This window comes from Dryas octopetala, chromosome 5 (genome assembly GCF_963921425.1).
Source record: "Dryas octopetala chromosome 5, drDryOcto1.1, whole genome shotgun sequence".
Lineage (NCBI taxonomy): Eukaryota > Viridiplantae > Streptophyta > Magnoliopsida > Rosales > Rosaceae > Dryas > Dryas octopetala.
This window is the reverse complement of record NC_141370.1, coordinates 1,753,659-1,825,747: the sequence shown is the minus strand read 5'-3', so window position 1 is coordinate 1,825,747 and position 72,089 is coordinate 1,753,659. Positions and strand designations below refer to the sequence as shown.

The 72,089-nt window shown below is 40.1% G+C and overlaps 1 non-coding gene and 1 pseudogene across 1 annotated transcript; one reads left to right on the top strand and one right to left on the bottom strand.

The window, feature by feature from the left end:
- Positions 1–37,011: 37,011 nt before the first annotated feature.
- LOC147283525 (uncharacterized) lies at positions 37,012–48,234 on the top strand (annotated as a pseudogene).
- A 4,811-nt stretch (positions 48,235–53,045) lies between these two features.
- LOC147283524 (small nucleolar RNA R71) lies at positions 53,046–53,152 on the bottom strand. The gene has a single exon (XR_015122721.1). It is a non-coding gene; the product is annotated as a small nucleolar RNA R71 (small nucleolar RNA).
- Between the last annotated feature and the right edge of the window lie 18,937 nt (positions 53,153–72,089).

Below are 72,089 nucleotides of genomic sequence, written 5' to 3'. Positions count from 1 at the left end.
ATGCACGTAGGTTGAGCTAGAAGCGTTGGAGACGAATAATCACTCAAAGGTATTCTCATTTGAGATGCATTCGGCTGCAAGGTCTCCTCGGCCTCCTCTTCTGATTTCTCCTCTTCGTATGCTTCTTCAGATTCACTCCCTCTCGGCGACACAAGAGTTGACCTCATCCTTAACGGTGTCCAATTGAGTCTCGGCCTGCCCTTGTACGCACCCCACACCTTTTGGCCTTCTGCACGTGAAAGGGGGGTGATCTTCGAATTTGACTCTTCCATTGTACCTTAGAAATAAGAGAAATCAGCAAGAACCAATAATGAAAACAGAAAATAAAACCTAACTAAAATGACTTAACTAAAGTTAATTAAACTAGCAATCAACACAAATAACAATTCCCCGGTAACGGCGCCAAAAACTTGTTGTATGTTTTCCTAGAGCAAATTAAATAACTTTTTATGAGCTCTAGGTTAACTCGCAAGTGCACGAATCGCGGAGTAGCAAAGCTTACAAATACGAGGTCGATCCCACAGGGAATTGTACTAGTGTTATGACCACTAACTTAATTAAATTCGATTAAATCAACTCTAACTCACACACGCAAATGAGGGGTTTTGATTGGTTTTTGAGACTAGATAAACTAACAGATAAATGACAAAACTTTAAAATAACAACTGAATGAATTTGGATAAAACAATAATAAAGAAACACTAGGGGTCAGAATCCACCACTAGCATACCATTCACTCTACTATGGATATTAACAATCAATATATAAACATGTCAACAAAGTTCGTCTACTAAAAGGTTTGGCTAGTTACTTTTAGCAATTACTCCCCTTACTGTGCATAAACTAAGAGCTTCTTGGGCCTTCCTTAGCCAGTTAACTTGCATGTTCCCTAGTGCTAAGCTAAGGCAGCTGTTACCCATGCAAGAGTCATTACGATCTGTGAGAGTGACAAACACATAGCGCATAGCTCCAAATTAATGTACCCTATGTCCTCTATGATCCCTTTTCTCATGAATATTATCTTAGGATATCCACTTGTTGCCTATTGAAACTATCATCCTTTCGAGCTTATTTAGTTTCACAACAAATATCTAGATGCATGCAACCTAAGGTGATCAGTCAAAGATGCGAAACAAATAGATTCAATTTAAACAGAAATCCAAGATTTGTCAACATTTAAATAATTAAAAATCAATAATCCATAGTGAGAGTAAGCAGCATCGCTAGGGCTTCATCCTAGCCCTAGCCCAATATTCAGTTACACATAATTAAAACCATAAATAAATAAAGCATAATTAAGACAATGAAAATAAAAGGAAGGGAGGAAGAAATCAAGCCACGGATGACGAGGTGGAGGCGGCTCCACCCTTGGACGGTGTGGCTGCAAGGTGGCGGCGTGATGGGCTGCTGCTCGGCCTTGGGCTCCACGGCAAGGAGGCTGAGGTGCTCGGCAAGGTGGCAGCAAGGTGGTGATGCGTGGCTGAATGTGGTGGCTGTGGCTCGGCTTCCTTCTCCGTCTTCAACTCAGCGCAAAAATAGAAGGCACACAAACAAAGGTGGCTGGTAGGTTTCGGCCACAAAAGAAAAGAAGAAGAATAAAAAGGAAGGGATAGAAGGTGGCTGCGGCATAAGAAAAATAAAGAAAGAGATGGTGGCTGCTAGGGTTTGCTTCAGAAAAATAAAAGAAAGAGAAGGAGGCTAGCTAGAGTTTCTGAAAATTAAAGAGGAGAGAAGAGAACTTCAGAACAGAACCCCTTTTCTGATTTTTAGAGATATATTTATAGAGGGAAGTGGGGCTGAGATTTCTCTTTCTCTTCAATGTGGGATAAGTGCATTCCTTGCACACCAAGGCTTATAATTTTCGGCCAAGCATGGGCCTTGGGCTGATTTGGGCTCTTTTTGGGCGTAACTCCTTTTTCAGCTCGCGGAACTGCTGCGCTACCTCCACTAAAATGGCCATATCTTGAGCTAGAAAACTCGGAATCGAAATCCGTAAAATTCCCTGCGAAGCTAACATCCGTAGCTTTCCAACCATATATGGCATGACATCTGATTCGATCTGTAGAAATACAGAATCACTGTCGAAATTTAGTGTCTAGTTTCCAGGGTTTTGACTTTTTCTTCAACTAGGACTCCTTGTGATCTTTGACTGAATCTTGTGAGATTTTTCTTGAGCATGAAGGATTCCTTTCATTTGGGCCTTGGATCAGCTGAGTGGGTGCGAATTCCTTGGGCTTGCAGACTCTTGGATAACACAACTTGGGCTTCCACCATTTGGGCTAGCAATAGGCGTATGGCCTTGGTCCTTTGGGCTAGGGTTATGTGCATGGCCCATAGTGCATGGGCTGCATGGGTGGTCCATGTCATGAGATGATGTGGCACGGTTGACCATTGACTTTGACCTTTGACTTTGACCAAAAGTCAACCTTGACCAAAAAGATTCCCCAAAAGATTCTGTCTAAGATTCTTCAAAGATTCCTTCCAGATTCCAGATCCTTCTAGAATATTCCCTCAAGATTCTTTTTCTCATTTTTTCCATTTTTAGCTCAAAATAGCTTCATTTAGCTTCTTTCTCCATCATTGCTTCATTTAACCTGCAAAACACTAAAACAAACTAACAAGACCTAAAATATCGAGTTCTTGCACTCTAGGTTAGGGAATTAATATCATAAAATGATGCAAATTGGACACTCAACACGAGTGGCTGCCCAAGTTGTCACGTCTAGGGCAGCTGCTCACTTGAAATAAAACGCACGCACTCACACACGAATGGGAGGGAGTTTGTATGACTTGAAAACAGCAAATTAAACCTAAACAAAAACTAAGATGCGCGACTAGCAAAGAGTATGAAACAGCAAGTTATCTTGTGAAAATAGATTGATAGATGATACTAGGACTCTAGGACTTACCACTAGACCTTATATCCAATGTCATGGTGCAATTTCTGAAACCTTTAATTCCTATTGATGAATGCATTCGCATATTCACCTATGGCATAGCATGAAATGCATGATTCCCCAAATGTATAAACTAGTGCATGGCGTCTACCCTAGTTCTTGTACTCTATATGTGACCTATGCATGGCGTCTACATAGGAATGCACAAACAGAATTCATTAAGCTTATATGAGAAAATAAATGCAATTAAATCCCTAGTGCATGGCGTCTACCCTAGGTGATCTAAAATTGATTTCACACAATCAGATTTTAGCCAATTACTAAGCCCTAGATTGTTTATCACTCACATTAGGGATTGATTGGTTGTCCTCACCCTAAATTGATTAAATTCTAGATGCAATAATCCTAGGTGATCAATCAAGGATTAGAAACAACTAGAGAACAATGATAACAATGAAATCAAAATCATCAGTCCATGGAATTAAATAAATAAGCAGCAATTACATAACTAAACCATTGAATATTCGGCCTAGGGCTGAATCCTAGGCCCTAGAAAACGTGATTAGTTCATGCTAGAAAACAAGAACAGCCACGAAATCATGTTTTTCATCTAACAATTACAAGAAAAGAAAAGAAGAAGAGAAAACACCCCAAGGAGAGCTCACGCCTCCAGCAGCCCCTCTCCCTCTATTTTCTGATTTTCTCCAAGTGTCTGCACCCCCAAAATGATAGAAAGAGATGTATATATAAGGGTGTGCGGCAGCTAGGGTTATGGGAAGGAAGGATGTGCGGCAGCTAGGGTTTCCAAGGCTAGGAAAATGCGGCTGCTAGGGTTTTGGGCTTAAGTTGTGTGCGCAAGGCCCTAGGGCTTCCCTCTCTTGCGCAAGGTGTAGCTGGTCCTGATGGGCTTCCATGTAGCTGATCTCCTCCCCTTAATGAGCCTCCAATAAATCAGGAATTAAAATGAAATAACTAGGGTAATATCAAATCTGATTTTTTTAGAGCCCAATTAGGAAAGGAGAGCCTTACAAGGTGCGACCAGCCCTTCTCTCTTAGTACACACGCCACTTCCTATGTGGTTTGGGCTGGGCTTCCATTTCGTCATGCTCTTGGACCCTCTCTTGATCTTGGGCTTCCCTTTAAACAGAAAATATTCATTTAAGCTCAAAATGGGCTGATTTGCATCCATTTAATTCCTATGGGCTTTCCACCTACAAAAGAGAAAAACACAAATAAATAACATAAAATATAGGGACTAAGTACTAAATACATGAAGATAGAGGGCCTAAAATGCAAACATTTAAGGACCCAACACTAGGAAATGTCTAAAAATGGTCCTTTTGGCTTCTTTTCTCTTCTTTGCTCATTTTATCCTGCAAAAACAAAAACAAAAACAAACTAACAACACACAAAATATCGAGTTCTTGCACTCTAAGTTAGGGAGTTAGTATCATAAAATAGTGTAAAATGAGCACTCAACACACCCCCAAACTTAGATTTTGCTAGTCCTCGAGCAAAAAGAATAAAGAAAATACTCAAGACAGACTCAAAACATCCCAACACATGATTTCATAAGCACAGCCATAAATAGCATAATCAAGCAAGATACATATAAAATTCATTCTTCGACCTCTAATAATGTTTCAATTAACATACCTTACTCCTCCATGAAAAACATAGGCCATCCTTAACACAAACTCAAGTGTTAGACAAACAAGACTAAATCAGCATATCCAAAATAGTATCAACTCCAATTCTCACCAAGGCATGCTCTCAACAATAAAACACTCAGAAATTGGGTTGATATGTGCACTCTAGTATATGTGAGAGATGATATGATAGACAAATGCAAAAAGCTCACATATTAATAATGAAAGACAGGCACCCATGAACAAAAACACTGATCTCAAGAAAAGGATTTAAAATACCTGAAACAGAATCAATGACCATAAGCTTCCCTTTTATCTAGACTCCACATAATGAACTACAATTCTCCCAAGATCAAGTAGGGCTTTAATAAGGGTTGTAATGGAGGCTTAGGTTAGGATAAGGTATTGAAATGAAACGGATAACAAAGGGCTATAGACTATGGATTTGCTCAAAACAAAATAGAGGCATTCCTTGCATAATTTGTAATCATAGTCATGAATTCGAACACTTTTCTTTTTCATCCTTTGAAATCATTCGTTCCCTTAAACAACACTTTTTTTTTTTTTTTTTTTTTTCGATTTAAGGGAACGACACATTCTTAAGCACAATTCCTTCTCTTCCAAGCTATGCACACACATTTCTTTTCAACCTCACAGCTTCATTAGCTCAATGCAAATCCATCAGTAAGGTAAAAGGTAGAGGAGTGAAACTCCCCCAAACTTAGGGTTTGGTATAGGGGTAAACAAAGAAAAGGTCATTAGGCTCAAAATGTTTGACGAGGGTTAAAACGCAGGGTAGGCCTTAGGTTGTGGGTTAAAACAAACAAGGCCTACTATCATTTCCTAAGATTCATGTAGTTATATCCATGCTTTGTATAGAATAAGAGAGAAGTTCTAGCTTATTGATTCACAATTATATTCCAAGTACTTTAATCAAAAGAAAGAATAATGAGATCACAAAGACTTTATATGACACGAAAATTTTAGCGTAATGTCAGCACTCAAGAATTGAAGTACAGGGCTCAAAAGCTCACTTAGGTCATACAAGTCTACTCTATTAAGTATATTCATCTCTAGTCATGTAAGTTATCACTTAAGCTCACGAAAACAAGGCCCACTTCATAGAGTTGTAAAGCATGTTATGAACCAATACTAGAGATAGAAGAATTCATACTATATAGGCAAGCTAGACACGCTCATAATAGCTATGCATAATAAAATCAATCAGTTGGGGACTCAAGACAACCAAACCAACAAAAAGACTCAAAATTTTTATTTTTATTATTTTTTTTTTTTCAAAAATTTCAAAAATGCAATGCATTCCCCACCCCCAAACTTAAAAGAAACATTGTCCTCAATGTTAAATGAAAGACAAATGTAATGCACAATATAATAAACAGAGGAAGGGAAAAACAATAAATAAAACAAATCTACTTAAATGAGCGAAAAGAGGGTGAAAACGTACCTTGGCTGGTGTGAAAAGACTCGCCCATGCACAAGTACCAAATCACCTCCTCGTCGTCATCCATCCCTTGGGTTGCCTCCCAAGAAGCGCTAAGTTTCACGTCTTCAGCCAGACCTAGTCTTGTACTAGAAATCAATTTTCTCTTGGTTCAGCTCAAAATCAGGTTCAAGGAAAGGCTTCACACGATGACCATTAACCTTAAATGTGTTCCCATTCTTCGGATTCTTGAGTTCAACTGTACCATTGGGAAACACTCGAACCACCTCATAAGGTCCGGTCCATCTCGAACGCAACTTGCCTGGGAAGAGACGTAATCTTGTATCATATAACAACACCTTCCCGCCGACAAGGAATTCTCTAGGACGTAGCTTCTTATCATGGTACCTCTTGGTCCTTTCCTTGTACAACTTAGCATTCTCATATGCGAAATGTCGTATTTCTTCCAGCTTACTAAGTTGCAACTTCCTTTTTTCACCAGCGGTATGAATATCAAAATTGAACTTCTTAATCGCCCAATATGTCTTATGCTCCAGCTCAACTGGTAAATGACAAGCTTTCCCATAGATCAGTCGAAATGGAGACATTCCAATGGGCGTCTTGTAAGCAGTGCGATAAGCCCATAATGCATCATTAAGCTTGGTAGACCAATCCTTCCTATTGGCGAGCACTGTTCTTTCCAAAATGAATTTGATCTCACGATTCGATATTTCCACTTGTCCACTTGTCTGCGGATGATAGGGAGTGGCCACTTTATGCCTTATTCCATACTTCTTCATCACGGCCTCAAACAGCTTATTGCAAAAATGCGACCCCCCATCACTAATGATTGCTCTTGGGGTACCAAATCGTGCAAAGATATTGGTCTTAAGGAAATTCAAGACCACTCGAGCATCATTAGTCCTACAAGCGACAGCTTCCACCCACTTAGACACATAATCAACTCCCACCAGAATGTACTCGAATCCAAAAGAAGATGGAAATGGTCCCATGAAATCTATACCCCAAACATCAAAGATTTCGACTTCCAACATGAAGTTCAGCGGCATCTGATCGCGAGCAGAAATATTTCCCATCTTCTGACATCTGTCACATGTGAGATAAAACTGATGACAATCATGAAAGATAGTGGGCCAAAAGAAACCTGCTTGAAGAATCTTGTAAGCGGTCTTAGTTCCTCCACCATGGCCTCCACATTCTTTAGAATGGCACATCTCAATGACATTCCTCTGCTCCATTTTCGGTACACATCGTCTTATCAATTGATCTGACCCATATTTGAACAAATAAGGATCATCCCACACATATTGTCTGACATCATGCAAAAATTTCTTCCTTTGGTAGTGTGTCAGATCATTGGGCAACACTCCACTTGCTAAATAATTAGCTATGTCAGCATACCATGGAGTAGTCAAAATGGCAAAAAGCTGCTCGTCCGGGAATGACTCTCGTAGCGGTAGTGTGTCCTCTTCAGACTGTTCCTCATTGACGAGTCTACTCAAATGGTCTGCTACCACATTCTCACAACCTTTCTTATCCTTGATCTCAATATCAAATTCTTGTAGCAACAGAGTCCATCTGATCAACCTCGGCTTGGCGTCTTTCTTATTCAGCAGATACTTGAGAGCGGCATGATCCGTGTAGATGGTGATCTTAGACCCAATCAAATAACTTCTAAATTTCTCCAAGGCAAAGATCACAGCAAGCAACTCCTTCTCTGTAGTAGAATAGTTCAACTGTGCATCATTCAGAGTTCTGCTTGCATAATAGATCACATGTGGCAGCTTATCAACTCTCGGACCCAAAACAGCTCCAACAGCATAGTCACTTGCATCACACATAAGCTCAAACGGCAAGTTCCAATCGGGTGGCATGATGATCGGAGCGGAAGTGAGTAGCTTCTTCAATTTGTTAAAGGCAACCAAGCAATCCTCATTAAACTCAAAATTCACCTCTTTTTGCAATAAGGTGCACAAAGGCCTGGAGATCTTGGAAAAATCCTTAATGAACCTCCTATAAAACCCAGCATGGCCTAGGAAACTTCTTACTTCCTTAACACTCGATGGAGGCGGCAATCTCTGTATCACATCAATCTTGGCCTTATCAACTTGTATGCCCTCTTTTGAAATCACATGACCCAATACTATCCCTTGTTGAACCATGAAGTGACATTTCTCCCAATTAAGCACTAGATTGGCTTCTTGACATCTTTTCAGAACTAAAGACAAGTTATCCAGACATGCATCAAAAGACGAACCAAAAACAGAAAAATCATCCATAAATACCTCAATGATTCGTTCCACCATATCAGAGAAAATAGACATCATGCATCTCTGAAACGTCGCAGACGCATTGCACAATGATGAGTGTTCATTTTACGTTATTTTATGATACTAACTCCCTAACCTAGAGTGTTAGAACTCGATACTTTGGTGTCTGTTATCTTGTTTTTGTGTTTTTAGGTCTAATGAAGCAAAAATAGGAAATAGGAGCAAATGGAGCCGTTTTAGGACATTTCCTGGACAAACTAGGAAACGAGCAGAAATCCTAGTCAAATGAGGATTCCTAGTCACAAGAGGAAACATCAATCCCAGAACCATCATTGCCAAGCCAGAAATGAGAAATCCAAATTGAAGCAGGAATTCCTGGTTGAACTAGGAAACCTAATCCTACTAGGAAAATGAGTCCTGATGAGACTAGGAGTCACTAGGGGCAATATGGTCATTATGAGAAGTTGAAATGGACAAGGAATCCTACATCTACAAGGAATCCTAGTGGGACTAGGAAAGGTTGTTCAAAGTCAACTCTATCAAGTCAAGGTTCCAGAAGCTTCTAGAAGGTGGTGGACATCCATGGAAATGAGGGGCGAAATGGAAAGTTAAAGTCAATGGTCAAGGGTCAACTATGACATGTCATCAAGTCAAATGGGCCATGGGCCTATGTGGAAGTTAATGGCAAGGTGGCAGCCCATGCATACATGCGCATCCCATGCAAGCCTATGCGCCTAAACCTAGCAGCCCAAGTCCATCACGCCATGCAAGGTGGCAGCCCATGCACTGAAACCCTAGGGCCTATGTGCAACCCATTCAGCCCAAGTCATGCAGCCATGCGCAAGCTAGAAGGGAGGAAGCCCATCACGTCACTTGCAGCAGCCCAAGTCCATCACGCCATGCAAAGAGAAAGCCCAAGGAATCCTAGCTGAAAAAGAAGTCAAAACCCTGGAAAATAGAGCACCAATTTCGACAGCAATTCTGTAATTCTCCAGAGAGAACCAGGTAGCATGCCATATATGGTTGGAAAGATACGGATGTTAGCTTCGTAGGGAATTTTACGGATTTCAATTCCGAGTTTTCTAGCTCAAGATATGGCCATTTTAGTGGAGGTAGCGCAGCAGTTCCGCGAGCTGAAAATAAGTTACGCCCAAAAAGAGCCCAAATCAGCCCAAGGCCCACTTTTGGCCGAAAATTAGAAGTCTTAAGGAGCAAGAAATTCACTTAAGCCCATGTTCTTTTAATGAAACCCTAGCCGCACCTTGTCTTCTCCTTGCCTCCAAAGGAATCCTCACCTCACCTCTATAAATATATCCTATTCTCTCATTGTTTAGGGTTCCCATATTTTTATATTTTCAGAATTCAGAGAGAGAGGGGGAGGCCGAATTTCAGAGAGAGAGAGTGAGAGGGTGGTGCCACTTGAGGGAGAATGAGAGACCATGTGCCGCAGCCCTAGCTCACCTTTGCCGTGAGCCTCCTTGCTGCTATGTCTCTCCTCTTCTTCTCTCTTGTGCCGCTGCCACCCTCTTGTGATGTTCTTTGTTTTTCTTTTGATTCTCTTCTTTTTCTTTAGTTAATTAGTTGTTCTTGCTTTCATTGTGGATTTAATTATTATAATGGAAGTTAGATCTTTTATTTTCTTTATTATTATGTTTTGAGTTTTTTATTGCTTTGCTAAGTTGGATGATGAAACTTTAATTGTGAGTTATGCAATGGTGACACTTGTGATTTAATTTGATGCATGTAGTAAATCCTTGATCTCTATTTAAATTGACTCTATTTGTTTTGCATCTTTGACTGATCACCTTAGGTTGCATGCATCTAGATTTATGTTGTGAAACTAAACAAGCTCGAAAGGATGATAGTTTCAGTAGGCAACAAGTGGGTATCCTAAGATAATATTCATGAGAAAAGGGATCATAGATGACATACAGTACATTAATTTGGAGCCATGCGCTATGTGTTTGTCACTCTCACAGATCGTAACGACTCTTGCATGGGTAACAGCTGCCTTAGCTTAGAACTAGGGAACATGCAAGTTAACTGGCTAAGGAAGGCCCAAGAAGCTCTTAGTTTATGCACAGTAAGGAGAGTAATTGCTAAAAGTGACTAGCCAAACCTTTTAGTAGATGAACTTTATTACATTTATGCATTATCTTGAATTGCTTGGTTGTATTTCCATCAATTGGTGTGGATTCTGAATTCTTAGCATTGCAATTGTGTGTGTGTGTGTGTGTGTATGTGGTGTGTGTGAGTTTAACAATCTACAAACCCCCCTGCCGTGTGTGTGTGTTTGGTTATTCTAGTGGTAAGTTGAATTGGTTTGATGTGTATTTACCTATTCCTCGTGGGATCGACCTCGTACTTATACGCTATGCTTACATGAGCGATTCGTATACTTGCGAGCTACAACTTGGTATTCGTTTCTAAATTCCAAGTAAAACAAGTTGTACAAAAAGGAGCAACACACAATCCGAATGGCATCCTCCTATAAGCAAATGTACCAAATGGACATGTGAACGTGGTCTTCTCTTGATCCTCAGGTGCAATAGCAATCTGATTGTACCCACTATACCCATCCAAAAAGCAATAGTGACTATGGCCGGCCAACCTTTCCAACATCTGGTCGATAAATGGCAAAGGGAAATGATCCTTCCTTGTTGCGGTGTTAAGCTTCCGATAGTCAATACAGACACGCCAACCGGTTTGTGTCCTTTGGGGAACCAACTCATTATGTTCATTCTTCACCATAGTAATACCGCTTTTCTTCGGCACCACTTGAACAGGACTAACCCACTTCGAATCACTGATAGGATAAATAATACCAACATCCAACAATTTGATTATCTCATTACACACAACTTCCTTCAGAGTTGGATTCAGTCTTCTTTGGGCATCACGAGTAGGCCTAGATTCCTCCTCAAGTAAAATTCTATGCATACATACTGTGGGTGAGATTCCCTTGATATCGGCTATGGTCCATCCCAATGGCAACCGATTTTCCTTCAGAACTCTCAAGAGTCTTTCTTCCTCGCCTGCACCCAAATTAGCTGCAATAATCACAGGCAAAGTCTCATTTTCTCCCAAAAATGCATATTTCAAATGCTCTGGTAACGGTTTTAGCTCCAACTTAGGTGCTTGCTCAATAGAAGGAAGCGTCTTATGATTAGTGGGTACTAACATTTCAAACTGGCTGAACCACTTATTTCTGAGAGGTCGGTTGCCTTCCAAACGTGTAGGAGTTGTTTCCACGTTTTCATCCAACTCACTGGTCTCTGGTGCTCTCGAAGCAACCTCCAATGTATCCTCTGCAAGGCTAGTTTCATATACTTCCTCAACCAATGGGTCCAAGCTATCAATCCTCAAGCAATCATCCTCCTCCTTTGGATACCTCATTGCACCGAAAACATCAAACTCAACTGTTTCACCAAGTACAGACATTGTCAACTTCCCATTACTCACATCAATCTTGGTGTTCGCTGTGGCCATGAACGGTCTTCCCAATATGATCGGTAGCTCATTCCCTCTAATTGGGGTATCCTCCATTTCAAGAATGATAAAATCAGCGGGCATGATCAAATCTGCAACCCGAACCAGCACATCTTCAACCACACCTTTCGGAACCTTTATTGAACGATCTGCCAATTGAAGAGTAACACTAGTAGGTTTAAGGTCTCCTATGCCCAACTGTGCGAAAACTGAATACGGCATCAAATTAATACTTGCTCCCAAATCCAGCAATGCCTTCTCAAACTTGTGATCCCCAACCAAACATGGAATCGTAAAACTGCCAGGGTCTTTCAACTTTGGTGGCAGCTTCCTCTGCAAAACCGCACTGACTTCTTCACTCAGACACACCTGCTCATGCTCTTTGAATTTCCTTTTGTGTGTGCACAATTCCTTCAAAAACTTGGCATACTTAGGAATCTGCTGAATGGCATCAAGCAAAGGAATGTTAATTTCTACTTTCTTAAACATCTCCAAAATTTCCTTAGCTTGCTCGTCCTTACTCTGCTTCCTTTGACGTTGAGGGAAAGGCAACGGAGCTCTTGGAATAGAGGAAGTAATCTCGGCCTTCTTGCTAGCACGCGTAGCAATGTGCTTTTCTTGTTTCTTTCTTTCCTCCTCTTCCTCATCCTTAATCTTAACTTTATCCCTCTTGTACTTTTCCACTTGTTCAGGCTCTAATATCTAAACTTCATCCTCATTGCCTGCAGTATCACCTTGAGTAGTGCCAACTTTGTTGTCAATCACTTTCCCACTTCTCAAAGTAGTGATTGCTTCGGCCTTATCCTGAATTGGTGCACCCTTTACCACTTTGTCCAAGGTCAAAGTCACTTGTTCCAATTGGGCTTCCAAATTCGAGATAGCTTTAGCTGTGACACTCAACTGCTCCTCAGTCTTATTCATAAATGTCTTAGTATCATTAGACATCGAAGTTGTACTCTGGGCTAATGTAGCAATCATGTCCTCCAAATAAGTACTTCGCTGCTCAACAGGGGACTGTACACTCGGTCTAGCTTGAACTCTTTCAACCTCGAAACATGACTCTCCATGTGATGGCCTAGCTTCCTGATTTGCCATCAGAACCTGCATCATCTGCTTAAGCTCAGACATCTCAGCTTCCATAGCTGATTTATTTTCCACTCTTTTCCGTCTATTCCACTGCTGTGAACTCAACGCCAATGTGTCAAAGAGTGTCCATGCTTCCTCAAAAGTCTTCTTTTTCAGTGCTCCTCCACATGTCATGTCCACCATATTACGATCTTGATCAACCAGACCCTCATAAAAGTACTCAATCTGCATCCATGGGGCAAAATTATGGTGCGGACACGAAGTCAGAAGCTCTTGATACCTTTCCCAACTCTCATGAAACACTTCGTCCTCTGATTATGTAAACCCTAAGATCTGCTTCCTCATGATGGTAGTCTTACTAACTGGGTAGAACCTCAACAAAAACTTGGATGCCAATTCTTCCCATGTTCTAATAGAAGCGACCTGCAAGGAAAACAACCAATGTTTAGCTTTATCTTTAAGAGAGAATGGAAATAACCTTAACTTCCTTTGATCATCGCTCAACCCCCTTAGCTTGCCAATCTCGCATATTGCATGAAATTCCTTGATATGCACGTAGGGATCCTCTCCTTCTAACCCATGAAACGATGGAAGAAGTTTGATTGTCCCACTTGAAAGTTAAAAATTAGCTTCCACTTGAGAGTAAACAATGCACGTAGGTTGAGCTAGAAGCGTTGGAGACGAATAATCACTCAAAGGTATTCTCATTTGAGAGGCATTCGGCTGCAAGGTCTCCTCGGCCTCCTCTTCTGATTTCTCCTCTTCGTATGCTTCTTCAGATTCACTTCCTTTCGGCGACACAAGAGTAGACCTCATCCTTAACGGTGTCCAATTGAGTCTCGGTCTTCCCTTGTACGCACTCAACACCTTTTGGCCTTCTACACGTGAAAGAGGAGTGATCTTCGAATTTGATTCTTCCATTGTACCTTAGAAACAAGAGAAATCAGTGAGAACCAAAAATAAAAACAGAAAATAAAACCTAACTAAAATGACTTAACTAAAGTTAATTAAACTAGCAATCAACACAAATAAAAATTCCCCGGCAACGGCGCCAAAAACTTATTGTATGTTTTCCTAGAGCAAATTAAATAACCTTTTCTGAGCTCTAGGTTAACTCGCAAGTGCACGAATCGCTAAGTAGCAAAGCTTAGAAATTCGAGGTCGATCCCACAGGGAATTGTACTAGTGTACGATTACTAACTCAATTAAATTCAATTAACTCAACTCTAACTCATACACGCAAATGGGGGGTTTTGATTGGGTTTTAAGGCTAAACTAAACAAACAGAGAAATTAAAAACTTTAAAATGACAACTGAAAGATTTCGGGTAAAATAATATTAAAGAAACACAGGGTCAGAATCCACCACTAGCATACCATTCACTTCACTATGGGTATTAACAATCAATAAGTAAACATGTTGACAAAGTTCGTCTACTAAAAGGTTTGGCTAGTCACTTTTAGCAATTACTCCCCTTACTGTGCATAAACTAAGAGCTTCTTAGGCCTTCCTTAGCCAGTTAACTTGCATGTTCCCTAGTTCTAAGCTAAGGCAGCTGTTACCCATGCAAGAGTCGTTACGATCTGTGAGAGTGACAAACACATAGCGCATAGCTCCAAATTAATGTACCCTATGTCCTCTATGATCTCTTTTCCCATGAATATTATCTTAGGATACCCACTTGTTGCCTATTGAAACTATCATCCTTTCGAGCTTATTTAGTTTCACAACATAATTCTAGATGCATGCAACCTAAGGTGATCAGTCAAAGATGCAAAACAAATAGATTCAATTTAAACAGAGATCCAAGATTTGTCAACATATAAACAATCAAAATATTAATAATCCATAGTAAAAGTGAACAGCAATGCTAGGGCTTCATCCTAGCCCTAGCCCAATATTCAGCTACACATGATTAAATTCATAAACAAACAAAGCATAATAAAACAATTTAAAATAAAAGGAAAGGAGAAAGAAATCAAGCCAAGGCAGCCAAGTAGAGGCGGCAGCAAGAAGATGGCATGGTGGGCTGCTGCTCTGCCTTGGAGTCCACGGCAAGGTTGCTGAGATGCTCGGCAAGGTGGCAGCAAGGTGGGAGCGTAGGTGGGTGCTGGTGGCTGTGGCAAGACTTGTTCCTCTTCCTCAAATGAGTGCAAAAATAAAAGTAAACAAAGGTGCAAAGAGATAGGGGCTGCAGCAGAAAAATAAAGAAAAGAGAAGGAGATGATGAGGGGCTGCGGCCAGAGAAAAGAAAAGAGATGGTGGCTGCTAGGGTCTTCGTCAGAAAAATAAAAGAAAGAAAAATAAAGAGAAGGGAGAGAGTGTGGGCTGCGGCAAGAGAATAAGAAAAAGAAGCTAACTAGGGTTTCTGAAAAATAAAAGAGAAGAGACAAAATTCAGACCCTTTTTCTGATTTTTAGAGATATATTTATAGGGATCAGTAGGAGAGGAATCCTTGGGAGGCAAGGAAGAGAGAAGGTGCGGCTGCTGCTAGGGTTAGGGGAAGCTTTGGGCTTGCGGCAAGGGCTTTGGCTTTGGGCTTCATCTTGGGCTGGTGCATGCATGTATGCATGGCCCCTCAGATTTCGGCATTTGCATAGGCCCATGGCCCATTGGACTTGTTGACTTGTCATAGTTGACCCTTGACCATTAACTTTGACTTCCCATTTTGCCCCTCATTTCCATTTGAGTTCGAATTCATTTCTTCCCTCCATTTATTCCCAAGGATGTCCACCACCTTCTAGAAGCTTCTGGAACCTTGATTGTGTAGAGTTGACTTTGATCAACATTTCCTAGTGTGACTAGGATTTCTTGTAAATGAAGGATTCCTTATCCATTTTGACTTCTCATAATGACCATATTGCCCCTGGGGTTTCCTAGTGTCATTAGGACTCCTTTCCCTAGTTGGGTTAGGTTTCCTAGTTCAACCAGGATTTCCTGTTCTAATCAGGATTTCTCATTTCTGGCTCCGCAATGATGGTTCTGGACTTGATGTTTCCTAGTGTGAATAGGAATCCTCATTCAACTAGGATTTCTGCACGTTTCCTGGTTTGACCAGGATTTCTCTCGTTTTCCTAGTTTGACTAGGAAATGTCTGAAAATGGTCCTTTTGGCTTCTTTTCTCTTCTTTGCTCATTTTATCCTACAAAAACAAAAACAAACTAACAACACACAAAATATCGAGTTCTTGCACTCTAAGTTAGGGAGTTAGTAACATAAAATAGTGTAAAATGAGCACTCAACAGTATATATAGAGGTGCAATCTTTGAGAGGCAAGGAGAAGTAACTTGCGGCAACAGCTAGGGTTCGGCGCCTTGGGCTTGCGGCAAGGGCTTGGCCCTTTTGGGCTTAAGTGACTCATGCAAGTCAGCTAGGGCTCCTCTTCCATGCACATGGGTTGCTGGTCTTGGGCTATGTACTTGGCGCATTGGCCTTGCACATTGTGGGCTAGGGTTTCACTCCATGGGCTATCACCTTGAGGCTTGCACATTGGGCTTGCATGTTGGGCTGAAGTGGCATGCATGGCATGCATGCGCATGCATGGGCTACCACCTTGGACCTTGCGCATAGGGCTTGGGCTGCTAGGGTTTGGCGCATGCATGCATGCATGGCCCATCTTGACTTCGGCTTCCCATAGGCCCATGGCCCATTTGACTTGTTGACTTGTCTTCTTTGACCCTTGACCATTGACTTTGACTTCTCATTTTTCCCCTCATTTCCATTTGAATTTGAATTCATTTCTTTCTTCTATTCATTTCCATGGATGTCCACCACCTTTTAGAAGCTTCTGGAACCTTGACTTTGTAGAGTTGACTTTGACCAACATTTCCTAGTGCAACTAGGATTCCTTGTAAATGAAGGATTCCTTATCCATTTCGACTTCTCGTAATGACCATATTGCCCCTGGGGTCTCCTAGTGTCATTAGGACTCCTTTCCCTAGTAGGGTTAGGTTTCCTAGTTCAACCAGGATTTCCTATTCCAATCAGAATTTCTCATTTCTGGCTCCGCAATGATGGTTCTGGACTTGATGTTTCCTAGTGTGACTAGGAATCCTCATTTGACTAGGATTTCTGCACTTTTCCTGGTTTGACCAGGATTTCACTCGTTTTCCTAGTTTGACCAGGAAATGTCCCAAAATGGCTCCATTTGCTTCCTTTTCTTATTTCTGCTTCATTTGACCTGAAAATACAAAAACAAGACAAGAAACACAAAATATCAAGTTCTAACACTCTAGGTTAAGGAATTAGCATCATAAAGTGATGCAAAATGCACACTCATCACACCCCCAAACATAGATTTTGCTAGTCCTCGAGCAAATAAAATAAAGAAAAGACTCTAGACTGACTCTAACATCCCAACAACTGAATTCATGTACACAACCATTAATCACATAGAAAAGAAAAGCATATAAATTGTATTCTCCAAATTCTAATAACATTTCAAATAACATAGCTCGCTCCTCTATTGTCAAATAGGCCATCCTTGACACAAATCCAAGTGTTAGACAAGCAAAACTAAATCAATACACACACAATAGATTCAACTCCAATCCTCACTATGGCATACTCTCAATGATAAACACTCAAGGATTGGGTTGATATGTGCACTCAAAGATATATGTGAGAGAAAATATGTAACAAAAACAATTAACTCACATATGTATATGAAATAACGGCACATTTAGAAAGAAATACTAATCTCATGGAAAGGAATCCAAATGCTTGAAATAAAATCAATGACCATAGGCTCCCTTCTCAAATAGACTCCACATAAGTATAATACAAACCTCTTGAGATCAGCTAGGGCTTTAATAGGGTTATAATGAAGGTTTAGGCTAGGATAGGGTATTGAAATGAAAGGGCAACACAAAGGGCTAAATCTATGGAATTGCAAGCATTAATAGAACATTCTGAGGTACACTTTGCTTCTTTGCACTTCATAGCTCAATTTGAACTCTTTTTGCTCATTTTATTTATTTATTTTTTTTTTTTTTTGAAACCACCCCATCTCTTTTCTTTGATTTCTTTTCTTTTTCTTTTCTTTAGGCACGGCATACATACTTTTCTAACACATTTTTGTATAAGCTATGCATTTTCACTTCTTTTTCACCTCACTCAACATGTAAACATCTTGCAATACCATAAATAGGGTAAACAGGTAAAAGGGGTGTAACACCCCCAAACTTAGGGTTTGGTATGGGGTAACAAAGAAAACGGCTTAAAAGGCTCAAAATGGGTAACTAAGGATAAAACATGTAATGGGTAGGCTTTCAGGCTATGAGGTACACAAACAGGGCCTAAATTCATTTCTCAAGAGTTATGCAAATACGACATGCTTTGTGTACACAAGAAAAGAGTTCATTGATCCAAGATTATGCATATTCCAAGCAAATGACCAAATGAAAGATATTGAGATCAAAACAACGACTTATATGACAATGATAGAATCAGAGTGGCGCGCAACACTCAAGAATTGAAGAACAGGGCTCAAAAGCTCACTTAGGTCATGCAAGTCTACTCTATTATGCATATAATCATTAGAAATGCTAATCACAACCTAAATTCATATCAACAAGGCCACATGACATAGAATTGCAAGATATGTTACGGAACACTATTAGAATGAAGAGAACACCAAATATACACACAATACTAAAACATGCTCATAACAATTATGCACAATCAAATCAATTAGTTGGGGACTCAAAACAACCTGAAACAACCAAAATGACTCAAAAACTTTGTTTTTTTTTTAAAAAAAAAAACAATGTCGCACACTTCTAAAGAATCACATCCATCACTAAGGTGAATGAGATCTAAAGAAAACGTGCATTTTGATGTGGGTTTTGACACCCTAAGTTCAAAAAAATAAGTAAAAGTTTTTCCTAACCTAAAAACAGAAAAAAAAACGAAAATTTTTTTCTTTTTCTAAAAACACTTAAAAACACCTAACACACCTAAAGCACTTGTTCTAACCTAAAAACACTAACAAATGACAAATGCCCTTCCCCCCACACTTAAATGATACATTGCCCTCAATGTATAAGAAATTAATGCATGAATGATCAAATTAAGCGAAACGGGAAATTGCAACTATCCAAAATCAAATAAACACACTAAAATGAAAAATTGTCTTATGAAGCGAAATAAGGAAACTGTTTACTTGCGTATGCAAGCGTGGACACTCCAAGGGTAGGCGCGGCCTCCTTGGTCCTCAACGACTCCTCCTCGGTTATTCGAAACAAAAAACTTGGGTTGCCTCCCAATCAGCGCTTGTTTTTCTGTCTTCAGCCTGACATTGCCTTTCCTTTACTTGCGTCCTTTCCTCTTCTTCTTGCCATTGCTACTCTCGGCACTCCCTAAGAACGAACTGAAGAAGCTCTCCATCTCTGACTTCTCATCTCCATAAAAAGTGATCTCCTCGCTCTGCGGAGGCTCGGAAGTGAGACAATACACCTCTTGCTTGGTGTTGTGACAAATCTTCATGAAACACTCCATTGCTTTGTACTCCATGTTATAGGTGCACAAAAATGGTATCCCAAGAAGGATAGAAACGTCACCAGGAAGTCTCGACACATCTAGCACTATGAAATCAGAGGGAATTAGTAAATTACGACATCTAACCAAAACATCCACAAGCATACCAAGGGCTTTCTCGACTGAAGAGTTGGCGAAGCGAATATTCGAATCAAACGGGTGCAAATCAGCTTCCACAAATCCAAGCCTCTTGAACACCACCAGCGGCATGACATTGATAGTTGAGCCATTGTCAATTAAGGCATTGACAATCTCATACTCCCCTATGCTACACGGTATGACCAATGAGCCCGGATCTCTCTTCTTGCTCGGAAAAGATGCAAAGAGATAACCACAAATCTCCCTAAGAACGTTGTGACTATGCCCTTGCTCCTCAACCTTCTTCTCAATTGACTTCAATTCCCTCATGGTTGTTGGAAATTTGGTGACGTCGATGTCCGGAATGAGGGGAATCACACGTGTATCAACTTTCTCTTCAATCATGTCTGGATCCTCCTCTTCCTCACTATCCATGATCTCAATCACCTCCTTAGTCTTAACCACTCTAACTCTTTTTCTTGGAGTTGTTCTCAGAATAGCATTTACATGCTCCTCATTCTTCGGGTTGACGATGGGCTGACTAGGCAATTTTCCCTTCTCTTTCTGACCCAAAGTAGTATCGATCTGACCCACTTGACTCTCCAAATTTGCAATAGCCTTCGAGTTGGCTTGCATCTGCTGCTCGGTTCGGTTCATGAAGGCATTGGTGCTTTGAGCAAGGGAAGTGGTGTTTTGAGCAATCTGAGCAATCTTATCCTCCAAACTAGACCTCTCGGCATTAGGGTGCACATACGGCTTGTTGGTGCTCCCACTAGCTTGCTGTCCATTGTTGTTGCTCCATCTGAAATTAGGGTTGTTCTTCCATCCAGGGTTGTAAGTGTTGGAAAATGGATCATACGGCACCCTAGGATAGCTCCCAACCTGGTTTACTTGTTCCACGTCACCTCCTTGTTCTTGCATACCCATCAACTTCTCTTGAGCCAAAGACAACTTCTGCACCATAGTCTTGATTTCCAAAATCTGTCCCTCCATGGTGTTCGGCACATCAGCCACCTCGTATAACCCTCTCTTTGGTCCTCCTATTGAACGATTGGAATCCCATTGTTGAGAACTCAAAGAAAGTGACTCAAACAAGTCTGTAGCCTCATCTTCCGTTTTTGACATGAATGCACCACCACATGCCGAATGCACCTTGGCTTGATCCCTCTCCAATAATCCTTGATAAAAACAGCAATCACATACCAAGGAGATAAGTTGTGGTGCGGGCAGCTAGTAAGCAACTCATTGAATCTATCCCAAGTCTCATGGAATGGCTCGTCCGCTCTTTGCACAAATCCAAGGATCTCCTTCCGAATAGAATTTGTCTTGGAAATGGACTAAAACTTGTTCAGGAACTTGCTCGAAAGATCATCCCAAGTCGAAATGGAACCACTGGGCAGCGAATACAACCACCTCTTTGCCTTGTCCTTAAGCGCCAAAGGGAACATCCTCAAACGGTACTGATCGGCATTCAAACCCCTCAATTGTGCGGCTTCACAAACCCCGGAAAACTCCTTCAGAAAATGGATCGGATCCTCCCCATTCAACCCATGGTAGCTCGGCAACAAATGGATCTGACCACTCTTGATCTCGAAATCAGTGGCTATTGTTGCATAACAAATGCAAGATGGTTTGGTGGGCAGCGAGGGTGCTGAAAAATGGCTCAGGGGCTGCGGCACAATCTCATTTGTCTCAGCCATGTCGACACTTCCAATCTCCTCACTACTCGAATCTGATGCACTAGGTAGAGGGCTGCCTTGAGATGTACCTAAAGTTTCGTTTTTGAGCCTCTCTAACCTTGCAACAATTTTAGGGTTCATAAAACACACCTAATCAAGAGAAAACACACAATCAGTAGAAAGAATGCTTATAAAGGCATGACATTTATTAAAAACTAAAAATTAACCAAAAATGAAATCTAACTAATATAACCTATTTCTAATGACTAATTAAACCAATTCATTGATATTAGACACCATTCCCCGGAAACGGCGCCAAAAACTTGTTGAATGTTTTCTTAGACCAAAATAAACATCTATTTCATTCCAAGTATACTCGCAAGTGCACGAATCGCATCAGTAGCAAAGCGTACAAGCACGAGGTCGATCCCACAGGGAATGGTTAATAAACAACAAATCAATTCAAATAATAAATAGAATAACTAAATGGAGGGGGGGGGGGGTTTTAGAAGATGAAACACACGCACACATCAGCACACGCACACATCAGCACACGCACACACCCTTTATTCTATCTTGCATGTTAAGTTTTCAGTTTCAAATCAGATAAGCATGCAATAACCATTCAAGGCTAATGACAGTTAATTTGAACACATTGTATTAAAGTTTGACTGCTAAAAAGGTTTGGCTAGTTACTTTCTCGCAATTGTTCTCCTAATGCATAAACTAAGAGCTTCTTGGGCCTTCTTTAATTAGTTAACTTACATGTTCCCTAGTTCAAGCTAAGGCAGCTGTTACCCATGTAAGAGTCATTAAGATTCGTGAGAACGTCAAACATGCACAACATATAAGCTTTGACTATTTCCTTATAGAGGTCGCCCAACCCCATTACCAAGAATAATCCCTTATTCCCCTGTTACTTGTGGTTTAGTGTCTTTGACTATTTCACAGCTAAACCTAACAGTTAAACTAGATGCAATTACCCTAAGGTGGCCAGTCAAAGGATGCAAACAACTAGTGACGAGTTCTAATAGATAATGGAAATTTAATACATGCAAACATCAAACTAACAGACCAAGAGACGGATAAACAATTTGTTAAAACATGCAAATCCATTAATCAACCTACAACTAACATGCAAGATAGAATAAATAAACCTACATAATTAAAATCCCAATTCATGCTAATAAAATCAGAAACACAAATTTAATTCAAGAACATAAACTAAATAAATTCAAAGGCATAAATAAACATGAAATCAGAATTCTAGAAGGAAACAGAAAACAAAATCAGAGATGCAATCACAAGGGAAGCTGCGGCAAGGAGAAAGGAAGAAGGAGGCACCTAGCAAGCAGGAGGAACTCACGGCAAGGTGAGCTAGTGCTTGCGGCAAGGGCTGGTTCCTTCTCTCTCTCACTTGTCACACCACCTTCTCTCTCTAACTCACTGAATTCGGCTCTCTCTCTCACTCTAACTGTTGATGTGTTTTCTTAGAACAAAATAAACAATTATCTCATTCTAAGTTTACTCGCAAGTGCACGAATCGCATTAGTAGCAAAGCGTACAAGCACGAGGTTGATCCCACAGGGAATGGTTAATATACAACAAATCACTGCAATTAATCACTAGAATAACTAAATGGGGGGTTTTGGAAAGATGGAACACACGCACACATCACCACATGCACACACACTTTACTCTATCTTGCAATGTTAAGTTTTCAGTTTCAAATCAGATAAGCATGCAATAACCATCCAAGGCTAATGACAGTTAATTTGAACACAACATATTAAAGTTTGACAGCTAAAAAGGTTTGGCTAGTTACTTTCTCGCCATTGTTCTCCTAATGCATAAACTAAGAGCTTCTTGGGCCTTCCTTAGCCAGTTAACCTACATGTTCCCTAGTTCAAGCTAAGGCAGCTGTTACCCATGCAGGAGTCATTAAGTTTTATGAGAACGTCAAACATGCACAACATATAAGCTTTGACTATTTCCTTATAGAGGTCGCCCAACCCCACTACCAAGAATAATCCCTTATTCCCTTGTTACTTGTGGTTTAGTGTCTTTGACTATTTCACAGCTAAACCTAACAAATAAACTAGATGCAATTACCCTAAGGTGGCCAGTCAAAGGATGCAAACAACTAGTGACGGGTTCTAATAGGTAGTGGAAATTTAATATGTGCAAACATCAAACTAACAGACCAAGAGACGGATAAACGATTTGTTAGAACATGCAAATCCATTAATCAACCTACAACTAACATGCAAGATAGAATAACTAACCTACATACTTAATTTAAATAAATAAAAACAGAAACCAACAATAATGAAATCCCAATTCATGCTTAACAATTAAAATCAAAAACGCAAAATTAAAGACATAAACTAAACAACTAAATTAAATTGCATAAACTAAAAGAAATCAGAACCATGCACTAAATAAATTCAGAAGCATAATTCAACAATAAAATAGAAAACTAGGACGAAAATCAAAAGAAACAAGGGGAAGGGGCTGCGGCAAGACAAGGAAGAGAAGGCACCTTGCACAAGCAATTTGGCTCACGGCTATGGTGAGTTAGGGCTTGCGGCTTAAGGGTGTCCTTCCTTGCAGCCACGCCACTCCTCTCTCTCTCTACCTTCGGCTAGCCCTCACAAGAATTAAACTAAAATAATAACCTAGAAAATAAAACTAAAGACCTAAGAGAATTTCGGCTGGAGTAGGAGGTGAGAAAAAGTCCCCTAGGGTTCTGAATGAAGGAGATATATATACAGGTGCATTCCTTGAGAGGCAAGGAGAAGGAAACATGCGGCTACTAGGGTTCCTTGTCCTTGTTGCTTGCAGCATCAGCTAGGGTTAGGGTGCAATGGGCTTGCGGCATCAGCTTGTCCTCTTGAACTTAAGTGGCGCATGCAAGTCAGCTAGGGCCCCCTCCCTTGCGCATGGGCTGCTGGTCTTGGACCTTGATGTGCTTTGGGCTCACATGTGTTGGGCTGAGGTGGCTTGCACAAGATGGGCTAGGGTTTCGCTCCATGGGCTTCCACCTTGGGCTTGCATCTTGGGCTTGCGCATGGGCCCCCCTTGGCTGCTAGGGTTTGCATGGCATGCATGCGCATGCATGGGCTGCCATCTTGCTCCTTACACATGGCCTTTGGGCTGCTAGGGTTTGGGCCCATGCATGTGCATGCATGGCCCATCTTGGTTCGGCATCCCTAGGGCCCATGGGCCCTCCACTTTTGACTTCCCATTTTGCCCCTCATTTCCATTTGAATTCAAATTCATTTCTTCCCTCCATTCATTTCCATGGATGTCCACCACCTTCTGGAAGCTTCTGGAACCTTGACCAACATTTCCTGGTGCAACTAGGATTCCTTGAAAATGAGAGATTCCTTATCCATTTCGACTTCTCGTAATGACCATATTGCCCCTGGGGTCTCCTAGTGTCATTAGGACTCCTTTCCCTAGTTGGGTTAGGTTTCCTAGTTCAACCAGGATTTCCTGTTCGAATCAGGATTTCACATTTCTGGCTCCGCAATGATGGTTCTGGACTTGATGTTTCCTAGTGTGACTAGGAATCCTCATTTGACTAGGATTTCCGCACTTTTCCTGGTTTGACTAGGATTTCACTTGTTTCCTGGTTTGACCAGGAAATGTCCCAGAATGGCTCCATTTGCTTCTTTTTCTCATTTCTGCTTCATTTGACCTGAAAATACAAAAACAAGACAAGAAACACAAAATATCGAGTTCTAACACTCTAGGTTAAGGAATTAGTATCATAAAGTGATGCAAAATGCACACTCATCACACCCCCAAACTTAGATTTTGCTAGTCCTCGAGCAAATAAAGGAAAGAAAAGACTCAAGACTGACTCCAACATCCCAACAACTGAATTCATGCGCACAACCATTAATCACATAGGAAAGCAAGGCATATAAATTGTATTCTCCAAATTCTAATAACATTTCAAATAACATACCTCGCTCTTCTATTGTCATATAGGCCATCCTTGACACAAATCCAAGTATTAGACAAACAAAACTAAATCAATACATACATAATAGATTCAACTCCAATCCTCACTATGGCATACTCTCAATGATAACACTCAAGAATTGGGTTGATATGTGCACTCAAAAGTATATGTGAGAGGAAATATGTAACAAAAACAATTAGCTCACATATGTACATGAAATAAAGACACATTTTAAAAAGAATACTGATGTCATGAAAGGAATACAAATGCTTGAAATAGAATCAATAACCATAGGCTCCCTTCTCAAATAGACTCCACATAAGTATAATACACACCTCTTGAGATTAGCTAGGGCTTTAATAGGGTTATAATGAAGGCTTAGGCTAGGATAGGGTATTGAAATGAAAAGGAAACACAAAGGGCTAAATTCATGGAATTGCAAGCATCAAAAGAACATTCTGAGGTTTACTTGCTTCTTTGCACTTCATAGCTTGATTTGAACTCTTTTTGCTCATTTTTTTTTCTTTTGAAACCGTCCCATCTCTTTTCTTTGATTTCTTTTCTTTTTCTTTTCTTTGGGCATGACATACATAATTTCTAACATTTTTTGTATAAGCTATGCATTTTCACTTCTTTTTTCACCTCAATCAACATATAAACAACTTGCAATACCATAAAAAGGGTAAAACGGGTAAAAGGGGGTGTAACACCCCCAAACTTAGGGTTTGGTATGGGGTAACAAAGAAAATGGCTTAAAAGGCTCAAAATAGGTAACTAAGGATAAAACATGTAATGGGTAGGCTTTCAGGCTATGGGGTACACAAACAGGGCCTAAATTCATTTCTTAAGAGTTATGCAAATACGACATGCTTTGTGTACACAAGAAAAGAGTTCTAGCTCATTGATTCAAGATTATGCATATTCCAAGCAAATGACCAAATGAAAGACAATGAGATCAAAACAACGACGTATATGACAATGATAGAATCAGAGTGGCGCGCAACACTCAAGAATTGAAGAACAGGGCTCAAAAGCTCACTTAGGTCATGCAAGTCTACTCTATTATGCATATAATCATTAGTAATGCTAATCACAACCTAAATTCATATCAACAAGGCCAAATGACATAGAATTGCAAGATATGTTATGGAACACTATTAGAATGAAAAGAACACCAAATATACACACAATACTAAAACATGCTCATAACAATCATGCACACTCAAATCAATTAGTTGGGGACTCAAAACGACCTGAAACAACCAAAATGACTCAAAAACTTTTTGTTTTAAAACAATGTCGCACACTTCTAAAGAATCACATCCATCACTAAGGTGAATGAGATCCAACGAAAACGTGCATTTTGATGTGGGTTTTGACACCCTAATTTTAAAAACAAAAGAAAAAGTTTTTTCCTAACCTAAAAACACCTAAAAACACTAAAAACGAAAATTTTTTTTTTTTCTTTTTCTAAAAACACTCAAAAACACTTACTATACCCTAAACCCTAAAAACACTAACAAATGACAATTGCCCTTCCCCCCACACTTAAATTATACATTGCCCTCAATGTATATGAAATAAATGCAAGAATGATCAATAAGCGAAACGGGAAATTGCAAATATCCAAAACCAAATAAACATACCAAAATGAAAAATTGTCTTATGAAGCGAAATAAAGAAACTGTTTACTTGTGTACGCAAGCGTGGACACTCCAAGGGTAGGCGCGGCCTCCTTGGTCCTCGACGACTCCTCCATTATTCGAAACAAAAACTTGGGTTGCCTCCCAATAAGCGCTTGTTTTTCTGTCTTCAGCCTGACATTGCCTTCTCCTTTACTTGCGTCCTTTCCTCTTCTTCTTGCCACTGCTACTCTCGGCACTCCCTAAGAACGAACTGAAGAAGCTCTCCATCTCTGACTTCTCCTCTCCATAAAAAGTGATCTCCTCGCTTTGTGGCATCTCGGGAGTGATAGCAGCAGCCGCACCTTCTCTTTTCCTTGCCTCCCAAGGATTCCTCTCCTACTGATCCCTATAAATATATCTTTAAAAATCAGAAAAAGGGTTCTGAAGTTCTGTCCTCTCTTCTTTGAATTTTCGCAGCCCTAGCAGCCCCGCTTCTTTTCCTCTTGCCGCAAACCCTAGCAGCCACTCTCTCTCTTGTTTTTCTTGTGCCGCAGCCACCATCTCTCTTTTTCTCTTTATTCTTTTTCTTTTCTTTTGGTGGCCGAACCATAGCAGCCACCCTCTCTTGTGTTTTATTTTATTTTGTGCTGAACGGAAGAAAGAAGATCAAGTGACGCCGCAGCCACCACCACCGAGTCGCACCACCTGGCAGCAGCTCCTTCCAGCAGCCACGCCTTCACATCTTGCTGCCACCTTGCCGAGCACCTCAGCCTCCTTGCCGTGGAGCCCAAGGCCGAGCAGCCCCATTGCACACCACCATTGCAGCCGCACCTCCACCTTGCTGCCCCGGCTTGATCTCTCTTCCTTTTATTTTTATTTCCATTATTTTAATTATGCATTGTTTAGTTGTGGATTTAATTATGCATAGTTAAATATTGGGCTAGGGCTAGGATGAAGCCCTAGCATTGCTGTTCACTTTCACTATGGATCATTAATAATTTAATTGTTTATATGTTGACAAATCTTGGATTTCTGTTTAAAATGGGTATCCTAAGATAATATTCATGAGAAAAGAGATCATAGAGGACAAAGGGTACATTAATTTGGAGCTATGCACTATGTGTTTGTCACTCTCACAGTTCGTAATGACTCTTGCATGGGTAACAGCTACCTTAGCTTAGAACTAGGGAACATGCAAGTTAACTGGCTAAGGAAGGCCCAAGAAGCTCTTAGTTTATGCACAGTAAGGGGAGTAATTGCTAAAAGTGACTAGCCAAACCTTTTAGTAGATGAACTTTGTCAACATGTTTATATATTGTTTGTTAATATCCATAGTATAACACCTTTTATATTTATGAACTGGAAGGGAATACAAGTATGAAATACAAACACAAAGCAAAAGGAATTCAAAGATACAAAGATAATAAACCAAAGTACAGGTAAAAAGGACAAAGCATAGTAACTTACTGAGTCATTTGGAACAGGAGACCTCCAAATGGTTCTTGTAGTTACTTGGAAATAAACACACAAACACTTAAAGAAGAAAGAGTCAGAGTTTCTAACTCTTGACTCGAAACTAGAACTAAAGAAAACTCAGAAGTCTATATTTTTCGATGCCTTTGAAGAGAGGAGAAGCCTGCCTTATATAGAGGGAAAAGCAGATTCCTTCTTATCCTTTTAGGCGCACTTGAACTGAAGTGGGGAACCAGAAGTGACGAGGTGAATAGTGACCCGCACTAGGATAAACAGTGACTTTCTTTTTGAAAAAGGTAACGTGGCCGACACCTTTAATGATAAAGAGGGGAGCATATTCCCTCGCAGTCGTCTTCATTATTAAGATGAGAGTCATCTTCGTCATGATCTGATGTAGACATTTTGTCTACTTCATCAAGTGCCTCCATGAGCTCTCTTGATGTCAGCCTGGGAGAGAGAGGGATCAGCTGTTTTAGCTGCCTTAATCTGGGAGAGAAGCCCTTTGAGGACAGGAACAGATTCTTTGGGTTCCTTTTTAGACTGGGAAGAAGAGGCTTCTTTTACCCCTGCAAGAACTTCAGTCACAGATTTAATTTTAAACCTGGGAAACAGCAAATGCTGGAATTGATATTTATCCCACCATTTAATAAAAATTTGCCTTTTAAGATGAGGGAGATAGATGAAATCATCTTCCTCAGGTGGGGAGATTTCATAAACCCATTTTAAAATCCAAATCATATCATAAAGGTAGAAAAACCACAACAAGGCTTCCCAATATCCTTCCAAATCAAAATTTGATTTTCGAAATTTGAAGAAAGAATCTTTAAGATCCAAAGGCAGAAGATCAATGGAAGGACCCCAAACAAGAAACCATGCTTTAAACCAGTTTGGAAGGGGTTTCTTATCTCGGACCTGAAAATTGAAAAACCAGGAGTGTGAGAAAATATCATTTTGTAAACACAAAGCATTTTCCCAGGCATGCTGGTAATCAAAATAACTGAAATAATTTGGATAAATTTTTGGGTTTCTAAAACGTCTTTTAGACATTGGGTTAGAACCCCAATCATTTAAAGTTAACACCTTTAAGATGTATAGCTGAGAGAACCCTATAACTCTTTTAGAGTCATTTCTGTAGTTGTGGGTTATTTTAACCGATCCTGTTTCGATTAGGATTGCTTCGAAGAAAAATTGATTTTTACCCTCAAATTTAGGGTGTAAATGACCAATTAGATTTAACCTTGCTATTTCAGCTGGGTTCATTTCTGCATAAATATCCTCAATAGTTCCCAAAGGGACTTCTATTGAAGGGATATAAGGAGACCTTTTAGGCTCCTCTTGATCCATCTTTTGTTTATCTTTTCTTTGCATGGGTCCTTTTAGGTCCCTTTCCAATTTCTGATTCAGGCTCTGGCTCAGTCTGTTGTACCTGCAAATTCCTTCCCTGTAAGAATTCTCTGGTTAGAAAATAAGGAAGAGAATTGTTTTCTCCTTTAATATAATCAATTTGAAAATCAAAGGCAGATAAAATAGCTTGCCATCTTGCAAAAATCTGTTTTGAAGCTATATTTTTAACATCTTTTGTTAAAACGTCTTTAGCCGCCTTGCAATCGACTCTAATTAAGAATGGCTGATTTAAAACATCACTTTCAAATTTAGTGACACACAAAACAATTGCAAGAATTTCTTTTTTAATTGTAGAATAATTTTGCTGTGCCGGTTTCCAGCTACCCGAAGTGAACCTGACCAGTTGTTCTTTATCTTGAATCCTTTGTTTTAGGATTCCACCATACCCTTGTTCTGAAGCATCTGTTTCTATGATTTTAAAAGCTTCAGGAATAGGTATGGAGAGACATGGCAATTCTTTTGCCTTGGCTTTAAGCCTTTTCACTGTCTCAGTGTGCTCTTGTGTCCAAGCAGCATGATTTTTTCTTAACCTCTGGTATAATATTTTGCTTTCTTTAGCAAGATCCTGATAAAAATCTGCAATGTAATTTAGGCTTCCCAGAAACCTTTGCAGTTGTGTTTTGTCTTTGATTTCGTCAGGGAACTTGTCTGCGAATTCTATGGCCCTATCAATTGGGATAATTGTCCCATTATGAATATTATGCCCGAGGAATCTTACCTTGGTCTGAAATATCTCCATTTTTTGGCGGAGACAACTAGCCCTGCATTCAACACAACTTTGTGAAACACCTTGATATGTTTAAGGTGTTGTTCCAAGGATTTAGAATAAACCAGAACATCATCAATATAAACAATAGTAAAATGGGAGTATGGGTTAAATATCTCATTCATGATGTTTTGGAATTCTGATGGTGCATTTTTTAACCCAAAAGGCATTACGTTCCATTCGTAATGTCCAAATGGAACTGTAAAGGCAGTTTTATACCTTTCTTCCTCTTTGATTTGGATCTGCCAATAGCCTGATTTCATATCAAACTTTGAGAAAATAGTGGCACCACAGAGTCTATTTAATAAATCTCTTTTATTAGGTAAAGGATACCTAATCCATCTTAGGGCCTTATTAAGGGGTTTATAATTTATGACTAACCTGGGGACTCCTCGCTCGATTTCAGCCGCCTTTTCCACATAAAAGGCCGGGCAGCTCCAGGGTGAAGAGCTTTTCCTGATTAAGCCTTTTTTTAGGAGATCATTAATCTCCTTTTGGCAAAGGTCCAGATGGTTACTATTCATCTGAATGGGCCTTGCCTTTGTTGGAATTTGGGCTTCATTGAAGCCAGGTTCATAAGGTAATGAGACTTCATGCCTCTTTCTGTTCCAAAAGGCATTAGGTAACTCTGAACAGATTTCTTTTTTAAGCATCTCTTCTATGCTCTTAATTTGGGCCTGGGTCTGTGAAGTCTTTAAGACTTCTTCTGTTCTTCAATATTGGACTTCTTCTTTTAAAGAGAATAGGAACCTTTTTTTTTTTTTTTTCTATCTGGTCCTTGATATTATTAATGAATTTGACCTGTGGTTCTTGAATGAAAGAGAACATAACATTAGTTCCACAGATTGAAGTTTTAATTCCTTGTTCGGAGACCTACATAGGATATAACATATTTAGAAAGGGAGTTCCTAGAATACAATTCTGCGAAAGGTCTCTTACCATTAAGAAGGGTGTCTCAAAGCAAACTCCTTGGTTACAGACTGCTGCATCAGACAATTTATAATTTATTTTCATTCTTTTTCCATTGGCAGCATTTAAAGTTTGAGTTGTTTTTGAGAAATATTTTACTGGGACCAATCCTTCCCTTAAGCAGTTTAAATCTGCTCCTGAATCCATTAAATCCATTGTTGTGAATTCAAAATTTTTACCAACTTTAATGGTTACTTCTATGAACCATCTTTGAGTAATTACTTGGTCAATCTGGTTGATCTGGTTAAGACTAGTTGACTCTACTATGGTTACTCCTTTTCCTTTTCCTAACTCAGTAGAAAACTCTTCTTCGATATCCTGCTCTTGGAATCTTTCTGAAAGCTGAGTTAATTCTAGAAGGTTGACTCTCTCTTTTAGAGCTTTGACTTCTCCTTTAATTTCATTAATTTCTTTCTTTAGATCTGGAATTGTTGGTTCTTGAGATCTAAGGTTTTGTGAGACCCCTATTCTTTCAATTATATTTTGGAAACTGTAAGGTTCAATTGGTGAGGGAAAAGTGCTTTCTTTTCTCTTACTAGGCTGACCTTTGCTAACAGTTTCTAAATATTGTTCTAAGGTTAACCTCTTTTGGGTAGGATCCTCTATTTTGTCTATAAGATCTAAGAGAAAACTATCCTGAGAAGTTAAAACATTTATCTCAAGGGTTTTTACCTTTTTACACATACAGGAGATGTCTGAATCTTGGTCACTAGAGCTTGAGTAACCTTGATCTGTATCATCTTCTAATCCTGCAATACCTTCACTTGAAGATTCTTCTGAGTTTAGAAGAATGTTATAAATTTTTTCTTTTAATCCTTCATTAATTTCTAAAGAATTAATTTTTTCTTTCAAACGACACTCATTCTTGTAGTGTCCTGTTTTTCCACATTTAAAACAGACAGGAGGTTTTTTTGAAAAATTCTTTCTCTTAGGAAACTTTTTTCTTTTAAAAATCCTTTCTTCTCTTGGCTCTTTAACCCACTATTGCCTTTTTCTTGAAAATCTTTTATTTTTGTGAAACTTTCTTTTCTTTGTTTTATACAGATCAGAAGGCTTGGAAAATCCAAATTGTTCACAAAAATCACCCATTTCTTTTCCCCTGGAAGACCTTTCTTTTTCTAAAAGCCTTTTTAATTTCATATCTGTGCATAAGGCTAAGCCCTCAGCACAAATTTCTGAGACAAGGTGCCCAAAAGTTAAAGAGGCATAAGGGATTATGCCTCCATTTCTGGCTTTTAGCCTATTTCTTACCTTCTCAGCAAACAAAGGTGGTAAACCTGAGATGAATTTTTCTCTCCAGAATTCTTGGTGACAATCTGGTCTAGTGTAAACCTTAGCTAAAAACACATCCTTATACCATCTGAATTGGGACAAGGTTGGACATTTAAGGTTCATGAGAACTTCCCTAGACCTTTCATGTTGGACATTAACAGATCCTAAAAAATGAAGAGTAATTGTGTAAGCCAAAGTATTTACCCCATCTTCTAACGTGGTTTCTGACTTAACACCAAATTCATCCTTTTTTACCTTTTTAGTAGCAAATAGAATTTCATTTCTTTTAGATTCTGGCATGAAATCCCACCATCCTCTTAATTGTCCTGAGAAACCAGTCACAATGGCAGAAGCCACTTGACTTTCTGAATTACCTGCAGCTTTACCAACAGTTGCGTACATTAGCATTTGTCTAACCACATCAATAATTTGGTATTCTGTACGGCCGTCGATATTGCATTCTACAATGGATCCTGCATCAAACCTAGCAGTGTCAAAATGGAAATTTTCCTCAAATCCCATATCGACAGGTGTTGGTCTATGGTAATAATTCCTACTTGGAGCCATAGGAATTGGGTTTTTTTAAAAATTTATTTTATTTACCTGAGCACTGGCTGAATCTTCTGGATGATTCATGAAGACTTGTTCTAAGTCTTCTTCCTTTTCTGTTTCTTCTTCTTTTTTAGAGAGGACATTAATTATGGGACTCTTTGATCCTTCTGCTTTATATCTAATTTAGACAATCTTTGGAGAATCTCATCCATTACATCTTTTTGTTGGCTACTAGACACAGGAGGTTTTAATCTATAATTTTTCAAGGTTGGTGGAGGTTTAAACATTACTTCCTGTATAGAATCTTTTTTAACTTGTTTAATAGATTCTAATTTAGAATCTTCTTCCTAAAAGGTTTTTAAGATACTTTCAATCCTAGAAGTTTGGGCTCCTAAAGATTGAAGGAACAAATTGGTATAATTTCCTTGGGACAAAATATCCCCAATATGTTCAGTTGTAATTTTCTCAATTCTAGATAAAGTATCAGTTTTGAAAGGAGCAGCAAATGCCCCATTCATTTCTAAGGTTTCTGCTGGTGGATGGATCGACCTAACTGTTTTTCCCTTTTTAGTCAGGTAACTTTTAAAAGGATTTTCTAGAGTATTAATCACCAGATTATATTCTTCAACATTTTGCCTTCTAGCAAAGCCTTCGAACCAGACAAAGAAAGCAATGTGCCTCCTAAATTGGGTTATGTTTGCAATAAAAGCTTTATGAATGATTTCCTTTTGTTTTGAATTAAAAGCATGCTCAAACCATTCTCTTTTCTTCCTGTTTTTATCAAGCATATACTCCTTTTTTAGGAGTTCTTGATCTATTTTAAAAGGGCTTTCTATTTCTAAAACATTTATAAAAAGATCTCCTTCTAAATCTGAAAAGGTAGGTGATTGAGGCCTTCTTACCTGGCTTGGCCTACTAGCTTCAGTGCCAGGTGTTTCCACCCTATACCATGGCTGACTAATTCCATTGTCAGTCTGCATCAATCCTCCCATGATTATTTTATCATGTTCTGACTCTGCCACGAATGAGTTCCTTGCGCTAGGTATTCTAGAGCTTTCTCCCCTAGAACTCGTGCTTTCTCTTCCAATCCTTGCCGTTCTGCTTGTAGAAAATCTAATTTCTACATCTCCATCTTGGTGTTCAATGATCTGATCCACTTCTTGATTTTCTAATGGCTTAGCAGGAATCTGATTCTGTAAGGTCCATCTTTCAGGAAGAGTTATGTCATTCCACATAATAGTTTTAGGAACAACTACATTAGCCTTACCTAGATTGGCTTGGAATAATGTAGTCTTACCTTTGACTTCTAAGTCATGAGCTTCTGGACAAAGAGTGTTCATGGCTTTATAGTAAATTCTATAAACAACAGCCATGTTTTGTGACCCTGAGATCATATCAAACCCTTGTGTTTGTAAATTTAGGGTTAAAGCCTTTAGGGCTCCTTTATTTGCAAGTGAGATAGAAAAATTCGGAAAACAATTGAAAAATACTGGCCCATCACAAAGTGATGATTCCACTACTCCCAATAGTGAATCCGCAAAGCGGTTATGCCTGCAATCTCGGACACATATTAGTACTGACGTTTTTAACCCTGTTCTTGTTAAGGGTTTTACTGTAACCTGTACTAACCCAATGTGCAAATATTTAAATTCTCTTTTTTGATGTTCCTTTAACATTTCTTGTGAAAACAGTTGGAAATTTTCATGAGATTCTGAGATATCGACTGTTCTTTCACAGGTTTTAATAACATAATCACTTTTAAAGGAAAAAGATCCTTTTCTATAAACATCATAAATAGGGACTTTAGGAATTTTCCAGTTCTGTAACTGTTTTTCAAAATCTTTAATCACCACTTCTTCGCTGTTTTTAATCCTCATAACTTCATTGGGTCTGGGCCCATCAGATCTTCGAGAGATTAGCCATTAAAACAGTTTGTGAAAATTTGAAAATACTTTTCAGTTCTCAACGGTGTCAAGTGTCCTCAACGCCTATCCTCGGCTACAACGGACTTCCACCCCCCTCAAAATATTTTCAAAATTTAAACTAACTAAAATAAGAGCTAACTGTTGTTGATCAATGTTTGTAATCGGTGGATTTGGACCACTCCGATGTCACAGGGACTATGATTAACAACAAATTTGTGGCTCTGATACCATTTCTTCCCAGGATTAACACCTTTTATATTTATGAACTGGAAGGGAATACAAGTATGAAATACAAACACAAAGCAAAAGGAATTCAAAGATACAAAGATAATAAACCAAAGTACAGGTAAAAAGGACAAAGCATAGTAACTTACTGAGTCATTTGGAAGGACCCCAAACAAGAAACCATGCTTTAAACCAGTTTGGAAGGGGTTTCTTATCTCGGACCTGAAAATTGAAAAACCAGGAGTGTGAGAAAATATCATTTTGTAAACACAAAGCATTTTCCCAGGCATGCTGGTAATCAAAATAACTGAAATAATTTGGATAAATTTTTGGGTTTCTAAAACGTCTTTTAGACATTGGGTTAGAACCCCAATCATTTAAAGTTAACACCTTTAAGATGTATAGCTGAGAGAACCCTATAACTCTTTTAGAGTCATTTCTGTAGTTGTGGGTTATTTTAACCGATCCTGTTTCGATTAGGATTGCTTCGAAGAAAAATTGATTTTTACCCTCAAATTTAGGGTGTAAATGACCAATTAGATTTAACCTTGCTACTTCAGCTGGGTTCATTTCTGCATAAATATCCTCAATAGTTCCCAAAGGGACTTCTATTGAAGGGATATAAGGAGACAGATCAATGGAAGGACCCCAAACAAGAAACCATGCTTTAAACCAGTTTGGAAGGGGTTTCTTATCTCGGACCTGAAAATTGAAAAACCAGGAGTGTGAGAAAATATCATTTTGTAAACACAAAGCATTTTCCCAGGCATGCTGGTAATCAAAATACTGAAATAATTTGGATAAATTTTTGGGTTTCTAAAACGTCTTTTAGACATTGGGTTAGAACCCCAATCATTTAAAGTTAACACCTTTAAGATGTATAGCTGAGAGAACCCTATAACTCTTTTAGAGTCATTTCTGTAGTTGTGGGTTATTTTAACCGATCCTGTTTCGATTAGGATTGCTTCGAAGAAAAATTGATTTTTACCCTCAAATTTAGGGTGTAAATGACCAATTAGATTTAACCTTGCTACTTCAGCTGGGTTCATTTATGCATAAATATCCTCAATAGTTCCCAAAGGGACTTCTATTGAAGGGATATAAGGAGACCTTTTAGGCTCCTCTTGATCCATCTTTTGTTTATCTTTTCTTTGCATGGGTCCTTTTAGGTCCCTTTCCAATTTCTGATTCAGGCTCTGGCTCAGTCTGTTGTACCTGCAAATTCCTTCCCTGTAAGAATTCTCTGGTTAGAAAATCAGGAAGAGAATTGTTTTCTCCTTTAATATAATCAATTTGAAAATCAAAGGCAGATAAAATAGCTTGCCATCTTGCAAAAATCTGTTTTGAAGCTATATTTTTAACATCTTTTGTTAAAACGTCTTTAGCCGCCTTGCAATCGACTCTAATTAAGAATGGCTGATTTAAAACATCACTTTCAAATTTAGTGACACACAAAACAATTGCAAGAATTTCTTTTTTAATTGTAGAATAATTTTGCTGTGCCGGTTTCCAGCTACCCGAAGTGAACCTGACCAGTTGTTCTTTATCTTGAATCCTTTGTTTTAGGATTCCACCATACCCTTGTTCTGAAGCATCTGTTTCTATGATTTTAAAAGCTTCAGGAATAGAAATGGTATTCCTTATATAGATTGAACCCTAAACCCTAAGAGCATAGAAGAGATGCTTAAAAAAGAAATCTGTTCAGAGTTACCTAATGCCTTTTGGAACAGAAAGAGACATGAAGTCTCATTACCTTATGAACCTGGCTTCAATGAAGCCCAAATTCCAACAAAGGCAAGGCCCATTCAGATGAATAGTAACCATCTGGACCTTTGCCAAAAGGAGATTAATGATCTCCTAAAAAAAGGCTTAATCAGGAAAAGCTCTTCACCCTGGAGCTGCCCGGCCTTTTATGTGGAAAAGGCGGCTGAAATCGAGCGAGGAGTCCCCAGGTTAGTCATAAATTATAAACCCCTTAATAAGGCCCTAAGATGGATTAGGTATCCTTTACCTAATAAAAGAGATTTATTAAATAGACTCTGTGGTGCCACTATTTTCTCAAAGTTTGATATGAAATCAGGCTATTGGCAGATCCAAATCAAAGAGGAAGAAAGGTATAAAACTGCCTTTACAGTTCCATTTGGACATTACGAATGGAACGTAATGCCTTTTGGGTTAAAAAATGCACCATCAGAATTCCAAAACATCATGAATGAGATATTTAACCCATACTCCCATTTTACTATTGTTTATATTGATGATGTTCTGGTTTATTCTAAATCCTTGGAAAAACACCTTAAACATATCAAGGTGTTTCACAAAGTTGTGTTGAATGCAGGGCTAGTTAGAGGGATCAGCTGTTTTAGCTGCCTTAATCTGGGAGAGAAGCCCTTTGAGGACAGGAACAGATTCTTTGGGTTCATTTCTGCATAAATATCCTCAATAGTTCCCAAAGGGAGCACCTCAGCCTCCTTGCCGTGGAGCCCAAGGCCGAGCAGCCCCATTGCACACCACCATTGCAGCCGCACCTCCACCTTGCTGCCCCGGCTTGATCTCTCTTCCTTTTATTTTTATTTCCATTATTTTAATTATGCATTGTTTAGTTGTGGATTTAATTATGCATAGTTAAATATTGGGCTAGGGCTAGGATGAAGCCCTAGCATTGCTGTTCACTTTCACTATGGATCATTAATAATTTAATTGTTTATATGTTGACAAATCTTGGATTTCTGTTTAAAATGGGTATCCTAAGATAATATTCATGAGAAAAGAGATCATAGAGGACATAGGGTACATTAATTTGGAGCTATGCACTATGTGTTTGTCACTCTCACAGTTCGTAATGACTCTTGCATGGGTAACAGCTGCCTTAGCTTAGAACTAGGGAACATGCAAGTTAACTGGCTAAGGAAGGCCCAAGAAGCTCTTAGTTTATGCACAGTAAGGGGAGTAATTGCTAAAAGTGACTAGCCAAACCTTTTAGTAGATGAACTTTGTCAACATGTTTATATATTGTTTGTTAATATCCATAGTAAAGTGAATGGTACGCTCGTGTTGAATGTTTTCTTAGAACAAAATAAACATCTATTTCATTCCAAGTATACTCGCAAGTGCACGAATCGCATCAGTAGCAAAGCGTACAAGCACGAGGTCGATCCCACAGGGAATGGTTAATACACAACAAATCAGTGCAATTAATCACTAGAATAACTAAATGGGGGGTTTTGGAAAGATGGAACACACGCACACATCACCACACGCACACACACTTTACTCTATCTTGCAATGTTAAGTTTTCAGTTTCAAATCAGATAAGCATGCAATAACCATCCAAGGCTAATGACAGTTAATTTGAACACAACATATTAAAGTTTGACAGCTAAAAAGGTTTGGCTAGTTACTTTCTCGCCATTGTTCTCCTAATGCATAAACTAAGAGCTTCTTGGGCCTTCCTTAGTTAACCTACATGTTCCCTAGTTCAAGCTAAGGCAGCTGTTACCCATGCAGGAGTCATTAAGTTTTATGAGAACGTCAAACATGCACAACATATAAGCTTTGACTATTTCCTTATAGAGGTCGCCCAACCCCACTACCAAGAATAATCTCTTATTCCCTTGTTACTTGTGGTTTAGTGTCTTTGACTATTTCACAGCTAAACCTAACGGATAAACTAGATGCAATTACCCTAAGGTGGCCAGTCAAAGGATGCAAACAACTAGTGACGGGGGTTTTAATAGATAGTGGAAATTTAATACGCGCAAACATCAAACTAACAGACCAAGAGACGGATAAACGATTTGTTAGAACATGCAAATCCATTAATCAACCTACAACTAACATGCAAGATAGAATAACTAACCTACATAATTAAATAAAATAAATAAAAACAAAACAGCAACAAATAAACAAAATCCCAATTCATGCTTGCAAAAGGAAATCAGAAACGCAAATTAAACAAACTTAAAACCATAAACTAAACAACTAAATTAAATTGCATAAACTAAAGGAAATCAGAACCATGCACTAAATAAATTCAGAAACTTAATTAAATAAATTCATAATCACGAGCTAATTAATTCAGAAACATGAACTAACATGGAATCAGAAAACTAGAAGAAAAATTAAAGAAACCAAGTGAGAGGGCTGCGGCAAGGCAAGAGAGAAGGCAACCTCCACAAGCAATTGGCTCACGGCTGGGGTGAGCTAGGGCTTGCGGCAAAGGGTCCTCCTTCCTTGCTTCCACGCCACTCTTCTCTCTCTCTCACCCTTCGGCTAATCCTCACAAAAATAAAAGCTGAAACTAAAAACCTAAAACAGAAAAATAAAACTAGGAGAAGAGAGAAAATTCGGCTGGAGTGTGTAGGTGCAAAAAGTCATCCTAGGGTTCTGAATGAAGGGGATTTATATAGAGGAGCATTCCTTGAGAGGCAAGGAGGAGAAAACTTGCGGCTGCTAGGGTTTCCCTCTCCTAGTTGCTTGCGGCTTCAGCTAGGGTTAGCTGCATCAGGGCCTTGCGGCATGGGCTGGTAGTCTTGGGCTTTGGGCTTGCATGTTGGGCTTCCATGTTGGGCTTCAGTTGCTTGCACAAGATGGGCTAGGGTTTCACTCCATGGGCTTCCATCTTGGGCTTGTCACCTTGGCTGCTAGGGTTTGCATGGCATGCATGCACATGCATGGGCCCAAACCCTAGCAGCCCAAAGTCCATGCGTAAGGAGCAAGATGGCAGCCCATGCATGCGCATGCATGCCATGCAAACCCTAGCAGCCAAGGAGCCCATGCGCAAGCCCAAGATGCAAGCCCAAGGTGGAAGCCCATGGAGTGAACCCTAGCCCATCTTGTGCAAGCTACTTCAGCCCAACACATGCGAGCCCAATGCACATCAAGGTCCAAGACCAGCAGCCCATGCGCAAGGGAGGGAGGCCTAGCTGACTTGCATGCGACACTTAAGCCCAAAGGACCAAGCCCTTGCCGCAAGCCCACAAGCTCTAATCCTAGCTGATGCCGCAAGCTACAAGGAGAAGAAACCCTAGCAGCCGCATGTTTTCTCTTCCTTGCCTCTCAAGGATTGCACCTCTATAAATATATCATATACTTCAGAACCCAAGGGCCTCTTACCTCCTGCTAGTTTTATTTTCAGTTTTAGGTTTTTATTTTCAGAAGTTAGAGAGAGTGAGAGAGAGCCGAATTCAGAGAGACTTAGAGAGAGAGGGTGGCGTGACAAGTGAGAGAGAGAAGGATCAGCCTTGCCGCAAGCCCTAGCTCACCTTGCCGTGAGTTCCTCCTGCTTGCTAGGTGCCTCCTTCTTCCTCTCTCCTTGCCGCAGCCCCCATGTGTTTGCATCTCTGATTTTTGTTTTCTTTTTCTTTCTAGAATTCTGATTTTATGTTGGTTTATGTTTCCGAATTTATTTAATTTATGATTCTGATTTTGTTTAGTGCATGGTTCTGTTAGGTCCTTAAATGTTTGCATTTTAGGCCCTCTATCTTCATGTATTTAGTACTTAGTCCCTATATTTTATGTTATTTATTTGTGTTTTTCTCTTTTGTAGGTGGAAAGCCCATAGGAATTAAATGGATGCAAATCAGCCCATTTTGAGCTTAAATGAATATTTACTGTTTAAATGGAAGCCCAAGATCAAGAGAGGGTCCAAGAGCATGAAGAAATGGAAGCCCAGCCCAAACCACATAGGAAGTGGCGTGGTTGCTAGAAGAAAAGGGCTGGCCGCACCTTGCAAGGCTTTCCTTTCCTAATTTGGCTCTAAAAATCAGATTTGATATAACCTGATTTATTTCATTTTAATTCCTGATTTATTGGAGGCCCATTAGGGGAGGAAATCAGCTACATGCAAGCCCATAGGGGTCAGCTACACCATGCGCAAGAGAGGGAAACCCTAGGGCCTTGCGCAAGTCACTTAAGCCCAAGAAGCCAAGCCCATGCCGCATCTTCCTAGCTTGGAAACCCTAGCTGGCCGCACATCCTTCCTTCCCAAAACCCTAGCTGCTGCACACCCTTATATATACATCTCTTTCTATCATTTTAGGGGTTCAGACACTTGGAAAAATCAGAAAATAGAGGGAGAGAGGCTGCTGGAGGCGTGAGCTCTCCTTTGGGGTGTTTTCTCTTCTTCTTTTCTTTTCTTGTAATTGTTAGATGAAAAACATGATTTCGTGGCTGTTCTTGTTTTCTAGCATGAACTAATCACGTTTTCTAGGGCCTAGGATTCAGCCCTAGGCCGAATTTTCAATGGATTGGTGATGTAGTTGCTGTTTCTTTAATTCCATGGATTTGATGATTTTGATTTCACTTTTATCATTGTTCTCTATGTGTTTATAATCCTTGATTGATCACCTAGGGTTATTGCATCTAGAATTTAATCAATTTAGGGTGAGGACAACCAATCAGCCCCTAATACAAGTGATAAACAACTTAGGATTTAGTAATTGGCTGAATTCTAATTGTGTGAAATCAATACTAATGCACCTAAGGTAGACGCCATGCCTTAGGGTTTTATTTGCATTCATAATCTCATTTGTGTGTTAATGGACCTTGCTGCGTTCTTAGGTAGATGCCATGCCTAGGTTGCATTTAGGGTACCAAACTAGGGTAGACGCCATGCACTAGTTTGTACATTTGGGGAATCATGCATTTCATGCTATGCCATAGGTGAATATGCGAATGCATTCATCAATAGAAATTAAAGGTTTCAGAAATTGCACCATGACATTGGATATGAGGTCTAGTGGTAAAGTCCTAGAGTCCTAGTTTCATCATCTATCTATTTTCACAAGATAATTTGCTGTTTTCATACTCTTTGCTAGTTGCGCATCTTAGTCTTTAAGTAGGTTTAATTTGCTGTTCTCAAGTCATACAAACCCCCTCCAATTTGTGTGTGCGTGTGTGTGTTTCATTTCAGTAAGTAGCTGCCCTAGGCGTGACAACTTGGGCAGCCACTTGTGTCTTATTTTCTTGTTTCTTTTTAGCATTTGGATTATCATTTAAAGATCAACAATAGTCCTCGTGGGATCGACCTTGCTTGCCATCTATATTATATATAGATTCGTGCACTGCGAGTATTAAAATTTAAAACGAACAGTTTTTGGCGCCGTTGCCGGGGACTAGATTTGATCTTTGTGACAATCTTAGTGCGTTCTTTTAGTGTTTTTATTTAGTGATTATTTGCTGTTTTCTTTTTCTTAATTTGTTTTCCCTTTGTCCTTGTTCATGTGCCGTGAGTCATAGTTGTAGGATTGTGTTTAGTTTTTCGTTGTTAACTTGTTTTATTTTTCTGATTTTCGTATTTATTTAATTACATAGTTTATTTATTTCAAAAAAAAAAAATCCGAAAATTACTTTTCTCTTGTTGTTCAATTGAGGTTCTAACGTGTTTGTCTCTTATTTTGTAGGTACTTGTGCATGTCCCAGCCAGATCCTAACAAGTCAATTGAGGACACTTATTTGGATGAGAGATTAGCCGAAATCAGATTGTTTTGTGAAAGGAGTAAGGCGGAGTTAGTTCGAGCAGCAACACGTCTACCTTTGCCATCCCCTACACCGTCTCCTACATCTTCATCAAGCTCTCACCAATTTGAAAAAGCTATGGCCGAGGAAGACAACGTGGAACACATGGGGGATCTAGACATCCCGACCATCCCTGCTTCCCCTTCGAGCATTGCCTTGCCACCTGCTGCAAGAAATTATGAGCTCAAATCTTCTCACTTTAATATGCTACCCTCTTTTCATGGTTTACCTAGTGAAGATCCGCTAACTCACCTTAAAGATATATTTAATGCTGTGAGCTTTTTGCCCTTGACAGGTGTGAATGAGAATCAACTCAAGATGAGGGTGTTTCCTTACACTTTGAAGGATAAAGCTAAGTTTTGGCTGAATTCTTTGAAACCTGGATCACTGAGGACTTGGGATGAAATTGAGAAGAAGTTCCTAGAAAAGTTCTTTTCATCTCAAAAGACGGATATGCTGCGAGATAAGATTATGCAGTTTTCTCAACAAGATGAGTCATTCTCAGAGGCTTGGGAGCGTTTTAATACATTGCTACTTCAATGTCCACATCATGGACTTCCTTTGAACTTATTGATGCGCATATTTTATAAAGGACTAACCCTTGCGAGTAGGAATGCTGTGATTAATTTTTCAGGTGGTTCTATTAGGAATAAGACAGCCCAGGAAGCCTCTGACCTCTATGAAGAGATGGCAAGAGAAACAATGCATTCAGATACTAGAGGTAAGTGTGCTGGTGTTAATGAGGTCAATACTTCTAATAATCTTGCATCTAATGCGCAGATCGCTCGGCTGGAACGCAAGATGGATGTCATACTTGCCCTAAATCAGAAAGCTCCATCATTGGAGGTTTGCGCCATTTGTGCTACACCTGGACATGAAACGATTTCTTGCCCTCATGGTGCCGATTTCCCTGAGTTTGTGCAAGAACAGGCCAACATGCTGAACTCATATAATCAGAGGCCCAGGAATGATCCATTCTCTCCTACTTACAACCCAGGGTGGCGGAATCATCCCAATTTCAGGTGGAGTAATAACCAGAATCAGCAGCAGCCTCAAGGTTCATTTCCACAACATCAGGCACATCAGGGCTATCAACAACAACAGCCTCAGAAGAAGTCCTTGGAAGATTTGATTGCATCCATGGCTCAGAGCACACAGTCTTTCATTCAGAAGTCAGAGACACATATGCAGAAGACTGATAGGGCCATTGCGAATCTTGAGCAACAAATGGGCCAGTTAGCTACCGCACTGAATCAAAGAGAGCCAGGGAGACTTCCAGGGCAAGTGATCATTAACCCCAAGAATAATGAGCAGGTGAATGCAATTACTCTCAGAGGGGGTAAGATAGTTGGGAAAGAGGAGAAAGAAGTTGTGGAGGAAGGTGTCGAGTCAGAAGATGCACCTGAGATCATAGCCGAACCTGTTAAGGGTACCTTAGACTCTTCTGTGCCATCTTCAGGCAACCATGTGGTAGTTCCCAAGGGTTTTCCCTTACCTCAGGTACAATCTGACCCTTCTAAGTTGATTTCTATACATGCTCCTTTTCCTAGCAGGTTGCAGAAGGCTAAGAAAGAGGACCCTCTGAAGGGTGTTATGGAGATATTCAGGAAGGTGGAGATCAATATTCCCCTTCTAGATGCGATTAAGCAAGTGCCAAGATATGCAAAGTTCCTCAAGGACTTGTGCACGAACAAGAGAAGGTTCAAAGAGTTCGAGACAGTGAAGGTTTCAGAGGAGGTTTCAGCAGTGCTTCAGAGGAAGCTACCTCCCAAGCTCAAGGACCCAGGCAGCTTCACTATCCCTTGTATCATTGGGGATTGTAGGTTTGAGAAAGCTCTCCTTGATTTAGGTGCCTCTGTGAATTTAATGCCATTTTCTGTGTATGAGACTCTGAATTTAGGTGAGCTGAAGGCGACCTCTGTGAGTATCCAGTTAGCTGATAGATCAGTTAAGTACCCCAGAGGAATTTTGGAAGATGTACTTGTGAGAGTAGATGGATTGATATTGCCGGCTGATTTCCTAGTTTTGGAAATGGAGGCCGTACCTATGCATGAGGCACAATTACCCTTGATACTTGGTCGTCCCTTTATGGCCACTGCAGGTACAAAAATTGATGTTCAACAGGGTACACTAACTATGAATGTGCAGGGACAGACCATTGAGTTTAGAGTGTTTGAGGCACTCAAACTACCCAGTGATGAGCACGAGTGCTTTAGGGTGGATGTTATGGATTTGGTTTGTCAACAGGTGTTTAATGTGACTTGTAGCAGTGATCCGTTGGATAGAGCTTTGATTCATAGCCCTATGGCTGTGCATGAGGATGAGTAGGTTGAGAACATTTTGGCTCACTTAGAGGCCGTACCCCGCTGTTCAGGTATGTATATTTCTGCTTTTGAGCCTTTACCTGTTTCTGATACAAAACTTGTACCCTCTGTGTTGCAGGCACCTAAGCTAGAGTTGAAGGATTTGCCTGAGCATCTGAAGTATGCCTATTTGGGTGAGGGAAGCACATTACCTGTGATCATTGCTTCCAACCTCAATACAGAGGAAGAAGAGAAATTGTTGAGAGTGCTGAGAGAGCACAAAACAGCAATTGGGTGGAGTATTGCAGATATCAAGGGAATCAGTCCCTCGAGGTGTATGCACAGGATATTGTTGGAGGATGGAGCTAAGCCGACTAGAGAGGCTCAGCGTAGACTCAACCCAGTGATGAAGGAAGTTGTGCTGAAGGAGGTGCTGAAGTTGTTAGATGTGGGTATTATTTATCCCATATCAGATAGCAAATGGGTGAGTCCAGTGCAGGTGGTTCCTAAGAAGTCTGGTGTCACAGTGGTCAGAAATGATGCAAATGAGCTGGTGCCAACTCGAGTACAGACAGGGTGGCGTGTCTGCATAGACTACAGGAAACTTAACTCAGGTACTCGGAAAGACCATTTCCCATTACCTTTTATTGATCAGATGTTGGAACGTCTTGCAGGTCATAGCCATTATTGCTTTCTAGATGGGTATTCAGGCTACAACCAGATAGCTATAGCCCCAGAGGACCAGGAGAAGACGACATTTACCTGTCCCTATGGCACTTTTGCCTACAGGCGCATGCCCTTTGGCTTGTGCAATGCTCCAGGTACTTTTCAGCGATGCATGATGAGCATTTTTTCGGATATGGTGGAGCATATAATAGAGGTATTTATGGATGACTTCAGTGTATTTGGTTCTTCTTATGATAAATGCCTACATAATCTTGCTTTGGTTTTAGAAAGATGCCAGGAATGCAATTTGGTTTTGAATTGGGAGAAGTGCCATTTTATGGTACAACAGGGTATTGTTCTTGGCCATGTCATATCCAGTAGAGGGATAGAGGTGGATAAGGCCAAGGTTGATCTGGTAAGTAATCTTCCACCACCTTTGACAGTTAAAGATGTGAGATCGTTTCTTGGTCATGCAGGTTTTTACAGGCGGTTCATTAAGGATTTTTCCCAGATAGCTCGGCCTTTGAGTAGATTGTTGGCCAAGGAGGTGCCGTTTGAATTCAATGAGGAGTGTCTAGCCGCATTTAACAGATTGAAGACTCTTCTCACATCAGCTCCAGTCATTATGCCTCCTGATTGGAGTTTGCCATTTGAGCTGATGTGCGATGCTTCTGATTATGCTGTGGGAGCTGTGTTAGGGCAGAGAGTGAACAAGATACCACATGTTATCTACTATGCCAGTCGGACTCTCAATGATGCCCAGCTGAATTATTCCACCACAGAGAAGGAGCTTTTGGCTGTCATTTTTGCTTTAGAAAAATTTAGGTCATATCTGATTGGAACTAAAGTGATTGTGTTTTCTGATCATGCAGCGCTTAGGTACCTTCTACAGAAGAAAGATGCGAAGCCCAGGCTGATTAGATGGATTTTGTTGCTCCAGGAGTTTGACCTGGAGATCAAAGATAAGAAGGGCTCAGAGAATGTGGTGGCGGATCACCTTAGTCGATTGGTGCACAGTTCTACTACAGAGGAGGACATCCTCCCTCTGAATGAGCGATTCCCAGATGAGCAGTTGTTCTCATTGTCTGTTTATGTTCCTTGGTACTCTGATATTGTTAATTATATTGTTACAGGAGAACTTCCAGGTGATATACAGAGAGCTCAGAAGGAGAAGCTCATCAGCACGGCTAAGTACTATATATGGGATGATCCATATCTATTTAAGTGGTGCCCCGACCAGATCATCAGAAGGTGTGTGCCAGAATCTGAGTTTCAGTCTATACTAACTTTTTGCCATTCTGATGCATGTGGAGGACATGGTGGAGCAAAGAAGACGGCCCTAAAAGTGTTGCAGTGTGGCTTTTACTGGCCTAGTTTGTTCAAGGATGCTTATACATTCTGCACCACTTGTGATAGGTGCCAAAAGTTGGGTAACATTTCTTCACGAAATCAAATGCCTCTTAACCCCATTCTTATTGTTGAGATTTTTGATGTCTGGGGCATTGATTTCATGGGCCCATTTCCGTCTTCCAAAGGTTATTTGTATATCTTGCTTGCGGTTGATTATGTGTCGAAATGGGTGGAAGCAATTCCATCCAAGACTAATGATTCTAGAGTTGTCCTCAGATTTCTTAAGGATCATATTTTTGCAAGATTTGGCGCTCCCAGAGCTATTATTAGTGATGGAGGATCTCACTTCAACAACAGGTTATTTGCGGCCTTGCTAAGCAAATATGGTATCAAGCATAAGGTTTCTACACCTTATCACCCCCAGACAAGTGGACAGGCTGAGATCTGTAATAGGGAAATTAAGCAAATTTTGGAGAAGACTGTGAGCCCCTCCCTGAAAGATTGGTCAGATCGCCTCTTAGATGCTCTATGGGCTTATCGTACAGCGTATAAGACTCCCATTGGTATGTCCTCGTACAGGTTGGTTTTTGGTAAGCCATGTCATTTACCTGTCGAATTAGAGCATAAAGCATATTGGGCTATTAAACATTTCAATTTTAAGATGAACGAGGCAGGTGACCATAGGAAGCTACAATTGAGTGAATTGGAAGAACTCAGGAATGAGGCTTATGAGAGTTCTAGGATTTACAAAGACAAGACTAAGGCCTACCATGACAAGGCCATTTTGAGGAAACATTTCGAAGTGGGTCAGAAAGTCTTGCTTTACAATTCTCGCCTCAGACTCTTTCCAGGTAAACTTCGTTCTCGATGGTATGGTCCATTTACTGTTACTAATGTTTACCCTCATGGTGCAGTCGAGGTCTGCAATACAAAGACAAAGAATACATTCAAGGTGAATGGCCATCGACTTAAGCCTTACTTGGAGGCTAATATGGAGCGTTCAGAGGAGAACATGCTCTTGGAGGATCCTGTTCCATTAGCGTGATGTCCTGCCAAGTCTGGCTGAAGACTCTAAACTTAGCGCTGATTGGGAGGCAACCCAACATTTGGAGAGAAGAAACATTGCCCTATGGCTGTTTGCATGGATAACAGGGAGTTCTTAACCTTGTGCTTTCCTTTAGTTTTTTTTGGTTGTGGTCTGTTTTTAGGTCATTAGAGTATTTGTCTTCCTAACTTGAATGATTCATTGCATGCTTAGTTCGAAACATTGAGGACAATGTTTCATTTAAGTTTGGGGGAAGAGTTTTAGGTTTAGGTTTTGAGATTTTCGCTCAAATTTTTGAAAAATACCAAAAAATTTTTTTTTTTTATGACCTTTAGGTTCCTGTCCACCACTATGATGAATTGCAAATGCTTTGATCTTGCATACTTTGGTTGAATTGGTGAAACCAGTTCTTTTGATTATTCTTTTGACATATAACTCATTTTGAGCATATTTGAGCTATCTTTGTGTGGATTACAATGCCGGTATAGTTTAGACTGAAAATGATTGCATGCTTGTATGATCTAGGCTTCTAGTGAACTTATATACCCCTTGTGAGATTCGAGCTTTAATTCTTCTGTTTTGAGGGTTATATGCTAATACTCCATACGTTCATTGAATATCTAGAGTTTGCATGATCTCATTATCTTTCACTTGATCAAATGCTTGAAATGTGCATCATTTTAAATCAAATGATAGAACTTCCATCTCAATTTAATTGAAGCATGTTGTAACTACATGGAACCTAGGAAATGATTTAGGCCTTCTTTGTCTCGTTTGTGCCATTCTAGCCATCCTTCTTGTGTTCATTTATACCCCTAGTTGCCTTGTTGAGCCTTGTCAGCCTTTTTGTTTCTTAACCATGTTACCCGCGCCAGCCCCTAGTTTGGGGGGAAGTACCTTTCCGTTGTGTGTATCTACCCATACTTAAGGGATTGTAGAGAACTGGTTTAGGATAATTGTTCATTTGTGTGCAAGGCTTGGGAATAATGTGAAAAAGAAAAGAAAAGGAATTGAATATGTTGCCGTGCCCAAAAGAAAATAAATTAAAAAAAAAAAAAAAAAAAAAAAGTGAAAAGGGTAGGCATGTGTATCACAAGTGTGCAAATTCAAGAATGCAAGCCTTGTTGCCAAAGTGTATAAGAATGAAATGACAACGTAAAACCTGATTCTCTATGGTTCCCTTAAGTCTTTGTGTTTTCCATACCTTTCTTGTTAAAACCTTTCACCGTTAGCCCCATTACAACCCATATGTAAAAGTCCTATATGATTTTAGGTGAAGTGTAGTCTTAATGTGGAGATTAGATGAGATGGAAGCATATTGTATTTTGATTTGATTTCAGGTATTTGGTATCTTTCATGAGATCATTATTCTTTCACTTGTGCTTTCGTTCTTACATATATGTGAGTAATTTGAATTTGTATGCATAAACTCGCTCACATATGCCTTTTGAGGGAATCACTATTTAACCAATATCTCAGTGCTTTATTTGAGAGTGACTATCTTTGTGAGAATTGAAGTGACACTAGCTGCTTGTGATTACTCAAGTTGCTTGAAAATTCAGATTGAAAACTATGTTGATATTGTCTTACGCACATGATGCTTTAACCTTGTTGATTGTGAGTTAATGTTGGCATTTGGTAATCTCTGGAACTAGTGTGTAATCTATTTGATTGAGTTATGAATGATCAAGCATACCTGAGATTTTTGGTGGACGGTTAGGTTGTTTTTGGAGTCTTAGTGTAGTTTTGTTTTGTTTTGCTAGGGACTAGCAAAGGTTAAGTTTGGGGGAATTTGTTAGGTCCTTAAATGTTTGCATTTTAGGCCCTCTATCTTCATGTATTTAGTACTTAGTCCCTATATTTTATGTTATTTATTTGTGTTTTTCTCTTTTGTAGGTGGAAAGCCCATAGGAATTAAATGGATGCAAATCAGCCCATTTTGAGCTTAAATGAATATTTGCTGTTTAAATGGAAGCCCAAGATCAAGAGAGGGTCCAAGAGCATGAAGAAATGGAAGCCCAGCCCAAACCACATAGGAAGTGGCGTGGTTGCTAGAAGAAAAGGGCTGGCCGCACCTTGCAAGGCTTTCCTTTCCTAATTTGGCTCTAAAAATCAGATTTGATATAACCTGATTTATTTCATTTTAATTCCTGATTTATTGGAGGCCCATTAGGGGAGGAAATCAGCTACATGCAAGCCCATAGGGGTCAGCTACACCATGCGCAAGAGAGGGAAACCCTAGGGCCTTGCGCAAGTCACTTAAGCCCAAGAAGCCAAGCCCATGCCGCATCTTCCTAGCTTGGAAACCCTAGCTGGCCGCACATCCTTCCTTCCCAAAACCCTAGCTGCTGCACACCCTTATATATACATCTCTTTCTATCATTTTAGGGGTTCAGACACTTGGAAAAATCAGAAAATAGAGGGAGAGAGGCTGCTGGAGGCGTGAGCTCTCCTTTGGGGTGTTTTCTCTTCTTCTTTTCTTTTCTTGTAATTGTTAGATGAAAACATGATTTCGTGGCTGTTCTTGTTTTCTAGCATGAACTAATCACGTTTTCTAGGGCCTAGGATTCAGCCCTAGGCCGAATTTTCAATGGATTGGTGATGTAGTTGCTGTTTCTTTAATTCCATGGATTTGATGATTTTGATTTCACTTTTATCATTGTTCTCTATGTGTTTATAATCCTTGATTGATCACCTAGGGTTATTGCATCTAGAATTTAATCAATTTAGGGTGAGGACAACCAATCAGCCCCTAATACAAGTGATAAACAACTTAGGATTTAGTAATTGGCTGAATTCTAATTGTGTGAAATCAATACTAATGCACCTAAGGTAGACGCCATGCCTTAGGGTTTTATTTGCATTCATAATCTCATTTGTGTGTTAATGGACCTTGCTGCGTTCTTAGGTAGATGCCATGCCTAGGTTGCATTTAGGGTACCAAACTAGGGTAGACGCCATGCACTAGTTTGTACATTTGGGGAATCATGCATTTCATGCTATGCCATAGGTGAATATGCGAATGCATTCATCAATAGAAATTAAAGGTTTCAGAAATTGCACCATGACATTGGATATGAGGTCTAGTGGTAAAGTCCTAGAGTCCTAGTTTCATCATCTATCTATTTTCACAAGATAATTTGCTGTTTTCATACTCTTTGCTAGTTGCGCATCTTAGTCTTTAAGTAGGTTTAATTTGCTGTTCTCAAGTCATACAAACCCCCTCCAATTTGTGTGTGCGTGTGTGTGTTTCATTTCAGTAAGTAGCTGCCCTAGGCGTGACAACTTGGGCAGCCACTTGTGTCTTATTTTCTTGTTTCTTTTTAGCATTTGGATTATCATTTAAAGATCAACAATAGTCCTCGTGGGATCGACCTTGCTTGCCATCTATATTATATATAGATTCGTGCACTGCGAGTATTAAAATTTAAAACGAACAGGTTCTGATTTCTTTTAGTTTATGCAATTTAATTTAGTTGTTTAGTTTATGCCTTTAATTTTGTGTTTCTGATTTTTTTTATCAAGCATGAATTGGGACTTTGTTTATTGTTGCTGTTTTCATTTATTTAATTTAATTATGTAGGTTAGTTATTCTATCTTGCATGTTAGTCGTAGGTCGATTAATGGATTTGCATGTTCTAACAAATCGTTTATCCGTCTCTTGGTCTGTTAGTTTGATCTTTGCACGTATTAAATTTCCACTATCTATTAGAACCCGTCACTAGTTTTTTGCATCATTTGACTGGCCACCTTAGGGTAATTGCATCTAGTTTATTTGTTAGGTTTAGCTGTGAAATAGTCAAAGACACTAAACCACAAGTAACAAGGGAATAAGGGATTATTCTTGGTAGTGGGGTTGAGCGACCTCTATAAGGAAATAGTCAAAGCTTATATGTTGTGCATGTTTGACGTTCTCATAAAACTTAATGACTCCTGCATGGGTAACAGCTGCCTTACCTTGAACTAGGGAACATGTAAGTTAACTGGCTAAGGAAGGCCCAAGAAGCTCTTAGTTTATGCATTAGGAGAACAATTGCGAGAAAGTAACTAGCCAAACCTTTTTAGCAGTCAAACTTTAATATGTTGTGTTCAAATTAACTGTCATTAGCCTTGGATGGTTATTGCATGCTTATCTGATTTGAAACTGAAAACTTAACATTGCAAGATAGAATAAAGGGTGTGTGCGTGTGGTGTAGTGTGCGTGTGTTCCATCTTTCCCAATTAGTCATTAGAATTAGGTTATATTAGTAATTTTTAGTTTTAATAAATGCCATGCCTTTATATGCATTCTTTCTACTGATTGTGTGTTTTCTCTTGATTAGGTGTGTTTTATGAACCCTGAACTTGTTGCAAGGTTGGAGAGGCTCAAGAGCGAAGCTTTAGGTACTTTACAAGTCAGCCCGCAACCTAGTGCATCAAATTCAAGTAGTGCAGGGATTGAGAGTGTCGACATGGCTGAGACAAACGAGATGATGTCGCAGCCCTTGAGCCATTTTTCAGCACCTTCGCTGCCCACTCAACCATCTTGCATTCGGTATGCAACCATAGCCACTGATTTCGAAATCAAGAGTGGCCAGATTCACTTGTTGCCGAGCTACCATGGGCTGAATGGGGAGGATCCGATCCACTTTTTGAAGGAGTTTTCCGGGGTTTGTGAAGCCGTACAGTTGAGGGGTCTGAATGCCGATCAGTACCGTTTGAGGATGTTCCCTTTTGCGCTTAAGGACAAGGCAAAGAGGTGGTTGTATTCGCTGCCCAGTGGTTCCATTTCGACATGGGATGATCTTTCGAGCAAGTTCCTGAACAAGTTTTATTCCATTTCCAAGACAAATTCGATTCGGAAGGAGATCCTTGGATTTGTGCAGAAAGCGGACGAGCCATTCCATGAGACTTGGGACAGATTCAATGAGTTACTTACTAGCTGCCCACACCATAACTTATCTCCTTGGTATGTGATTTGTTGTTTTTATCAGGGATTATTGGAGAGAGACCAAGCCAAGGTGGATTCGGCATGTGGTGGTGCGTTTATGTCAAAGACGGAGGATGAGGCTACAGATTTGTTTGAGTCACTCTCTTTGAGTTCTCAACAATGGAATTCCAATTGTTCGAGAGGAGGACCAAAGAGAGGGTTATATGAGGTAGCTGATGTGCCAAACACCATGGAGGGACAGATTTTGGAAATCAAGACTATGGTGCAGAAGTTATCTTTGGCTCAAGAGAAGATGATGGGTATGCAAGAACAAGGAGGTGATGTGGAACACGTGAATCAGGTTGGGAATTATCCTAGGGTGCCATATGATCCATTTTCTAACACTTATAACCCTGGATGGAAGAACAACCCTAATTTCAGGTGGAGCAACAACAATGGACAGCAAGCTAGTGGGAGCACCAACAAGCCGTATATGCACCCTAATGCCGAGAGGTCTAGTTTGGAGGACAAGATTGCTCAGATTGCTCAAAGCACCACTTCCCTTGCTCAGAGTACCAATGCCTTCATGAACCGTACCGAGCAGCAGATGCAAGCTAATTCGAAGGCTATTGCACATTTGGAGAGTCAAATGGGTCAGATTGCCACTACTTTGGGTCAGAGAGAGAAGGGGAAATTACCAAGCCAGCCCATCGTCAACCCGAAGAATGAGGAGCATGTAAATGCTATTTTGAGGACTACTCCAAGAAAGAGAGTTAGAGTGGTCAAGACTAAGGAGGTGATTGAGATCATGGATAGTGAAGAAGAGGAGGATCCGGAAATGATTGAAGAGAAGGATGACACTCGTGTGATTCCTCTCATTCCGGACATCGACATCACCAAGTTTCCAGCAACCATGAGGGAGTTGAAGTCTATTGAGAAGAAGGTTGAGGAGCAGGGGCATAGTCACAACGTTCCTAGGGAGATTTGTGGTTATCTCTTTGCATCTTTTCCAAGCAAGAAGAGGGATCCGGGCTCGTTGGTCATACCATGCAGCATAGCAGATCGCCAATGCCTTAATTGACAATGGCTCAGCTATCAATGTCATGCCGCTGGTTGTGTTCGAGAGGCTTGGATTTGTGGAGGCTGATTTGCAACTGTTTGATTTGAACATTCGCTTCGCTTCGCCAACTCTTCAGTCGAGAAAGCACGTGGTATGCTTGTGGATGTTTTGGTTAAATGTCGTAAATTACTAATTCCCTCTGATTTCATAGTGCTAGATGTGCCGAGACTTCCGGGCGACGTTTCGATTATTCTTTGTTGAGTGCTCATTTTACACTATTTTAAGATACTAACTCCCTAACTCAGAGTGCAAGAACTCGATATTTTGTGTGTTGTTAGTTTGTTTTTGTTTTTATAGGATAAAATGAGCAAAGAAGAGAAAAGAAGCCAAAAGGACCATTTTTAGACATTTCCTGGTCAAACTAGGAAAACGAGGGAAATCTTGGTCAAACCAGGAAAGGGGCCGAAATCCTAGTCGAATGAGGATTCCTAGTCACACTAGGAAACATCAAGTTCAGAATCATCATTGCGGAGCCAGAAATAAGAAATCCCGATTGGAACAGGAAATCCTGGTTGAACTAGGAAACCTAACCCTACTAGGGAAAGGAGTCCTAATGACACTAGGAGACCCCAGGGGCAATATGGTCATTATGAGAAGTCGAAATGGATAAGGAATCCTTCATTTACAAGAAATCCTAGTTACACTAGGAAATGTTGGTCAAAGTCAACTCTACAAAGTCAAGGTTCCAGAAGCTTCTAGAAGGTGGTGGACATCCATGGAAATAAATGGAGGGAAGAAATGAATTCAAATTCAAATGGAGATGAGGGGCAAAATGGGAAGACAAAGTCAACAAGTCAAATGGGTCATGGGCCTATGCAATGCCGAAATCTGAAGGGACCATGCATGCATGCATGCGCCAGCCCAAGAGGAAGCCCAATGCACCAACCCAAGACTAGCAGCCATGCACTAAACCCTAAGGGCTGGTGTGTGTCACTTAAGCCCAAAGCCAAAGCCCTTGCCGCAAGCCCAAATGCCCAATGCTCTCCTAACCCTAGCTGCTGCTGCACTTTCTTGTTTTCTAGCTCAAGATATGGCCATTTTAATGGAGGTAGCGCAGCAGTTCCGCGAGCTGAAAAGTAAGTTACGCCCAAAAAGAGCCCAAATCAGCCCAAGGCCCATGGTTGGCCGAAAATTGAATCTCTGTTTAAATTGAATCTATTTGTTTTGCATTTTTGACTGATCACCTTAGGTTGCATGCATCTAGAATTATGTTGTGAAACTAAATAAGCTCGAAAGAATGATAGTTTCAATAGGCAACAAGTGGGTATCCTAAGATAATATTCATGAGAAAAGAGATCATAGATGACATACAGTACATTAATTTGGAGCCATGCGCTATGTGTTTGTCACTCTCAAAGATCGTAACGACTCTTGCATGGGTAACAGCTGCCTTAGCTTAGAACTAGGGAACATGCAAGTTAACTGGCTAAGGAAGGCCCAAGAAGCTCTTAGTTTATGCACAGTAAGGGGAGTAATTGCTAAAAGTGACTAGCCAAACCTTTTAGTAGACGAACTTTGTCAACATGTTTATATATTGATTGTTAATATCCATAGTAGAGTGAATGGTATGCTAGTGGTGGATTCTGACCCCTAGTGTTTCTTTTTTATTGTTTTATCCAAATTCATTCAGTTGTTATTTTAAAGTTTTGTCATTTATCTGTTAGTTTGTCTAGTCTCAAAAACCAATCAAAACCCCCCATTTGCGTGTGTGAGTTAGAGTAGATTTAATCGAATTTAATTAGGTTAGTGATCATAACACTAGTACAATTCCCTGTGGGATCGACCTCGTATTTGTAAGCTTTGCTACTTAGCGATTCGTTTACTTGCGAGTTAACCTAGAGCTCAGAAAAGGTTATTTAATTTGCTCTAGGAAAACATACAACAAGTTTTTGGCGCCGTTGCCGGGGAATTGTTATTTTGTTGATTGCTAGTTTAATTATCTTTAGTTAAGTCATTTTAGTTAGGTTTTATTTTCTGTTTTTATTTTTGGTTCTCACTGATTTCTCTTGTTTCTAAGGCACAACGGAAGAATCAAATTCGAAGATCACTCCTCTTTCACGCGTAGAAGGCCAAAAGGTGTTGAGTGCGTACAAGGGAAGGCCGAGACTCAATTGGACACCATTAAGGATGAGGTCGACTCTTGTGTCGCGGAAAGGAAGTGAATCTGAAGAAGCATACGAAGAGGAGAAATCAGAAGAGGAAGTCGAGGAGACCTTGCAGCCGAATGCATCTCAAATGAGAATACCTTTGAGTGATTATTCGTCTCCAACGCTTCTAGCTCAACCTACGTGCATTGTTTACTCTCAAGTGGAAGCTGATTTTGAACTTTCAAGTGGGACAATCAAACTTCTTCCATCATTTCATGGGTCAGAAGGAGAGGATCCCTACGTGCATATCAAGGAATTTCATGCAATATGCGAGATTGGCAAGCTGAGGGGGTTGAGCGATGATCAAAGAATGTTAAGGTTATTTCCATTCTCTCTTAAAGATAAAGCTAAACATTGGTTATTTTCCTTGCAGGTCGCTTCTATTAGAACATGGGAAGAATTGGCATCCAGGTTTTTGTTGAGGTTCTACCCAGTTAGTAAGACTACCATCATGAGGAAGCAGATCTTAGGGTTTACACAATCAGAGGACGAGGTGTTTCATGAGAGTTGGGAAAGGTACCAAGAGCTTCTGACTTCGTGTCCGCACCATAATTTTGCCCCATGGATGCAGATTGAGTACTTTTATGAGGGTCTGTTGGATCAAGATCGTAATATGGTGGATATGAAATGTGGAGGAGCACTGAAAAAGAAGACTTTTGAGGAAGCATGGACACTCTTTGACACATTGGCATTGAGTTCACAGCAGTGGAATAGACGGAAAAGAGTGGAAAAGAAATCAGCTATGGAAGCTGAGATGTCTGAGCTTAAGCAGATGATGCAGGTTCTGATGGCAAATCAGGAAGCTAGGCCGTCACATGGAGAGTCATGTTTCGAGGTTGAAAGAGTTCAAGCTAGACCAAGTGTACAGTTCCCAGTTGAGCAACGAAGTACTTATTTGGAGGACATGATGGCTGCATTAGCTCAGAGTACAACTTCGATGTCTAATGATACTAAGACATTTATGAATAAGACTGAGGAGCAGTTGAGTGTCACAGCTAAGGCTATCTCGAATTTGGAAGCCCAATTGGAACAAGTGACTTTGACCTTGGACAAAGTGGTAAAGGGTGCACCAATTCAGGATAGGGCAGAAGCGATCACTACTTTGAGAAGTGGGAAAGTGATTGACAACAAAGTGGGCACTACTCAAGATGATACTGCAGGCAATGAGGATGAGGTTGAGATATTAGAGCCTGAACAAGTGGAACAGTACAAGAGGGATAAAGTTAAGGTTAAGGATGAGGAAGAGGAGGAAAGAAAGAAACAAGAAAAGCACATTGCTACGCGTGCTAACAAGAAGGCCGAGATTACTTCCTCTATTCCAAGAGCTCCGTTGCCTTTCCCTCAACGTCAAAGGAAGCAGAGTAAGGATGAGCAAGCTAAGGAAATTTTGGAGATGTTTAAGAAAGTGGAAATCAACATTCCTTTGCTTAATGCTATTCAGCAGATTCCTAAGTATGCCAAGTTTTTGAAGGAATTGTGCACGCACAAGAGAAAATTCAAAGAGCATGAGCAGGTGTGTCTGAGTGAAGAAGTAAGTGCGGTTTTGCAGAGGAAGCTGCCACCAAAGTTGAAAGACCTTGTCAGTTTTACGATTCCATGTTTGGTTGGGGATCACAAGTTTGAGAAGGCATTGCTGGATTTGGGAGCAAGTATTAATTTGATGCCGTATTCAGTTTTCGCACAGTTGGGCATAGGAGACCTTAAACCTACTAGTGTTACTCTTCAATTGGCAGATCGTTCAGTAAAGGCTCCGAAAGGTGTGGTTGAAGATGTGCTGGTCCGGGTTGCAGATTTGATCATGCCCGCTGATTTTATCATTCTTGAAATGGAGGATACCCCAATTAGAGGGAATGAGCTACCGATCATATTGGGAAGACCGTTCATGGCCACAGCGAACACCAAGATTGATGTGAGTAATGGGAAGTTGACAATTTCTGTACTTGGTGAAACGGTTGAGTTTGATGTTTTTGGTGCAATGAAGTATCCAAAGGAGGAGGATGATTGCTTAAGGATTGATAGTTTGGACCTATTGGTTGAGGAAGTGGGCGAAACTAATCTTGCAGAAGATACATTGGGGGTTGCTTTGGGAGCACTCGAGTGTAGTGAGTTGGATGAAAACGTGGAAACAACCCCTACACGTTTGGAGGGCAACCGACCTCTCAGGAATAAGTGGTTCAACCAGTTTGAAATGCTAGTACCCACTAATCAGAAAACGCTTCCTTCTATTGAGCAAGCACCTAAGTTGGAGCTGAAACCGTTACCGGAGCACTTGAAATATGCATTTTTGGGAGAAAATGAGACTTTGCCTGTGATTATTGCAGCTAATTTGAGTGCAGGCGAGGAAGAAAGACTTTTGAGAGTTCTGAAGGAAAATCGGTTAGCATTGGGGTGGACCATAGCCGATATCAAGGGAATCTCACCCACAGTGTGTATGCATAGAATTTTACTTGAGGAGGAATCTAGGCCTACTCGTGATGCCCAAAGAAGACTGAATCCAACTCTGAAGGAAGTTGTGCGTAATGAGGTAATCAAATTGTTGGATGTTGGTATTATTTATCCTATCAGTGATTCGAAGTGGGTTAGTCCTGTTCAAGTGGTGCCGAAGAAAAGTGGTATTACTGTGGTGAAGAATGAGCATAATGAGTTGGTTCCCCAAAGGACGCAAACCGGTTGGCGTGTCTGTATTGACTATCGAAAGCTTAACACCGCAACAAGGAAGGATCATTTTCCTTTGCCATTTATCGACCAGATGTTGGAAAGGTTGGCCGGCCATAGTCACTATTGTTTTTTGGATGGGTACAGTGGGTACAATCAGATTGCTATTGCACCCGAGGATCAAGAGAAGACCACTTTCACATGTCCATTTGGTACGTTTGCTTATAGGAGGATGCCATTCGGATTGTGCAATGCACCTGCAACATTTCAGAGATGCATGATGTCTATTTTCTCTGACATGGTGGAACGAATCATTGAGGTATTTATGGATGATTTTTCTGTTTTGGGTTCGTCTTTTGATACATGTCTGGATAACTTGTCTTTAGTTCTGAAAAGATGTCAAGAAGCCAATCTAGTGCTTAATTGGGAGAAATGTCACTTCATGGTTCAACAAGGGATAGTATTGGGTCATGTGATTTCAAAGGAGGGCATACAAGTTGATAAGGCCAAGATTGATGTGATTCAGAGATTGCTGCCTCCATCGAGTGTTAAGGAAGTAAGAAGTTTTCTAGGCCATGCTGGGTTTTATAGGAGATTCATCAAGGATTTTTCCAAGATCTCCAGGCCTTTGTGCACCTTATTGCAAAAAGAGGTGAATTTCGAGTTTAACGAGGATTGCTTGGTTGCCTTTAACAAATTGAAGAAGCTACTCACTTCCGCTCCGATCATCATGCCACCCGATTGGAACTTGCCGTTTGAGCTTATGTGTGATGCAAGTGACTATGCTGTTGGAGCTGTTTTGGGTCAGAGAGTTGATAAGCTGCCACATGTGATTTATTATGCAAGCAGGACTCTGAATGATGCACAGTTGAACTATTCTACTACAGAGAAGGAGTTGCTTGCTGTGATCTTTGCCTTGGAGAAATTTAGAAGTTATTTGATTGGGTCTAAGATCACTATCTACACGGATCATGCCGCTCTCAAGTATCTGCTGAATAAGAAAGATGCCAAGCCGAGGTTGATTAGATGGACTCTGTTGCTACAGGAATTTGATATTGAGATCAAGGATAAGAAAGGTTGTGAGAATGTGGTAGCAGACCATTTGAGTAGACTCGTCAATGAGGAACAGTCTGAAGAGGACACACTACCGTTACGAGAGTCATTCCCATACGAGCAGCTTTTTGCCATCTTGACTACTCCATGGTATGCTGACATAGCTAATTATTTAGCAAGTGGAGTGTTGCCCAATGATCTGACACACTACCAAAGGAAGAAGTTTTTGCATGATGTCAGACAGTATGTGTGGGATGATCCTTATTTGTTCAAATATGGGTCAGATCAGTTGATAAGACGATGTGTATCGGAATTGGAGCAGAGGAATGTCATTGAGATGTGCCATTCTAAAGAATGTGGAGGCCATGGTGGAGGAACTAAGACCGCTTACAAGATTCTTCAAGCAGGTTTCTTTTGGCCCACTATCTTTCATGATTGTCGTCAGTTTTATCTCACATGTGACAGATGTCAGAAGATGGGAAATATTTCTGCTCGTGATCAGATGCCACTGAATTTCATGTTGGAAGTCGAAATCTTTGATGTTTGGGGTATAGATTTCATGGGACCATTTCCATCTTCTTTTGGATACGAGTACATTCTGGTGGGAGTTGATTACGTGTCTAAGTGGGTGGAAGCGGTCGCTTGTAGGACTAATGATGCTCGAGTGGTCTTGAATTTCCTTAAGACCAATATCTTTGCACGATTTGGTACCCCAAGAGCAATCATTAGTGATGGGGGGTCGCATTTTTGCAATAAGCTGTTTGAGGCCGTGATGAAGAAGTATGGAATAAGGCATAAAGTGGCCACTCCCTATCATCCGCAGACAAGTGGACAAGTGGAAATATCGAATCGTGAGATCAAGTTCATTTTGGAAAGAACAGTGCTCGCCAATAGGAAGGATTGGTCTACCAAGCTTAATGATGCATTATGGGCTTATCGCACTGCTTACAAGACGCCCATTGGAATGTCTCCATTTCGACTGATCTATGGGAAAGCTTGTCATTTACCAGTTGAGCTGGAGCATAAGGCATATTGGGCGATTAAGAAGTTCAATTTTGATATTCATGCCGCTGGTGAGAAAAGGAAGTTGCAACTTAGTGAGCTGGAAGAAATACGACATTTCGCATATGAGAATGCTAAGTTGTACAAGGAAAGGACCAAGAGGTACCATGATAAGAAGCTACGTCCAAAAGAATTCTTTGTTGGTGGGAAGGTGTTGTTATATGATACAAGATTACGTCTCCTCCCAGGCAAGTTGCGTTCAAGATGGACCGGACCTTATGAGGTGGTTCGAGTGTTTCCCTATGGTATAGTTGAACTCAAGAATCCGAAGAATGGGAACACATTTAAGGTTAACGGTCATCGTGTGAAGCCTTTCCTTGAACCTGATTTTGAGCTTAACCAAGAGAAAATTGATTTCTAGTACAAGACTAGGTCTGGCTGAAGACGTGAAACTTAGCGCTTCTTGGGAGGCAACCCAAGGGATGGATGACGACGAGGAGGTGATTTTGTACATATGCGTGGGCAAGCCATTTTCACATCAGCCAAGGTACGTTTTCACCCTCCCTTTGCTCAGTTCAGTAGTTTTGTTTTATTTGTTGTTTTTCCTTCCTCTTTTCATTACATTGTGCATTACATTTGTCATTCATTTAAACATTGAGAACAATGTTTCTTTTAAGTTTGGGGGTGGGGAATGCAACGCTTTTTTCGTTTTTAGTGTGTAAAAAAAAAAAAAAAATTTTACTTTTGTTGTAAATTAAGGGTATCAAACCCACATTAAAATGCATCTGTTCTTAAGATTTCATTCACCATAGTGATGGATTCGAATCTTTAGAAGCATGCAACAGTGTTTTTGAGTCTTTTTGTTTATTTTGTTGTTTTGAGTCCCCAACAGATTGATTATTTTATGCATGGCTATTATGGGCATGTCTAGTTTGACTATATAGGATGAGTACTTCTATCTCTAGTATTGGTTCATAACATGCTTTACAACTCTATGAAGTGGGCCTTGTTTTCATAAACTTAAGTGATAACTTACATGACTAGAGATGCATATACTTAATAGAGTAGACTTGTATGACCTGAGCGAGCTTTTGAGCCCTGTACTTCAATTCTTGAGTGTTGACATTACTCTAAAAATTTCGTGTCATATAAAGTCGTTGTGATCTCATTATTCTTTCTTTTGATTAAGTACTTGGAATATAATTGTGAATCAATGAGCTAGAACTTCTCTCTTATTCTATACAAAGCATGGATATAACTACATGAATCTTAGGAGATGATATTAGGCCTTGTTTGTTTTTAACCCATAGCCTAAAGCCTACCCTATGTTATAACCCTAGTCAAACATTTTGAGCCTAATGACCTTTTCTTTGTTCACCCCTATACCAAACCCTAAGTTTGGGGGAGTTTCACTCCTCTACCCGTTTACTTTACCTATGAATTTGCATGGAGTTGGTGAAACTGTGAGGTTGAAAAGAAATGTCTATGCGTAGCTTGATGTAAAAGGAAAATGAATTGTGCTTAAGAGTGTTTGTCGTTCCCTTTCAAAAAAAAAAAATCTAAAATCAAAAATCAAAGGGAAGGGACGATTTCAAAAGATGGAAGTGGAAAGGTGTTCGAATTGGAGCTATGAGTACAAATTATGCAAAGAATGCCTCTATTGATTTCCTTGTGCAAATCCATAGTCTGTAGCCCTTTGTTCTCCCTTTCATTTCAAAACCTTATCCTAACCTAAGCCTCCATTACAACCCTTATTAAAGCCCTACTTGATCTTGGGAGAATTGTAGTTCATTATGTGGAGTCTAGATAAAAGGGAAGCTTATGGTCATTGATTCTGTTTCAAGTATTTTAAATCCTTTTCTTGAGATCAGTGTTTTTGTTCATGGGTGCCTGTCTTTCATTATTAATATGTGAGCTTTTTGCATTTGTCTATCATATCATCTCTCACATATACTTGAGTGCACATATCAACCCAATCTCTGAGTGTTTTATTGTTGAGAGCATGCCTTGGTGAGAATTGGAGTTGATACTATTTTGGATATGCTGATTTAGTCTTGTTTATCTAAACACTTGAGTTTGCGTTAAGGATGGTCTATATTTCATGGAGGAGTAAGGTATGTTAATTGAAGCATTATTAGAGATGAGGAATAAATTCTATATGTATCTTGCTTGATTATGCTATTTATGGCTGTGCTTATGGAATCATGTGTTGGGATGTTTTGAGTCTGTCTTGAGTCTTTTCTTTATTCTTTTTGCTCGAGGACTAGCAAAATCTAAGTTTGAGGGTGTGTTGAGTGCTCATTTTACACTATTTTAAGATACTAACTCCCTAACTCAGAGTGCAAGAACTCGATATTTTGTGTGTTGTTAGTTTGTTTTTGTTTTTATAGGATAAAATGAGCAAAGAAGAGAAAAGAAGCCAAAAGGACCATTTTTAGACATTTCCTGGTCAAACTAGGAAAACGAGGGAAATCCTGGTCAAACCAGGAAAGGGGCCGAAATCCTAGTCGAATGAGGATTCCTAGTCACACTAGGAAACATCAAGTTCAGAACCATCATTGCGGAGCCAGAAATAAGAAATCCCGATTGGAACAGGAAATCCTGGTTGAACTAGGAAACCTAACCCTACTAGGGAAATGAGTCCTAATGACACTAGGAGACCCCAGGGGCAATATGGTCATTATGAGAAGTCGAAATGGATAAGGAATCCTTCATTTACAAGAAATCCTAGTCACACTAGGAAATGTTGGTCAAAGTCAACTCTACAAAGTCAAGGTTCCAGAAGCTTCTAGAAGGTGGTGGACATCCATGGAAATAAATGGAGGGAAGAAATGAATTCAAATTCAAATGGAGATGAGGGGCAAAATGGGAAGACAAAGTCAACAAGTCAAATGGGTCATGGGCCTATGCAATGCCGAAATCTGAAGGGACCATGCATGCATGCATGCGCCAGCCCAAGAGGAAGCCCAATGCACCAACCCAAGACTAGCAGCCATGCACTAAACCCTAGGGGCTGGCGTGTGTCACTTAAGCCCAAAGCCAAAGCCCTTGCCGCAAGCCCAAATGCCCAATGCTCTCCTAACACTAGCTGCTGCTGCACTTTCTTGTTTTCTAGCTCAAGATATAGCCATTTTAATGGAGGTAGCGCAGCAGTTCCGCGAGCTGAAAAGGGAGTTACGCCCAAAAAGAGCCCAAATCAGCCCAAGGCCCATGGTTGGCCGAAAATTATAAGTCTTGGTGTGCAAGGAATGCACTTATCCCACATTGAAGAGAAAGAGAAATCTCAGCCCCACTCTCCTCTATAAATATATCTTTATAACTCAAGGAGAGGGTTCTCTGCTCTTTAATTTTCAGAAACCCTAGCCATCACGCCACCTTGCCGCACACCCCTTGTCCTTTCTCTCTCTTCCTTTTATTTTTCTGAAGCAAACCCTAGCAGCCACCATCACATCTCTTTCTCTTCTCTTTATTTTTCTGCTACAGCCACTTATCTTTGAGTTCTTTTATTTTTAGGCTGAACTGAAGAAGGAGGAGGAAGTCACGCTGCAGCCACCACCACCTAGCCACGCCACCTTCTTGCTGCCACCACTTTGCCGAGCACCCCAGCAGCCTTGCCGTGGAGCCCAAGCCGAGCAGCAGCCATCATGCCACCTTGCAGCCACACCGTCCAAGGGTGGAGCCGCCTCCACCTCGTCATCCGTGGCTTGATTTCTTCTTCCCTTTCTTTTATTTTTATTGTTTTAATTATGCATTATTTATTTATGGATTTAATTATGTGTAACTGAATATTGGGCTAGGGCTAGGATGAAGCCCTAGCGATGCTACTTACTCTCACTATGGATTATTGATTTTTAATTATTTACATGTTGACAAATCTTGGATCTCTGTTTAAATTGAATCTATTTGTTTTGCATCTTTGACTGATCACCTTAGGTTGCATGCATCTAGAATTATGTTGTGAAACTAAATAAGCTCGAAAGAATGATAGTTTCAATAGGCAACAAGTGGGTATCCTAAGATAATATTCATGAGAAAAGAGATCATAGATGACATACAGTACATTAATTTGGAGCCATGCGCTATGTGTTTGTCACTCTCACAGATCGTAACGACTCTTGCATGGGTAACAGCTGCCTTAGCTTAGAACTAGGGAACATGCAAGTTAACTGGCTAAGGAAGACCCAAGAAGCTCTTAGTTTATGCACAGTAAGGGGAGTAATTGCTAAAAGTGACTAGCCAAACCTTTTAGTAGACGAACTTTGTCAACATGTTTATTTATTGATTGTTAATATCCATAGTAGAGTGAATGGTATGCTAGTGGTGGATTCAGACCCCTAGTGTTTCTTTTTTATTGTTTTATCCAAATTCATTCAGTTGTTATTTTAAAGTTTTGTCATTTATCTATTAGTTTGTCTAGTCTCAAAAACCAATCAAAACCCCCCATTTGCGTGTGTGAGTTAGAGTAGATTTAATCGAATTTAATTAGGTTAGTGATCATAACACTAGTACAATTCCCTGTGGGATCGACCTCGTATTTGTAAGCTTTGCTACTTAGAGATTCGTGCACTTGCGAGTTAACCTAGAGCTCAGAAAAGGTTATTTAATTTGCTCTAGGAAAACATACAACATTCTTGGGAGACCATTTTTGTGCACCTCTAACATGGAGTACAAAGCAATGGAGAGTACCATGAAGATTCGGCACTACACCAAGCAAGAGGTGTATTGTCTCACTTCCGAGATGCCACAAAGCGAGGAGATCACTTTTTATGGAGAGGAGAAGTCAGAAATGGAGAGCTTCTTCAGTGCGTTCTTAGGGAGTGCCGAGAGTAGCAGTGGCAAGAAGAAGAGGAAAGGGCGCAAGTAAATGAGAAGGCAATGTCAGGCTGAAGACAGAAAAACAAGCGCTTATTGGGAGGCAACCCAAGTTTTTGTTTTGAATAATGGAGGAGGAGTCGTCGAGGACCAAAGAGGCCGCGCCTACCCTTGGAGTGTCCACGCTTGCGTACGCAAGTAAACAGTTTCTTTATTTCGCTTCATAAGACAATTTTTCATTTTGGTGTGTTTATTTGGTTTTAGGATATTTGCAATTTCCCGTTTCGCTTAATTTGATCATTCTTGCATTTATTTCATATACATTGAGGGCAATGTATCATTTAAGTGTGGGGGGAAGGGCAATTGTCATTTGTTAGTGTTTTTAGGTTAGAACAAGTGTTTAGGGTGTTTTAAGTGTTTTTGAGTGTTTTTAGAAAAAGAAAAAAAAATTTCGTTTTTAGTGTTTTTAGGTGTTTTTAGGTTAGGAAAAAACTTTTTCTTTTGTTTTTAAACTTAGGGTGTCAAAACCCACATCAAAATGCACGTTTTCGTTAGATCTCATTCACCTTAGTGATGGATGTGATTCTTTAGAAGTGTGCGACATTGTTTTAAAAACAAAAAGTTTTTGAGTCATTTTGGTTGTTTCAGGTTGTTTTGAGTCCCCAACTAATTGATTTGAGTGTGCATGATTGTTATGAGCATGTTTTAGTATTGTGTGTATATTTGGTGTTCTTTTCATTCTAATAGTGTTCCATAACATATCTTGCAATTCTATGTCATTTGGCCTTGTTGATATGAATTTAGGTTGTGATTAGCATTACTAATGATTATATGCATAATAGAGTAGACTTGCATGACCTAAGTGAGTTTTTGAGCCCTGTTCTTCAATTCTTGAGTGTTGCGCGCCACTCTGATTCTATCATTGTCATATAAGTCGTTGTTTTGATCTCATTGTCTTTCATTTGGTCATTTGCTTGGAATATGCATAATCTTGAATCAATGAGCTAGAACTCTTTTCTTGTGTACACAAAGCATGTCGTATTTGCATAACTCTTGAGAAATGAATTTAGGCCCTGTTTGTGTACCCCAAAGCCTGAAAGCCTACCCATTACATGTTTTATCTTTAGTTACCCATTTTGAGCCTTTTAAGCCGTTTTCTTTGTTACCCCATACCAAACCCTAAGTTTGGGGGTGCTACACCCCTTTGACTCGTTTTACCCTTTTTATGGTATTGCAAGTTGTTTATATGTTGATGGAGGTGAAAAAGAAGTAAAAATGCATAGCTTATACAAAAATGTGTCAGAAAAGTATGTATACCGTGCCCAAAGAAAAGAAAAAGAAAAGAAATCAAAGAAAAGAGATGGGACGGTTTCAAAAGAAAAAGTGAGCAAAAAGAGTTCAAATTGAGCTATGAAGTGCAAAAAAGCAAAGTATACTTGCAATTCCATGAAATTAGCCCTTTGTGTTTCCTTTTCATTTCAATACCCTATCCTAGCCTAAGCCTTCATTATAACCCTATTAAAGCCCTAGCTGATCTCAAGAGGTGTGTATTATACTTATGTGGAGTCTATTTAAGAAGGGAGCCTATGGTCATTGATTCTATTTCAAGCATTTGGATTCCTTTCATGAGATCAGTATTTCTTTCTAAAATGTGCCTTTATTTCATGTACATATGTGAGCTAATTGTTTTTGTTACATATTTCCTCTCACATATACTTTTGAGTGCACATATCAACCCAATTCTTGAGTGTTTATCATTGAGAGTATGCCATAGTGAGGATTGGAGTTGAATCTATTATGTATGTATTGATTTAGTTTTGTTTGTCTAATACTTGGATTTGTGTCAAGGATGGCCTATATGACAATAGAGGAGCGAGGTATGTTATTTGAAATGTTATTAGAATTTGAAGAATACAATTTATATGCCTTGCTTTCTTATGTGATTAATGGTTGTGCACATAAATTCAGTTGTTGGGATGTTGGAGTCAGTCTTGAGTCTTTTCTTTCCTTTATTTGCTCGAGGACTAGCAAAATCTAAGTTTGGGGGTGTGATGAGTGTGCATTTTGCATCACTTTATGATACTAATTCCTTAACCTAGAGTGTTAGAACTCGCTATTTTGTGTTTCTTGTCTTGTTTTTGTGTTTTCAGGTCAAATGAAGCAGAAATGAGAAAAAGAAGCAAATGGAGCCATTTTGGGACATTTCCTGGTCAAACCAGGAAAACGAGTGAAATCCTGGTCAAACCAGGAAAAGTGCAGAAATCCTAGACAAATGAGGTTTCCTAGTCACACTAGGAAACATCAAGTCCAGAACCATCATTGCGGAGCCAGAAATGTGAAATCCTGATCCGAACAGGAAATCCTGGTCGAACTAGGAAACCTAACCCAACTAGGGAAAGGAGTCCTAGTGACACTAGGAGACCCCAGGGGCAATATGGTCATTACGAGAAGTCGAAATGGATAAGGAATCTCTCATTTTCAAGAAATCCTAGTTGCACCAGGAAATGTTTTTCAAGGGTCCAGAAGCTTCCAGAAGGTGGTGGAAATCCATGGAAATGAATGGAGGGAAGAAATGAATTTGAATTCAAATGGAAATGAGGGGCAAAATGGGAAGTCAAAAGTGGAGGGCCCATGGGCCCTATGGATGCCGAACCAAGTGGGCCATGCATGCACATGCATGGGCCAAAACCCTAGCAGCCCAAAAGCCACACGCAAGGAGGAAGATGGCAGCCCATGCATGCGCATGCATGCCATGCAAACCCTAGCAAGACAAGGGGCCATGCGCAAGCCCAAGGTGACAAGCCCAAGGTGGAAGCCCATGGAGTGAAACCCTAGCCCATCTTGTGCAAGCTACTGAAGCCCAACATGGAAGCCCAACATGTAAGCCCAAAGCCCAAGACTACCAGCCCAAACACCAAGGAGGGACCCTAGCTAGGCTAGGCGTGAGCCACTCAAGCCCAAAAGGGAGCAGCCCATCACGCCAAGGCCTGATCAGCTAGCCCTAGCTGAAGCTGCAAGGCACTAGGTGATGAGTGTTCATTTTACGCTATTTTATGATACTAACTCCCTAACCTAGAGTGTTAAAACTCGATCTTTTTGTGTCTGTTGTCTTGTTTTTGTGTTTTTAGGTCAAATGAAGCATAAATAGGAAATATGAGCAAATGGAGCCGTTTTTGGACATTTCCTGGTCAAACTAGGAAAATGGGTCAATTCTTGGTCAAACTAGGAAAAGAGCTAAAATCCTAGTCAAATGAGGATTCCTAGTCACACTAGGAAACATCAAGTCCAGAACCATCATTGTCGAGCCAGAAATGAGAAATCCTGATTGGAACAGGAATTCCTGGATGAACTAGGAAACCTAACCCTACTAGGGGAAGGAGTCCTAATGACACTAGGAGACTCCAGGGGCAATATGGTCATTACGAGAAGTCAAAATGGATAAGGAATCTTTCATTTACAAGAAATCCTAGTTGGATTAGGAAAGGTTGGTCAAAGTCAACTCAATCAAGTCAAGGTTTCAAAAGCTTCTAGAAGGTGGTGGACATCCATGGAATCAAATGGAGGGAAGAAATGAATTCGAATCCAAGAAGGAGAGAGGGGTAAAATTGGAAGTCAAAGTCAATGGTCAAGGGTCAACCATATCATGTCATGAAGTCAATTGGGCTTTGGGCCTAGGTGAAGTCAAAATCCACAAGAATGGTGAGGTGGCAGCCCATGCATGCATGCGCATGCCATGCAAGCCATGCGCCAACTCTAGAGCCCAAGCCATGCAAGCCATGCATCCCTAAAGCCCATCACGCCACTTGCTTGTTGCAGCCAGCCCATGTTCTTTTAAAGGAAACCCTAGCCCATCACGCCAACAAAGAGAAAGCCCAAGAAATCCTAGCTGAAAAAGAAGTCAAAACCCTGGAAAATAGAGCACCAATTTCGACAGCAATTCTGTAATTCTCCAGAACGAATCAGGTAGCATGCCATATATGGTTGGAAAGATACGGATGTTAGCTTCGCAGGGAATTTTACGGATTTCGATTCCGAGTTTTCTAGCGCAAGATATGGTCATTTTAGTGGAGGTAGCGCAGCAGTTCCGCGAGCTGAAAAGGGAGTTACGCCCAAAAAGAGCCCAAATCAGCCCAAGGCCCATGTTTGGCCGAAAATTATAAGTCTTGGTGTGCAAGGAATGCACTTATCCCACATTGAAGAGAAAGAGAAATCTCAGCCCCACTCTCCTCTATAAATATATCTTTATAACTCAAGGAGAGGCAGCTCTCTCTGAAATTTCAGAAACCCTAGCCTAGTCTCTCTCTCTTTCTTGCCGCACAACCTAGCCTCCATTCTCTCTCTTTCTTTTCTCACGCAGCCTAGGAACCCTAGCAGCCCTCATTATTTCTCTTCCCTTGCCGTAGCCACCATCATCTCTCCCTCTTTATTTTTCTGCTGAACCGAAGGAGGAGGAAGGTGTCGAGCCGATGCCACCTTGTGCCGCCGCTGCTGCCACCTTGTGCCGCCACCGCTGCCACTCTCTAGGGATGTTTTTTATTTTTGTTTTGGAATTCTTATTTCTTTTGTTTAATTCTAGTTTTTAATTGTTTCGTTTAATTAGTTTGCTTTCCAACATGGATTGGGAATTTATTTATATTATTATGATTTTCTTTTCTATTTTAATTATGTAGGTTTATTTATTCTATCTTGCATGTTAGTTGTAGGTTGATTATTGGATTTGCATGCTTTAACAAATCGTTTATCCGTCTCTTGGTCTGTTAGTTTGATGTTTGCACGTATTAAATTTCCACTATCTATTAGAACCCGTCACTAGTTGTTTGCATCCTTTGACTGGCCACCTTAGGGTAATTGCATCTAGTTTATTTGTTAGGTTTAGCTGTGAAATAGTCAAAGACACTAAACCACAAGTAACAAGGGAATAAGGGATTATTCTTGGTAGTGGGGTTGGGCGACCTCTATAAGGAAATAGTCAAAGCTTATATGTTGTGCATGTTTGACGTTCTCATAAAACTTAATGACTCCTGCATGGGTAACAGCTGCCTTAGCTTGAACTAGGGAACATGTAGGTTAACTGGCTAAGGAAGGCCCAAGAAGCTCTTAGTTTATGCATTAGGAGAACAATTGCGAGAAAGTAACTAGCCAAACCTTTTTAGCAGTCAAACTTTAATATGTTGTGTTCAAATTAACTGTCATTAGCCTTGGATGGTTATTGCATGCTTATTTGATTTGAAACTGAAAACTTAACATTGCAAGATAGAATAAAGGGTGTGTGCGTGTGGTGATGTGTGCGTGTGTTTCCATCTTCCAAAACCCCCCATTTAGTTATTCTATTGATTAATTGAATTGATTTGTTGTGTATTAACCATTCCCTGTGGGATCGACCTCGTGCTTGTACGCTTTGCTACTGATGCGATTCGTGCACTTGCGAGTATACTTGGAATGAAATAGATGTTTATTTTGTTCTAAGAAAACAATCAACAAGTTTTTGGCGCCGTTGCCGGGGAATGGTGTCTAATATCAATGAATTGATTTGATTAATCATTAGAATTAGGATATATTAGTTAGATTTTTTTTTTGGTTAGTTTTTAGTTTAAATAAATGTCGTGACTTTACAAGCATATTCTCTACTGATTCGGTGTTTGCTTTTGTAGATGTCTAGAGCAACAATGGGAGAAAGAGGAAGAGAAGACGCAAGTAGAGGAATGGCAATGTCAGGCTGAAAGACAGTAAACTAAGCGCTGATTGGGAGGCAACCCAAGCTTTTTCAAGAATCCAAGAGATCAATATAGACCAAGGAGGCCGCGCCTACACTTGGAGTGTCCAACTTGCATCCGCAAGTAAACAATTCCTCTATTCTTGCTTCATTTGACCATCTTATTTCATTTGTGTGTTTATTTGGTTGCAATTTCCCTATTGTTTATTTTGAGCATTCATGCATTTAATTTGTATACATTGAGGGCAATGTATCATTTAAGTTTGGGGGGAAAGCAATGGTGTCGTAGCTTGTTTATTAGGTTTTTAGTTTCTAAATTTTGAAAAAAAAAAAAAATTTGTTTTGGCTTTAGAGGTCTGGTCCTCTAGGGTATTTAAAAAAAAAAAAAAAAAAAAAAAAAAAAAAAGGGGTTTTGTTTCTTTTGTTTTTAAACTTAGGGAGTCAAATCCCACATCAAAATGCAAT